Source organism: Seriola lalandi, unplaced genomic scaffold, assembly GCF_002814215.2.
Source record: "Seriola lalandi dorsalis isolate HSWRI2012SDOR001 ecotype SW California unplaced genomic scaffold, Sedor1 jcf7180002054735, whole genome shotgun sequence".
NCBI classification, from domain to species: Eukaryota; Metazoa; Chordata; class Actinopteri; order Carangiformes; family Carangidae; genus Seriola; species Seriola lalandi.
In genome coordinates, this window is record NW_019525288.1 from 1895824 (window position 1) to 1967912 (window position 72089).

At 39.6% G+C, this 72089-nt stretch overlaps 4 protein-coding genes across 6 annotated transcripts; 3 read left to right on the forward strand and 1 right to left on the reverse strand.

The window, feature by feature from the left end:
• Nucleotides 1–517: 517 nt before the first annotated feature.
• Nucleotides 518–2006, forward strand: LOC147818076 (uncharacterized). Its single transcript, XM_087178780.1, has one exon. It carries the CDS (start codon nucleotides 540–542, stop codon nucleotides 1650–1652), a length of 1113 nt encoding a protein of 370 aa, XP_087034906.1. The 5' UTR covers nucleotides 518–539; the 3' UTR covers nucleotides 1653–2006.
• Nucleotides 2007–2855: 849 nt separating this feature from the next.
• LOC111668331 (F-box/LRR-repeat protein 3-like) lies at nucleotides 2856–10829 on the forward strand. The gene is made up of 6 exons (XM_023424360.2): nucleotides 2856–3151; nucleotides 5079–5283; nucleotides 5659–5823; nucleotides 5958–6080; nucleotides 6667–6838; nucleotides 7284–10829. Exons 2-6 carry the CDS (start codon nucleotides 5080–5082, stop codon nucleotides 7922–7924), a joined length of 1305 nt encoding a protein of 434 aa, XP_023280128.1. The 5' UTR covers nucleotides 2856–3151; nucleotide 5079; the 3' UTR covers nucleotides 7925–10829.
• A 2595-nt stretch (nucleotides 10830–13424) lies between these two features.
• Nucleotides 13425–21473, forward strand: LOC111668302 (LIM and senescent cell antigen-like-containing domain protein 1). 2 transcript variants are annotated; one of them, XM_023424327.2, is made up of 10 exons: nucleotides 13425–13584; nucleotides 14869–15025; nucleotides 15185–15251; nucleotides 16734–16854; nucleotides 17016–17165; nucleotides 17319–17469; nucleotides 18718–18810; nucleotides 18979–19027; nucleotides 19153–19228; nucleotides 20175–21473. In XM_023424327.2, exons 1-10 carry the CDS (start codon nucleotides 13556–13558, stop codon nucleotides 20287–20289), a joined length of 1008 nt encoding a protein of 335 aa, XP_023280095.1. In that variant the 5' UTR covers nucleotides 13425–13555; the 3' UTR covers nucleotides 20290–21473. The 2 variants fall into 2 exon arrangements, with proteins under 2 accessions (XP_023280095.1, XP_087034898.1); XM_087178772.1 differs by lacking the exon at nucleotides 20175–21473 and adding an exon at nucleotides 19447–20168.
• nkpd1 (NTPase, KAP family P-loop domain containing 1) lies at nucleotides 21293–34288 on the reverse strand. 2 transcript variants are annotated; one of them, XM_023424328.2, is made up of 6 exons: nucleotides 33943–34288; nucleotides 31222–31289; nucleotides 29070–29186; nucleotides 27033–27355; nucleotides 25075–26505; nucleotides 21293–24212 (listed from the first exon to the last, which is right to left on the reverse strand). In XM_023424328.2, exons 2-6 carry the CDS (start codon nucleotides 31238–31240, stop codon nucleotides 23919–23921), a joined length of 2184 nt encoding a protein of 727 aa, XP_023280096.1. In that variant the 5' UTR covers nucleotides 31241–31289; nucleotides 33943–34288; the 3' UTR covers nucleotides 21293–23918. The 2 variants fall into 2 exon arrangements, with proteins under 2 accessions (XP_023280096.1, XP_087034897.1); XM_087178771.1 differs by lacking the exon at nucleotides 33943–34288 and having other exon boundaries at nucleotides 31222–31359.
• Nucleotides 34289–72089: the final 37801 nt, after the last annotated feature.

Here is a 72089-nt window from a genome sequence, read left to right on the forward strand (position 1 = left end):
TCTGTGATTTAAGAGTAGTGGAGATCAAAAGACATACAGAACACGTGATTTAGTTCACTTTCTTATTCTGCTGCTTGTTATGGTTGTAAATAGAACTTTTTGAGTCAATGAGAGAGAGGCAGCAAAACGAGACACACTTGCTTTTTGATCACTCCTCTTTCTCTCTCCCTCATAGGGTAACGTAACATGCCATACGTAATATAATTATCAAATGTATTGTATATAAGTCCCAACAGTCCAACAGGTGAGGAATGTTTTCACAGGTGCTTGCCCAGTGATTGCTGGGGACAATTAGATAAGAAGCTAATTGTAATGAAGATATGTGGAATTTGAGAGCATACTACTACACCAATTTGTAATTAAAATGTGGTATTTACCGTGTAGTGTGATTTTAGAACTTCTTGTTTACGGTACATCTCTTGATCCCTTGTCTTTTTTGTATTCTTAGTTTTCCTAATGAACATTCTGGTGAGGATCCGGAAAAAAATGCCTCAGAAGTTCAAGATGAGATAAACAGAGGAGACACTCAAAACAACTGCATGAGGAGACTGGGATCCATGTGGCAAGCCATTGTGATTGCTGTTTTGATGGTGCTTGTTTGTGGTGTGACCGGCATTCTCTTTATTCAGATAAATAAAAACCAAAGTGTGACAGCAGGATTTCAGTACACGGCAGAGGAGGTATTCACTATGTGGAACATCACCAAGCAGTTGCAAATAGAAAACAGTGAGCTGAAGCAACTTCTGAACTGCACTGGAAACCTCACCCTTCTGAGAAGTGAATATGGCCAGCTGGAACTTTTCATGAATGCCACTCTGTACAACTTGACTTTGATGTCAGCTGAAAAAACACAGCTGAGCATGCTATTGAAGAATACAATGCAAGAAAAAACACATTTGCAAGTGAGAAACAAAGAGCTGAACATGCTTCTAAAATCAACCATGGAAAACTACAGCCTTGTGGAAGAAGAGAAGAGACAACTGAACCTGCGTCTGAACAAATCACTGCACAACATCACTATGGAAACTGCAGAAAACAAACGCCTGCACCAGCTGTTAATCAATGAACAGCAAACCTCCATGCAGCTAGAAGCAGAAAATCAAAAACAGCGTTCAATCCTGTTCTCTAACCATCTGACTTTCCTCTGGGGATTCTGCAACAAAAGCACACTGCACTGTTCACGCTGCCTGCCAGGCTGGGTCGAGCACGCCTCACGCTGCTTCTTCCTGTCCTCAGTAGCAGAGAAGTGGGAAGTTGCTCGCCAGTTGTGCATTAGCATGGGTGGTGACCTGGCTATTGTTTTGAATGCTGAAGACCAGGCATTCTTGACCAACATGACTTTTCAGTATGTACAGGCACACCCTCAAGAAGACTTCCATTCAGCGTGGATCGGGTTGCAGGACATGGTGAAGGAGGGCACCCATTTATGGATCAATGGCAAAACTATCAAGTGGGATGTCATTTACTGGAAGGAATCAGAGCCAAACAATGCCGTTCCCGACTGGGACACCGACTTGTCAGGACAGGACTGTGTTGCCATTGTGCCACCGAAAGGCATTGGAGGGAAGGACTGGTTAAACTCCTGGGATGACATTGTTTGTGTTGGCAAACGGCACTACCTGTGTGAGACCATGGCTCTCGGGCCTGAGTGACAGAGCTGGGATGTGGTAGTCTACTTTCAGTCCCAGTCTCCTGATGTGTGCTGGACTACAATGTCTTCTCCCAAAATGTGATCTATTACTGAATGTATTCTGCGATATAAAAGATGAGCGTCATTGTTGGGATATTAATGTTGACTCAGTATTCAACTCTGGTTTTTAAACTGCTCTTTATGGTGTTTAAGTAGTCTTAAAAACACAGTACTTGAAAACCAGCTTGCTTTTCCGATGCTGCTAAAAAATATTTGGTAAGAGGCCACAATACATGTGGCTTCACACAACCATTTAAAAAAATATTCCTGACCATTCAGAGTTTGGCAACAGTGGTATGGTGGTGGCCAAGTGCAATACACACTTTTCCCCACACAATACTATTTCCCTACATAATACTACACGATACTATTTCATTAATTGAAAGAATCTTCATGAAAATTAGATCATAAATGGTCCTCAAAACACAGCCAAAATATAGTAGCTGTTGTGCAAGAATGTTCTTATTAATATCACAATATTACATTGAAAAGGGGATTCCCTGTTGGAGGGAGAAAACAACGCAAGATTAAGGGGCATCATAAGGGGTACTAGGCATGTCCTGGTATGCCCTTGTATCCACCTCAGAACTGCCAATATGTCAGAACACAACACCCTCCTCTGCATTTACTCAGGGCCAACTCCAGCAATTTACTAAAACACCTGCACTGTGAGTCAATGTCATCTGTTAAAGATGTGGAGGAAAAGCAGAAGCTAAATCTGGCCCTGATCACCTAAATAATACCAGAAAATTAACAGCAAAAGCACATTTTGGGGTAACACTGGTGCAATTAATTACAAAAATATTTGATTAGATACATTTCTATCAATGTGCCTCCATTGAATTTTGTGGTCTGAAATGTGTGGTCTGCAGTCCTTGTGTACAGTTTATGTCTTGGAGAAACTCTATGGGTGTGTTTTGTACACAGAATTGATTTTTTGCTATTAAACTGACCAGCCCCCTAACTATCTGTATATATTCCGTTGTTTGTTTGTATGGACAATTGTTGAGTATGATTACCCTTTGCCTAATATTTGGATTAATTATACTATCTAGTATCTTTATTGAAATGTTGGAACCTGAACCAATTACAATGTGATGGGGAATAACTCCAGTACAGTGAAATGACTCCCCCTGCCGACAGTTCACTGAAGCTTCAGGCCAGCCCACCCAGCTTGACACAACAACACAAACGCCATCTTTAGCTGACAAGCAAACTACCGAAGCAGCAGAGTTGTGAAGAGAAACTAGGTCAGGCGCTCGGGAACACGAAAGGACTTTTGAAAAACCTCCTTGAATAAGCTTGTAATCAGTGTCTGCTAACCTCCCAAAACCCCGTGCTGTCCTATGGTCCAATGTGTTTGATCGGTAGGCCAGCTCGAACGCAGTTTTCTTGTGTCGGTCCCGGTTGATGTTGAGTAAGCGTTTTTTCTGACAAACATCCGACGAAGGCGAACGCCAGGTAAGAAAAACGCCAGGTAGACAACTCGTGTGAACCCCGAGTAGCCTACATGTCCAAATAAGCTATTTTTTCATCTGTCACTTAACATTCATCACAACTTGTTTGCTAAGTAGTTAGCAAGATCCGAGGCTCGGTTCGGCTAAGCTAAGCTAAGCTCTTGTCTTGGAATGATGGATTTGTGTTGTAAACTAACCATTAAAGGTCGCCAACATCGCGCCATTTATGTGCAGAAATTGGTAATTAAAGACAGTTTTTGCCGACAGAAGCAAACTTTGTCAGACAGTGGTGTAGGTTGAGGCAGAGGGAGGCGTGGCCTTTCTTGTCCTGTGATTTCATTCTCAGGTGAGCAGAGGAGACACCTTGTTATGGACAGATTTGCCTTTTTGCAGCTCTGCAGGTTATTCAGTCTGTCATGCAGGTCTGGGCAATACAATATAAACACCACTGTAACCAAGGGACTAACTTCCAAAATATATCATAGTGTCATTTTTGCATGCATGATTAAGGGGAAACCAATCATTTTTAGCTGGTGCTCTCAAATAATATTTATCGACATCCCATTTATATCGACCAATACTGATGAAAGAAAATAAGTTAAATAAGTCACTGTAATCAAGAACTGGTAAGAAGATGGCAGGTGGAGGCCAGCCTTCCCGGCTTCTAAAGAAAAACAGGACTTGTCTCTGAAATAAAAAATTAAACCCTAACTTCAGTCTTAGTCTCTTCACTAAAATGTTACCATGTTGCTTAATAGAAAGATGTTCATCAAGCCTAACAGACATCTATAACAGGCAACAACTTCCATTTTTTCCCAGAGTTGTAGCAATATCATTGTCTGGTGTTTTTTTAATTGCATAAGAAAATAACATTAACTTGGATAACTAGACATGAATGTCTACTTTCAGTGAGTAACTAACAATGGGCTACTACAACCAGAGATAAAAGTGTAAATTAACTGAAAAACATGTGTATAGTATACACACACGCACACCATGTGTATGCATACATACATATACACATGTATGTATGTACACACACATGCACGGAGGGTTCCACCCAAAGTGAAGGAGAAAGAAGGAACATCCGTGAATGCATCAGGCAGCAGAAGACATGGGTTTGATGAGTAGGAGGATGAAGTATCATTGGCAGATTAAGGAAATGGCTAACATCAAGAAATCCTGCCAGAGGCTAGCAAAGGCCGGCCTGAAGGACAGAGGCTCCGTTCATAGCAGCCCCAGAACAGGCCCTAAGCATCAGATCCATACAGGCAAGGTCTACCACAGCAGACAGGACCCAAGGTGCAGGTTTTGCAGAGATGCCCCTGAGACTGTTCAGCAGGTAGTAGCAGGGTGTGAAATGCAGGGTGACACAGTCATGAATGTATTATACTCTTAGCTGATGTAGAAAAAGTTGGATATTGTATGGCAACCCTGTAGTGCCTCAATGATTTGTTAATGACAACGATAATTAACGTTAAGTCTTAAGAAAATCAATGAATGACAATTTAAAAAAATCTGTTAATTGCAATTAAGTCATTTATCATATAAAACTACCAAACATTTCTTTGTTGGAGTGTCACATATATGAGGAGCTGCAGCTGTAGTTTCATATCATTGTGAAATTAAAATCTTTTATTATTTTAATATTTAATTTATGTATAAATTATTAATAGATTACCCAATAATGAAAACAGTTACAACCATGCATCATTTCACATATATGTATTCAGTATGTGTCAGCATGAATCAGCCTACCCAGACCGTGGATTGCAGTCTTAATGGGGCAACATTTAGTCTGCCAAGCATGTCGGGTCTTGTGATGAAGAAGCCATGTATAAACAGTACTGCTAATAAAGACTTTCTTTCCCCTGTAAAATTCATTTGTCTCAACCATCTGGATCTTATTAACTACTCTTCTGTTTACCCAGGATGAAACGAGTTCTCCAAGGGAATGAGCAGGAGGAAGGAGGTGGCACCAGCGGTGGGTCTCAGAAGACTCTTAAACGGCCCTGCAAGCAGAGGAGGGAGAAAGATTTGGAGGAGGAGGGTGCCCGCTGGGAATGTCTGCCTCAGGAGATCCTGCTCCACATCTTCCAGTACTTGCCTCTACTGGACAGGGCTTATGCCTCTCAGGTGCCGATGTAGTAATATCCCATCAATTGCTACACTTAATGGATAATATTTGACAGAAAGCAGTATTTGTGGTGGCATGTGTCATGTGAGGATTTTATTTAACACTGCTGAAATAACAATGCAGACGGCATGTTGAGATTGTTTCATTATTGTTTCAATATGACTTTATTAAACCAACCTTTATTCTATCAACCTTTATCTGTTAGAGGATTTTGAATTTTTAAATGGAATAACTGGATGTTTTTAGTTGCATACTGCTAGTATGTGAAATGCAAACTTAAAATAAATTGTCCTCCAAATTCAGAAATTGCTACAAATACCAAAAAGGCTGGCGTCAAGCAGAAACAAATTTTGATTTTAATCTTGCCACTATAGGTGTGTCGAGGTTGGAACCAGGCTTTTCACATGCCAGAGCTGTGGCGGTGTTTTGAGTTTGAGTTAAACCAGCCAGCCAGCTCGTACCTGAAGGCCACACACCCAGACCTCATCAAACAGATAATCAAAAGGCACTCCAACCACCTGCAATATGTCAGCTTCAAGGTATGAACTGATAGTGAAAAGGAGAGGAGGAGTGTATGGGTAAAGTAATGAAGTGTGCAGTGAAGTACATTCTTATATTCTGTCCAAATGAAATTGTCAGTGGGTTCTCGTTTTTCTACCTCCATACTGTTTAGGTGGACAGCAGCAGAGAGTCTGCGGAGGCAGCGTGCGACATCCTCTCTCAGCTCGTGAATTGTTCTTTGAAAACATTGGGGCTCATCTCCACAGCTCGGCCCAGTTTCATGGAGCTGCCCAAAGTAAGATGCAGCATGATAATTCTGTCTGTGCATCTCTATCTACAAGCAAAGCCTAGAATTGTAACAACTGCCGTGGTGAAACAATTCTCCAGTTTAAAGCTATAATCTCTGATCAGTGTCTTAAGATGCCGCCGTTCTGATTAATGTCAAGTGCCTGTGACAAGGTGTATGATTTCGGATCTCTAAGTTGTAAGCTAAAATCATTGCACTCAGCCATTTTCTTTGACAGTCACTCTTGTTAACAATCAAACAAAGTGGTATGGCTGCACATTTGCATGTTTGTTTTTTTAGTTGATGCATATAATATAAAGGCAGAAGTGGGTGTGAGTGTGTGTCTGTTTTTTTGCATCTTGTATTTTACAAGCACCTGCCCAAAGATGCACATACATTTAGACAGGGGTGATGGGATAATGTGGAAATGTGTTGTAGAATTAAACTGGGGTCTCTAGCTACGTCTGCTTGTCAGATTGCTTGATGTCTTTGGGAAATAAAACTAGCATCTTGGGCTGCCTGAAAGACAGACTATGTTTACTGAAAAAAAAAAAAAGGATGATGAAATGTTTCTATCTTTCACCCTGTTCACCAGTCTCACTTCATCTCAGCACTGACAGTGGTTTTTGTCAACTCCAAATCCTTGTCCTCACTGAAGATTGATGATACACCGGTTGACGACCCCTCCCTCAAAGTCCTGGTGGCTAATAACAGCGACACACTCAAACTGCTGAAAATGAGCAGCTGCCCTCACGTTTCACCTGCAGGTACTGGATAATAGCAAAAATAACAGATATTAGGAATGCTATTGATTAATAATGACTAATTTGATTGATCAAGAACAATTATAACTGATGCTAATCTTTGTTCATCTCTGGAACATCTGTGTTTTTAGCAGACCTTGAGAGGGAATGGTGAAAGTGAAAGGAATATAAAAGTATGTTAATTAGCATTCAAGGAGTTAATTGGGCAGAAGTGACTAAGAGGAAATGAATGTAGATGGGAGCGGAGATTGATATTGAATTCTAGATATTTTAGGCTTTTAAATATAATGTTATGATACACCAGATCAGTAAATCAGTCTTCCTAAGTCTAAAACCTATGGGAAGGTATAACAGTGGTGGCTAACATTGCTTCATCTTTTCCTGTGCTCAGCCTTAAACAGGCAGGTTAGATCTATAAGCTCCTAATTTACTATTCTCTCTATTCCAGGCATCCTGTGTGTGGCCGATCAATGCCATGGCCTCAGAGAACTGGCTCTCAACTACCATTTGTTGAGTGATGAACTTCTCATCGCCCTGTCCTCAGAGAAGCACGTTCACCTCGAGCACCTTCGCATTGACGTGGTTAGTGAGAATCCTGGCCAACATTTCCACACCATCAAGAAGAGCAGCTGGGACGCCATGGTGCGTCACTCTCCTAAATTTAATCTGGTCATGTACTTCTTTCTCTATGAGGATGAGTTTGGCCCTTTCTTCCGTGACGAAATCCCCGTTACGCATTTATACTTCGGCCGCTCTGTCAGTAAAGACGTCCTGGGGCGCGTTGGGCTCACCTGCCCGCGTCTGGTCGAGCTGGTGGTGTGCGCCAACGGGCTGCGGCCGCTGGATGAAGAGCTGATCCGCATTGCCCAACGCTGCACGCAGCTGTCGGCCATCGGCTTGGGAGAGTGTGAAGTGTCCTGCAGCGCCTTCGTGGAGTTTGTCAAGATGTGTGGAGACAGACTGACACAGCTATCCATCATGGAGGAAGTGCTGGTCCCAGATCACCGCTATGGGCTGGATGATATCCACTGGGAAGTGTCAAAGCATTTGGGTCGTGTTTGGTTCCCAGACATGATGCCTACCTGGTAGAGCTCTGGGAGAAGGTGTCAGTTTCTATGAGTTTTATATATATGTGTGTGTGCGTGCGTGCGTGCGTGCGTGTCCTCATCTTTCTCCTGCTTTTCAGAAAAGTCCTTTCACAAGCACCATATGTACGTCTCTTTGAGTTTTGATATGATAAAACATATGTTTATTGAATTCAACTCTACCATATTGTTCTATGTATAAAATTTTTATATTTAAATGAATATTTAAGTCTAAATTGTTTTTTCTTGTTGTCACATTTAGCACCTTGTTCTCTGAGCCATATGTCTTGGGCAGTGAAACCCTGCAGATCGGTTATTTGTAGTTTATTCAGGGGTGATGCTTTACCATGGGAATTATCAGGAATGATTGGGAAAGTTTGGGAGTTATTTCATCTACACAGGTTGTAATTAGCGCATTGTCTGCAGACAGATTCATAAACATGTTTACCATATGACAAGTGGGCATAAGTACAAATCGTTCTAACTGAGACACTTTATAGTAACGTATAGAATAAATTCAACAGATTGTCAGCATCACACTGCAGAATGGCTTTTAGGTCAGGCATTGTGGTAGTCTTCACGTGTGATGGAAAGATGCACATTAGATGGGGATGGTCACCGTTATAAGCTAATATGTTTTGTTGATATTCAGTTAAAATCTCCACAACCCAAGTAACAACACGCTGTGACTGTGTAAGAATAAGAAACATTTTATTTTAAAGGGACAGTCACCAGTTTTGTGGAGGTTGTTATAGAGGTGGTCGAGCATGTAACTACGGTCATGTAGGCAATAGCACATAAAGGTTCCACATTGAATCCATATATTTTTGTTTGGTTTTGGTTTCCATGTGTTGTTGTCTATCGCCATGTCTCTATTTAATGTCTTTGAATGTGTTTCTGAGTCACTGCATCTCATTTAGAATAACAGAACTGTCTCTTTCTCCGTCCTCTGATTTGACATGGAGAGGGCTAAAGACAGTTCCATCTCTCTTTTTCTAAGGACAGCTATTTGTGAAGGTGGTGCTCTTAAGTGACTTTGGCCATAATCATGTTAGTCTGTATATGCTGTAGATATATATCTTTATATATATATATATATATATATATATATATATATATATATATATATATATAAAAGAGTGATGTTTGAACATATTTTGTGTGTAATGTACAATAACTATATTTCTGCATTGCCTGAAACATGTTCCTATTTTAATGTAATTGTAGATATCAAAGTGTTAAATTACAAAACAAATGGGAGGGAGGATTTTTAATTGTCGACTTCATATACCTTTACATTTAAGGAATCCTACTGATGCACTTTTACTCCAATGAAGGATGCAAGATGAGCTACAATTTCATTAGGGCAAGAAATTAAAAGATTTTGCAGCCAAATGGTGGTAAATTGTGGCAGTGGTCAGTAAATCTGCCAATGAGTCACCCTTGGTAGTTAACTAGCTTTTTTGGAGTTATTTTATATTCTTACAAGCAAAATAAGTTCTAACAAATTAAAGTGGCAGGCAGAATTGTTTAATTATTGACATTTGACACACAAAAATCATTCTGGAAAGCTTCTGGGAAAGGGACAAACCAAAACTGCTTGACAGCACAATCATTCACCATGCCAATAGTCTGCACAGTCTGTAGTCTACCGAAGAAAGATATATTCTGGCTTTGCATTTTAGAGATTAAATGTACTTAAAGTTGCAGACAGAAGCTTCCTCAAATTTATTGACAGGTCTTTCATTACATGGACAAAATCTGATTTATTAATATTTACAGATGCTGTTAAAAGTTCAACATTAGCAATGTCTGTAAACACAGCATAGAAGAGGCCTCTATTTTCAATTAACCTTTAAATTACGATCAGTTGACAAACAGACAAAATACAAAAACTGTTTGTTTTTTTTAAAGTAAGGATGGAGGGTTTAAATGTTAGCACAGGGCTGCACAATCCTGACCAATGCTGTTCATTTTGCAGTAAAGTTCTCCTGCTATCACACAGAAACAGTTGGCTGGCCTAAAATAAGAAAAACTTAAATTGATGATGGTATATCATCAACCATAATATGGTTATATTTTGTCCTGTATCATATTTATTTGTTGCATAAAAACATCAGCAGCATGTGGCAGCTGTTCTCATGTAACTGATACAAATGTGAAAATTATGATTTTAAGGAGGTAATTGTGCAGCCCTGAAGGCCAGTCAATGTGGCAGCTGAATGTTGATGTTAACGAATGTTTTTAAGAATGTGTAAGAATGAAATATTTATGTCTTGCTATTGTTTTGTTGCAACGGAGTGAGAGAGTAATAGTTGGAACACGTCTTAAGATGGACTTATTAAGGATGTTGCCTGTGGATTTGCTGAAAGATGTCAACCCTTGCACCGCGCAATGAAAGAGTCCTGTAAATCATTGTGTTCAGTTGAAATCTGTAATTGTTTAACACGGTTGATATGTTTTCTGTATTTTGTTTGGGAATGTTAATTTGAAAAGAAGAAGAAAAAACTTTAATATTTCTTCAGTTGTTTTCCCTTTAATAGGGGTTCATGATCATGTCTTAATTTTCTGTTTTCTGTTTCTGAAGGTCAACAAGGCTTGGCGATGGACTTTATCCTTTACTGACTAACAGTACATTTTATTGTGTATTTATAAACACATGCCATCTGCTGGTTAATATTAACTGCATTTGTATTCAGTGCTTATAGATGATTATTGTAATACTCAACTATAGGCCAAGTAAGGGCTGCAGTTTTTTTTATAGTGTACCGTGACAGTGTGTTGTTTTTATTTTAGTTAAACAAGGCTGCATTGTACTGAGATTATTGGAAGGTAACTTCTTGTACTTTCCCCAAAGATATGTAATATTTAAGTAAAGTTCATAGCCACATTAAAAATGCCTGTTTGAATACGTAGTCCATGTCTTAACTATAACTATAACACTTGCTTTCATTAGCTCGTTGCAATAGTTTCCTTTTTTGTTTTTTGCATAGTTATCTTGTTTCAAGACAATACAGGTCTGAAGAGAGCTGAGCTGAGTTTGACCTGTTTGTTTTAAGATGCTTCATAAGTTTAGGAACAAACCATTCAGTAGCATTTCCTATAACAGTCATGCAAACTGTTTTGGGGAGGGGAAAAAATTAAATTAGTCATCAAAAATGAATTATGTTCAGACACCCTCAGTAATATGGTTCATGGTAAGCCTTAATTAATTTAGATCAGTGTGTTTATATAAGAGAGTAAAGCCTCATGCTATCAATGCTAATCAAGAGACTATTTTTCAATCAGCAAGACTATTAGTCTACTCTACAGCCAGGCTAGCAACTGTGTGAAGTTGTTCTCAGGCACAGTGGCGGTTTTAGCTAAATGCTAGCATCATGCTAACATGGTATAATATTTATCTTGTTCACAGTCTTGAGTGTCACCATTTACTAATTAGTATTAAACACAAAGCACATCCAAGGGTGATGGGGATGTCATTCGTTTTGCAGGTATGTGATCATAAATCAAAGTACTAGGCAAATTTAAATTTCGACCTCTTGATGACACTAGATAAAAAGTCAGAGGATCACCAAAGTGATTGTGATTGATCCTGGGGGGAATGTAAACGTACAAAATTTTATGGCAATCTATCCAACAGTTGCCAGTCACTCAAAACCATAATGTCATCCTCATGATCACAGCAGAGGAAAAGTCAGTAGGATTCATCCTTTGGGGACTGTGAATCCAATTTCAGTCTGGACCAAAGTAGTGGACTGAGAACAATTTAAATTCATAAAACCAGATGAAGTTGATGTACAGGTCAGTAATGTACATGGTTTACTCTTTTATGAGTCCAAACCTCAGTGGAAACCTGCTGCTCTGCTGACACATCACATACAGTCTATGATCCACACACCCAGTTTTTTAAGTCTTAATTTCGTCAATAATTTTTGCAACCCATTCCTAAACTGACTCAGACTTACTGTAACTGTCAGTCTGAACGCACCCCAACACTTTTAAAAGTAAGGATGAAGGGTTTAAATGTTAGCACAGGGCTGCACAATCATGACCAATGCTGATCATTTCGCAGTAAAGTTCTCCTGCTATCACACAGAAACAGTTGGTTGACCTAAAATAAAAACAACTTAAATTGATGATGGTATATCATCAACCGTAATATGGTTATATTTTGTCCTGTATCATATTTAGCTGTTGCATAAAAACATCAGCAGCATGTGGCAGCTGTTCTCATGTAACTGATACAAATGTGAAAATTATGATTTTAAGGAGGTAATTGTGCAGCCCTGAAGGCCAGTCAATGTGGCAGCTGAATGTTGATGTAAACGAATGTTTTTAAGAATGTGTAAGAATGAAATATTTATGTCTTGCTATTGTTTTGTTGCAACGGAGTGAGAGAATAATAGTTGGAACACATCCCCAGTGTGTCTTGATCCCTGGACTCTTTTTTTTCTAAGACATTTTGAGACAGAGGTTACTTTTGGTCATTCTCAGAGAGTGGACTTTGTTTGTTCCAATAAAATAGCAGAAATGTTATGTTTTTGTTAATATTGCTTTTTACTCTTCTATATAGGCCTAATTCTCCTCTAACCCCCTATAACTCTTGTGAGCCTCCTGCAGAGCTGCTGTCCTGTTTCCTCTAAATCTTAATGCATCACAAAGGACATTGTATCAGTCAAACACAGTGCAAAATGTATTCCTTTACAGTGAACAGCAGGCTAAATATAACTCATGTTCCTTAGTAGAAAAATACACCTGTATGAAAGATACAGTGTCCACTTATCTTAATTTTACCATGTAAACCAGTCGAAATGGTTAGATTAAGTTTCAAACATCCCTGTGAGTAAAATTAGATCAACACTTAGAAAATTAATATAACACAATACAAGTAAATGTTATTTATACACCAATTACCTCCAAGGAGAGAACTTTCCAAGAGGGTATATAAACGGCTGTAAAGACGAGGACATAAAAAGAGACACAAGCAAGAGAGGAGATATTCAAATGGTGAAATCAGACAAAAGTAATACGTTTCTGTCTCCTGCCCCACCTGCAGCACATTATATTTTTTTTAGGTCTTAGGATTTATAAGGACAAGTGATATTTTTTACACAGGAAACATCCCGGTGCTACATTTCAGGTATGGACTGAGAGTGATGAGGTCAGCTTGCTGGTTTTACTCAAATCTGCTTTATTCCTCCATTATTCCAAACACACGTTTGTGTGTTGTGGAGACTGTTGGCTAAAAATATCAATTTCTGATCCATGTTTTTTTTCTTAATTCTATAAAAACATATATGACACAGCCTGATTCTATATGGTTTCACATACCAAAATGTAAATTCAACAGTTACTGCTGTATATGCCCATATATCAGAGTTTTGCATGGGACTGTCCTGTCTGTAATACTGTATGATGAGGCTCTTTAAATCCAGACCAAGGGCAGTTTTGGTGGGGAGGATTCGTGAAGCTGATTCTATTACTTCCACGGACACTCCCAGTGTGGGTGGACTGATGCCGCCCCCCTGCCAGCTCAGGCTCGGCTCGCCTGGGAGGGGACCACACGAGACGAATTAGCGCAACAGTTAGTGTCACTTCATTAGTTTCAGAGCTAAAACTGTCGAGCTGAGAGGTGATGCTGGGGGTGGTAGGAATGACGGGCAGGTAAGATGTTTCACCGTTTAGCTCGGGTAGAATCAGACATAAACAACTTCAGGTAAACGGTCAGTTAGCTTTCGAGGCCAACACGCTAAAGCTAACGGTACCTTAGCTTGCCAACGTAACCATTGGGGTAAAGTTAGCTCACCGCAACCCGAGATTAGCTGCCCTACTTTTGAGATACTTGCAAAAATGTTTCTCTGAATACATATTTAGGTTCAGGGCAACAGTTTAAAGGATGATTCACAGTTGATACGTTATTGCTAGTTTACTTTCATTCGTGATATATCGTTAGTTTCCTTTCCCACACTGGCACTGTCAGGTTAGCATGCTAGTTAGTTGGGCGAATTATTATCTTTAGCCGCCCCTGAACTTTAATGCCCTTTATGAGCCTTCAGGTATACCCATGATTTATTTGAAGCCAGTTACGTAAAGACTGTAACTAAGGTATATTATACCGTTACTGGGGGAAATGATGAACTGACTTTACATTTCGTTGGAATGGATTATTTAAATTCAATTCGCAACTTCATTTTAAACATATTTATGATTTACTCGAAGCCTGAGCCAGAATTGGCCTTAGCTGGACTACTGACAGAAAGTTGTAAGTTGTGGCATAATATTTAACTGCAAATTGATAAGATACTATCCGAGTCTAGTCATCAGTGACTTTATTAGTAATTATTTGAGTGTATATTAGAGCTGCAACTACTGTTTATTTTCCTGATTGATCTGCTGATTATTTTCCTGAAAAATCAATTTGTCTGTAAAATGTCAAAAGGTGCTTGCTATAATTCCCCAAAGCCCAAGATTCATATATATTCAGTCTGCTTATTTTATCCACCAAATGGTCCAAAATACAAAAATACTAAGTTTACAATAAAGTATTATAAAGAGAATTGAATATCATAAGAAATGACAATTAATTTACTATCAATCAAGAGAGAATGGCTTTTGAAGTTGCTGTAGCTTGTGTGTGTCTATATGTGTATGTGTGAAGAAAAGGCTTCACATTGTCTCTCAGCTGGGTTTCAGTACCTCTATTTCTTTACCAAATTAGGTGATGACTGTTTGATGCGTAAGTGTTACTGAGTTTCCCAACTGATTCACATATTATTTCCATTCTCTCTGCTGACAGCTGCTGAAATAAACACAGCAGTTAGTGTAGGAGTTATGTGAGAAATGATAAACATTTGTCCAGCCTTACATCCCAGTTATTTGTCAGCCTTAAATGTCAGAGGGACTCTGGAGAAGTAAAATACTAACATGTATTTTCTTGTTTCACAACAGCATGGCCAATGCCCTGGCCCATGCGGCCTGTGAGCGATGCAAGAGTGGCTTTGCTCCGACTGAGAAGATTGTCAATAGTAATGGGGAGCTGTACCATGAGCAGTGTTTTGTGTGTGCCCAGTGCTTCCAGCAGTTTCCAGAGGGACTCTTCTATGAGGTAGTGTACTGAAATGTACTAGTCACCAATATTTCACAAGTCATCACAATGATGAGTCATAGTTTGTGTGTTGCTTGTGGGGTGTCTCTGATACTTTTTATATAGAGAATGTTTTGAATGATTCTCTTCAGTGAATGTATCCCACCCTTCTCCTCACAGTTTGAAGGAAGAAAATATTGTGAACATGACTTCCAGATGCTCTTTGCTCCTTGCTGTCACCAGTGTGGTGAGTGTTACAGGGTCTCATTCTTTTAGGGCCTGTCTAGATCTAGTATTTGTGTGGTTATGTGGAGAAAGACTGGTGACCACTTTGCCCAAGGTAAAAAAAAAAAAGTTTTGGTCACCAAATACTGAAAAATCATATACATTTCACAGAGACAGGCTTTTTTTCAGAGATTACAAAATTGGTTAACTTACAACTTGACTGCAGCAATGGAAGTAAAGTAAATCTTGAAAGTTAATGCAAACAATTCCCACAGGAGTCCCAACCTTTGTTCATTACTTACAAACCCTTTGTCTGTACAAAGGCAGTGTTGTTTCTACACCCTCTGATGTATAAGGACAATACTGTACTGCAGGAAGTAATACTGTATATTGCGTGTGGTGAGAAAAAGGCAAGTAACAAAGGAAGACAGACTGGTTGGTCAGGAGTTCATCCTACGGCAAGACAAAGACCCAAAACATTAGAAGAAAAGACCTAGATGATGGCTTCACATGACACAGGCTCAGGACTTAAGCCCAGTAGAGCTGGTTTGGGATGAACTGGATAGAAAGTGAAAGCATAGCAAACTACATGTACAACACATTTGTGGGAACTTCTGGAACATTGTTTGAGACAAATGTTCATTTCCATTGAAAGTGCTTCAAATCATTGTTTGTGATTGGACTCTGCTTCGCTGTGCTCCTGCTTACATCTGATTTTGTTTTTGGGGACTGAAGCTAGACAGAAAAAACATGACATTTGCACTTAGCCATACGGCTAGAGAAGGGACTTGTTCTGGCTTTTTGGGATCTTGTAGGGATAAATTTGAAACCATTCCCTCAATGTTTGCCTTTGGCAAATCACTTGTCTGTAAGAAGTGTGCCATGACATAAGCACAGTAATATAGTGGTTCCTGAACATTTTCTGTTGGGCCTTCCTCTGCGCATAAATACACACCTGGATCATTGTCTGCTCTATGTTTGTTTGAAAGAGCTTTTCACAAAACTCTCCATATTTTGCAAGTGGTGTATATCAAAGCATTCACTGTTTACAGCACCTCCCCATTTGTAAACCCTGTTTGGGAACCACTTCACTACAGTACATATGTGGATGTAAGCATCCCTGACCTCCATATGTTGTTTGAGAGATCAGATCAAAGTCTTTTACACTTGTATTTAGGACTTCCCACTTGTGTTTAGATCACCCATAATGCATTTTAGTGTCACGTAAGATTAATTTAAACACTACTTGACTGTGTCTGGGGAGACATAGACATGCTCTGATTAAATTATATGGACAATTAAAATGCATTCAAAATTCAAGTGTCACTTTGAGAACACTATAGAAAGCCCTGTTGTGTATTTTACTAACACTAGGACTCCATAATGGGGAAATTAGTATGAACTACTGTGCTATATCAGAGAAAAGCTTTCAGTCCCAACAAATATTGAAAAAATCAAACCTAGACTTGCCTCAAGCTGACCTCTCACTTATGGTTTCCCTCAGGGGAGTTCATTATCGGTCGTGTCATTAAGGCCATGAACAACAGTTGGCACCCTGACTGCTTCTGCTGTGACATTTGCCAGGCTGTGCTTGCAGACGTGGGATTTGTCAAAAATGCTGGCAGGCAAGTATCCCATCCTATTACAGTCTTAATATAACACTGTGACAGCCTGTAAAGCAGGTGGTTACACACACATCAAGCTGGTGACTTACTCACAGCTTTCTAACAAATATTGGAATTATGAGCAGCTGCGGCTAAATTTTGTTGTCTCCTATTTACCTCAGACACCTTTGTCGCCCGTGCCATAACCGCGAGAAAGCTCGTGGCCTGGGCAAGTATATCTGCCAGAAGTGCCATGCCATCATTGAAGAGCATCCACTGATCTTCAAGAATGATCCTTATCATCCAGACCACTTCAACTGCAACAATTGTGGGTCAGTATTACCCCTCCACGCTACTATTTAGTACAGAAAACAGCACCCTCTTAGCTTCAGACTATATTTCAGCTCCACATGAAAAATTATCTATAACAGTGAACTCAAAGCTTGTGTTCCTCTCTTCTTCTTCCAATGTTTCTTCGTCCACAGGAAGGAACTGACAGCAGATGCCAGGGAACTGAAGGGAGAGCTTTTCTGTTTGCCGTGCCACGACAAGATGGGTGTACCAATCTGTGGTGCCTGCCGGAGACCCATCGAGGGGCGTGTTGTCAATGCCATGGGCAAGCAGTGGCATGTGGAGGTTTGTGAACAAAACTCGAGACTATTTATCAATACACTAGAGAAAACGTTCCCATTTTTACAGGTGTGTTAAAAACATCAAAGTTTCTTGTTTTGAGGCCTTGAGATTGGTCCTCCTAAAGAAAGCCTTTAGGACTTTACATGTTTACATGACCATGCGTACTGTGTTCATGATTTGATAATGGTTTGGAAAGAAGTGAGAATAGCCATTTATTTTTTTTGCAGTTGTCAGAAAGTAAACAAAACTGAAGCGTAACTCATCTAGACATCATCTTTCCATTCAGCTGCCAACTTGACATGTCCAAGAGTTGCACAAAATGGCCCATTAAACATAAAAACTAATGAAATAACTAAGAATAAGTACCAGTATACTAAGTACCAAATTCATGTAGTATTAGTCCATACAAGACTTAAACAAGTATAACAAGTGTGTCTGTTGAAATTCTTCTGCTCAATGTAAGTTGGACTACAGTGAGTATGCTCCTGATGCGTTAATAATAGTGAACAAATGTCATGCTGACCAGCTCTTTGTAGATATTATATGTAATGCTGCCCTTGCACAAAAGTAGAATAAAAAGCTATAATAAATTTCACATTTAGTTACCATTATTTATGCACAGGGAAATTAAATTCATTAAATAAACCACTTAACAACCAAAACACTGTAAATCAGATTAATTCTCCTGAGGCAGAGATAAGATAGGATATACTTTTACTGATCCCCCGCAGCGGAAATTCAATTTGACACAGCAGCACAAAGGGATGTAGTTACACTAAATAAAGAAATTTCAAAGAATACCTATCCATCAGGAATAAGCAAATAATGAACTAAAATAAGAAAAAATATGAATAATAGATACAATAAAATAAGTGTGTGTGTGTGTGTGTGTGTGTGTGTGTGTGTGTGTTTGTACATGTTTGCATAGTAGATCAAGTTGTGTGTTCATCTGTCTGGAGGCTGCTTAATTTATAGTGTTCAAAAAGTTGTGTGTTGTGTATAGAAGCTAGTTTAATGCTAAAGACAGTCATTAGCTGGAATTAATTTTGTACCCAACTACTTCATGAACTTTATCTGGCATGCACTAGAAACATAGTGGTTTCTCCATAGCCGTGTGGGCTCAATGTGAGCAAATATGACACAAAAGGATCACTAAAGTAATATTTCTCCACAGGTTAAGTCCATAAGTTTATAAACCTGTCTAGGTAAGTAAACATTAATGCAAAGTGCAACATTTGCTTTTATTTACAGCATTTTGTGTGTGCCAAGTGTGAGAAACCTTTCCTCGGTCATCGCCATTATGAGAGAAAGGGGTTGGCTTACTGTGAGACTCATTATAACCAGGTAAGAAAAAAACAATAATGGCTTTCAGGGACATGACAGACTTCATAATGTTAATAAACTCTCAAAGCAGATGACACGGCACTACTAACCACTTATCACTTCACCAAAAATAAATTAATTTGTGTTTGCTGTATTAACACTTAATCTCCTTGTTTCTCTGTTACTAAGCTCTTTGGCGATGTGTGCTATCACTGCAACCGCGTGATTGAAGGCGATGGTGAGTATCAATATTATAAAGCTCACATTCAGTACAGTGTTTTTAGTAATTTACACAAAATGTTGCTTTAAAATACAACAGCTGAATGTGTATAATTATCCTTTTTTTTCTGCCCCCCCCCCCAGTTGTGTCTGCTCTCAATAAGGCCTGGTGTGTCAATTGTTTCTCTTGCTCCACCTGCAACACAAAACTCACTCTCAAGTAAGTGATAGTGCTCATTAACAGTGTCTTTTGATAATTAATTGTGTGTAATATTACCAGCTGATTGTTGTCGTCCTCTCAGTTTTCTGTAATACTCTGCATTTCTGTATTTCACTCTCCTCCTACAACTCTTCCCTCTTTGGCTCTTTTCCTTCCCCCCCTTTTTCCTCCAATTTCTCTTCTTACATGCTTCACTTGCTGCGTCTGTGGTAACTCAGAGATAAGTTTGTTGAAATTGACCTGAGGCCAGTGTGCAAGCACTGCTATGAGCACATGCCTGAGGAGCTGAAACGCCGCCTGGCTCGACGTGAGCGTGATGCCAAAGAACGCAAGAAAAAACCTGCTGTGTGTCTGTAGAGTTATTATTCTTAACAACTCACCACTCCATCTGTTGGTTGGTGCTATCTCTGCCTTCCTCTTTTTCTGTGGTGTTCCTTGTTTACTATTTTGACAAAATTGCATGATATCATTATTTTGCATTTATTTTTTTTAAAGTAAAACCAAGACCCTGGAGTTGTTTGTGTTAATGGTAATTGTACAAAACCTCTGAAATATACATGTATATTAAACGTGAGTTTGGCTCAGTTGATGTTCGTGAAGATTAAGCTTCCACCAAGACTTTTTTGTTTGTTTGAATGAGATAAGTAATTGCTACTTTCCAGTAAAGGGCAAAGCTGCAGGATGATTTCAATGGTTTCCATGATAAGTCGAGATGAGAGGATGGTGTGTTACCTCCCAAAAAATATGGCCCTAATGCTAATATAATTTAAAGTGAGGAGATGATGACTTGAAATAAATTTTAACCTGCAGTGATAATAATATTTAGATTAAAAAATATGCAGATTGTGCAGGTGGGAGGGAAATCTGGAAAGGTTAATGTAAGCAGGAGACAAGTCATTTGGTTACATATTTAGTATTTACGTGGTCTTTCTTTCCCTCTCTGCAGGAACAAGTTTGTTGAGTTTGACATGAAGCCTGTCTGTAAAAAGTGTTACGAGAAGTTTCCCCTGGAGCTCAAGAAAAGGCTCAAGAAGCTGGCTGAGTCTTTGGGACGCAAGTGAGCTGCTTCAGGCCAAACAACCTGCAAGTACTGTATTCCTGCTATGTCTGCGATGGTAAAATATCCAGGAAAACTGCTGCTTTATGATAAGAGCCTGGCATTATACCAGTACATCAACATTACAAATCAGGGATCCATTTAAAAAATATAAATATACCACTGTGGTCTTGTCATAAATGTGCCTGTTAGCAGATATCTTTTTCTGTCTTGCTGTTTTTTTAATACATAATAATATTTCTTCTTTTTTTTTTTTTTTTTTTTAATACATTCCTAAATTGTCCAAATTTGTTATTCTCTCCTAGCCAAGAAATGTGATGTCTGAATTTATTATGACTTAACTATGAGCATAATTTTTGACTGCTGTGTCTAAAACCCTCTTCAATTTGAAAAGATTGTCTTGGATTTACACTTTTACCTTAAATATATGAACTATGTGTCTTAAAATGTAACATACATATAGTTATAATACAATTATGCCTTAGTCTAGCTATCTTAATTAGACAAAAATATCTACTGAAAGAAGAATGTTACTAGACTTTTCACCTTTTGAGCTTTCATACCTCAGTGTGAGTAATTACAAAGCAACCACAGAATACTGTAATGATGTCTCTTGCTAAGAGATGTTAAATGTGTGGTAGAAGTTACAATGTAATGTTTGGAACTGTTCGCTTCTGGTGTTTCTTGTCACTCTTCTATCAGCCTGGTACGACAGATGAATATTCCAGAGGTGGATATATTCAGACTTTCAGTATATACTGTATGCTTTCAGCGTGTATGGAAGTGTAATGTTATTGCTTGCACTGTAAATGTTTGGGGTTTGTCCCTCTGATATTTTAAGCCAAATTAACAGAGGGAAACAGTTCAAAGAAGTCTAGATGAAATGAACCTTCTGCTGATTATTTAACATCAGAACACTTTGATGTTAAAATATCATTAATGAGTCAGCACATTGCCTGGGCTGGTTGTAGACAGGCAAACGTATTTAGAAAAAATGGGAAGTGACATTCAACAGAAAATTTTATTTGCTTGGATGAGCATTTTTATTATGGAACGCTTTTGCATACATTTCATTTGTCAGAGTTTACATTTTCTTGATTTGCATGAAATGGCGAATTACATTTTACTGCAGCACATACACAGTATTTAATTTTCTGCTGAATAATCAATAAAGTTTTCCTAAACACATCACAGTGTATTTCAGTTGACGCAATACGAAATATACCTTTAATGTCTGCCCAGGCTCTGAAATAGATATTAGCCTACTATGTCTCTGTAACATAGTCATGTTCACATCTTTAACTTTTCAATTAATATTCTCTGACTTGGACTTCATGAAAAAGTTTAGGTTTTTGAAACTTGTAGCATGCATTCATGAGCATAAGCTCATCACTCACCTTACAAACACTCCACAATAAAGTTACAGTAAAAGTTACATACAACATTAAAAACATGCAAAGAGTCAAACCAAGAAAAAAACATGTCTTAAACCTACAATCATATTGCTGTTTTGTGCATGAGTGAGACTCACAGTGAACTATAATGTGCAGTAAATCATTAATGGAACACCCATTAGTTTGGATAAATATCTTCATTTGCATGTCACAGTTGGGTAGCAAAGGTAGACTGAATGAATGAAAACAGCCTCTGGAGCGTCTCGTTTTCCAAGAAAAAGGCAGTGTAATATGTACCATAACATTTTAATAAAAACTGAAATGGGTTGTTAAGGCAATGGTAAAACAATGGTTGCTTTGTATGCTGATGTGTTTCACAGCTTTTTATCTTCCTCATCCTTTTCTGTTAGCCACATTTACTTTGACAGAGAAATCAAACTGTTGTTTCGTAATAAGCCCTTTTCACAGCAGACACTTTGACTTGTTGAAGTAGGAAAAGCACAAGGTCTATTAATAGCATAAACAATAGCTCTGTGCTGTTCAATTGTCCCCGTAAGCCATGGCAGTGTGACAGTGACTGAACATGAACAATACCAGGACCCTGTAGCTGAAGCCACTAAACAGAATTCATCCATCATTAATTTTACGATTTACACTGACCACCACATGTCAAAATGTCCTCAGTGAAAAAAGCCTATACGGGGAAAATGTGATGCATGAAAACTAATGTGCAATGATCCAATTAAGTTTGAATCATAAATGACTGGATATGTAGGTGACACTTGAGTTATCATATAGTTGAATATTTAAATTTCTTAGTGTTTTGCTAACATTTTAATAAACTGCTGTACTCATACTTCATAATCACTAAACTGATGCATTCCTAATTACGCTATAAAGCATGAAGTATGTGTCTATGTGATTACTCCACACTTAAACTCCTTCAGGCCATGAATGTTAACTTTTATATAACTAGAGTTGTATTGAAATTAGCTGTAAACCAGTTCAATGACAAATGCTGAGACCAGTGCATTTGGAAAGTTGAAATGTACCTGACTTTTCTATTGCAACAGTATAGTTTGTTGGTCAGTTTCCATCAGCTACGCAGAACCACTTCATCATGTCCAAAACTTGAGATGAAAGTTTTCGTTATGAATTCAATACGATATAGATTACTGAACCAGAATAACTGAATGTTTGTTGGGAAAATTAATGCAGAGTGTGATAAACCACACTATCCAGTTCAGTTAGACAACTCATTACAAATAAAATCTGAATGCAATTCTTTGTGGCATCAAGGCTCAGTGGCTCATCACGCCCTTGTACAGCACAGTGATCAGCAGATGAGAACGCAGGGAGTGATGAGTTGAAATCCCTCAAAGGGATTTAAGAGAGGTCTATGTTTGAGTGGAGGAGGGAGCACAGAAAATGCATGTAGACATTTGAGCAGTAGTTCAGCAGTGACTGTGAGACACTGGCATTAGCAGGTTGAGAAGCTGAGCACAGTGGTACTCTGTGCACGGCATGAGTCAGCATTTTCGGGATGCTGGAGTTATCTGGCTGAACCATCTCGCAGACACCACCTTCTTAATGAGAAGAAAAAATAATCTATTCACACTGAACTGGTTTACAGATAAGTTGATGACAAAGTGTAATAAGTAATGTTTAAAATGTAAACAAAATTAAGTGTGGAGCAATCACATTAGCTAAAGGACATGTTTGTCATTTTGGGAAACACTTTATTTGCTTTCTTGCTGAGAGTGACAATTAAAAGATACCTCTCTCATGTCTGTGTGCTTGAAATATATGAAGCCACGAAGCAATTAGCTTAGTTTAGCAGCAACTATAGGAGCATGGGCAAACAGCTAGTCTGGCTCTGTTCAAAGTTAGAAAACACTGAACTTCTAAAGCTGACTAATTAACAAGCTGTGTATCTCGCTTGGTTAATCTATACATCAGAGCCAGACTAGCTGTTTTCCCTGCTCCCAGTCTTTATTATAAACAAAAATTCATATTTAGCATAGAGACGTGAGAGTGGTAATGATCATCTAACTCTTGGCAAGAAACAGATTTATTCATAACACTGAAACATTGAGCATAAAATTTTCATCATCATGCATTTTCTTGTGTGTTATTTTTGTGCACAGGCTCTGTTTTGTTACTGTAAATATTGTTGTTTAATGTTGCATTGCATTGTATAATTTTAGGGATATGAGGCATACTGGAAGCAGACTGGATCCTACATGGAACTATCAACCAGATTGGGATTAGACAAGTGATGATCGAAAGCATGTGCTTTAAATCTCAAAAGCTGACTCTGAGGATGATGAGGCTCCGTCGACACGTTCTTGTATTGTGGTCGGCGATGTGATGGTAAACCCAGGAAGTGCAGTCTGAAAGTTGCCCATTCACCAAAGGTCATACCAAGGAGGTCTTTCAGGTCCTCTGCACTACCAAAGAGCAGTGCCAAACCATTGAGGTCATTGCTTCTCACCTTATCGATATACTTACTGGGGTATTCCATTCTCTCCAACTAGGAAAAAGATTAAATCCAATTATTATAAATACAGAGGAGAATGATTTACTTCCTAGAACTCACCGATACGACTGAATTGATCTAAAAATCCTTTCTTGTTGCATTTGCAGTTGGAGTCCAAACATATTTGATTTGAACTGAGAGGTGACTAAACACATTACTTAGAATAAATAAATACTGCTTTGTAACAAAGCCTATATTAAAGTTATACTTCACAATATGACATTAAACCCTGTTTTTGATGCTATTTATTTTCAGCAAAAGCCATTCAGTGTATTAACATTCAGCATTTTCCTGTCTATATAGTAATGTTGATAGTGCCGGAGTCACAGGAAATTCATTGTATTTGTAACTAAGTTTAGCACTAGCACAGACTGAAAAAATATATATATGTACAAAAGGAGACATGGTCGTTCTCTGCATTTTTTTTTTTGACAGTGAATGAGTTAAATTTTGCAGGGAGAAATGGAACAAGAAGGAGCAGCCACAGTGATGTGTTAGATGGAGGTGTGCAGCCTGTCGCCTGCAGCTCTTCAATTTCTAAGCGAGGTAACCAACTCCTTTCACTGTACCCTACTGTTGTGTAGAAAAGTGCTCCACCATGTGAAAATCTGACTGTGGTTGCTCATGGCTTGATAGATAGGTTAATTATTGACTTAATTATTATAATTATTGAGTTCTTCATTAAAACATGACTGTCTGGCTGCACTGTGAACAGCTACAGCAGTTGTCCTTCTGTTGATTTAAGTATTCTGCTTTGCTGTAGTATTACACTGCACTTGCTGTTACAACCAGTAACCAGCTGTTTTACCAAATCAACCAGGACTGAAATCTGATTATGACTTGTAAAGTGTCTTACCTCTTTGCATACATCCTCTGTATTCATTTTGATGATAGTTGTGATAGGTAGAGGAGCCAGGTCCCTCATCCAACCAGAGTCTTTCAGCCTGGATGTCCCTCTGATCTGAGCCAGCTCCTTCCTAATCGTATGATCCAGGTTTACCGTTGCCACTTCAAACGTCTTTAAGTCGCTTATGGTGAATTGGAAATCTACTGTCAGGAATCTTTCGAACATCTCAGGATCTCCGTCCTGCTCGAGGAGGTCCTCAATCTGTGCACTCATCACATACAGTTCTGCCCTGGACTCACTGAAGACTTTCCACAAGGTCTTTGAATCATCAGTGTTGGTCACATTTTCATGATCAATATCTGCTCTCTGCTGAGCGTCTTCTGCACACTGGATGATCCAGCTAAGTCGGCAGGGCCACTGATTGGCTAAGACCACCCATGCTGCAATGTATTCTGGTTGACGAGGCTCTTTCCCCAAAGCCTTCATCATTATCACAGTCACTCGAATGGAGTTGATCACCCTCCTCATAGACATGGCATCATCTAACATGTACTTGTTTATATTTCTTTCATTGTTGGTCAGGCTGCTCTCCACCAGCTGCTCTACTTCGCTGTCTTTTACATCCAGTGCTACTGTAGTGTTATTGATCAGTTGCTGTGACTCTTCCAGTGCAATTAGTACTTCTGTTACATCTGAGGAAGATGTCTTCGTGAGGCCCCAAGCTCTATTTCTATCTTTTGAATTTCTTGTGAGGCTGTAAAAAAACTTGCACTTTGAATTGTCGCACAGTGGTGGGACTGTGAAGGCCAGAGTCACAATGCGGTTCAACATTGCATAAGCTCTGTCCTCTTTGCTGAAGCAGCCGTCTGCAAAGTTCACTTTCTCTACAATAACTTCTGGATTTACTGCCAAAATGGAAATAAACGGACTCTCCTCGTCTGAAAGCAGAATGTTGATGGCATCCAGAACTGCAACAATTTTCTTGGGGGTGCACCGGTCCAGGTTGGTGATCTTCAGCACCACTCGAATCCTTCTTCTCTCAAATATTTCCATAAACTGGATGAAGCGAGACAGGAACCACATTTCCATCCTCACCTCATTCATTAAGCCCAGTTGGTTGCTGATCTTCCCATTGTCCAACCCCTTCTTAAGGTTCATTTCCTGGCTGAAGATGAGGTTCTTAACCATCTGATAGGTAAACCTCAATGCGCTCGCTGCAGGGACTCCTAACACAGCAATGACCACGCCCTCCACCACACCCACCTGGCCTTTTGTGTTATTCACCTCTTCGTCTGGTTCCACCTCGGGTTTGGGAAGGCCAAATGTCAATACCAACACCAGGATGATAGGTGGTACCACGAGAATGAACAGGATGAGAAACCACAGAGGGCAGCAGCAAATCTTCTTGGATCTCCAGTGGTTAGTACTATTCTCCATTACCTGAACATTTTTATAAAAACGAAACAAAACACAGACCAAACAGGAATCAGGTTAGACATTACTGCCATGTGTCAGTCGTGGAGATTGGCAATGCTGGTTGGTTGGTCCACCACTTTGGTCCAGACTGAATTATCTTGACAATTTATAGATAGATGAAATTTTGCAAAGACATTCATGCTGCCCAGACAATAAATCCTAATGACCTTGGTGATCCACTGCCTTTTCATCTACTGCCATCAGCAGGTCAAAATTTTACTTTTTCTAATACACGTCTTCTTTATCTAAAGTTATGAGGTATCTGCCACTGAGACTTAAGCCGCCAATCCGGATGGGAATCAACAAGCCATGTGTGTGAAACACAACAGTGATGTGCCTTTGCAGAAACACAACAGACCTTCTTGCCATCAGTTTCCAATGGGAACAGTTTTCAACCAAATAATGTAACGTTGTCATTGTGAGCAAGTTAGCATGCATTTAGCTGCGGCTGTAGATTCTTTGATAACTGAAAGAAAAAAGATATTCACAACCTTCTTCTTGATTTCGTCCTCTTCATCGTGTTGAGCCACACGGTAAAGTACGAGCTGTAATTTCCCAAAGTTCATCTGCATGGCCTGAAACAGTCGTATGGCTAGCCCGGCCCAAAGCATGTCACTGCCTGCAAAATGCCAGGCACTGAAATGCACATAAATGAACCTGACGTCACGGTGCTGCTGGTTCTCCTCAGTCAAAATGGGCCTGTAGAAGAGCAGTCGGCCAATGAGCGCTAGAAAGCCTGTAAATGAAGGCTTGACTGAGCGGGGCCTGCCTTTGTGTTCCGTCTCAATCCTCACAGCCTCCCTGTTCATGTACACTGAGGAGATACAAACATTTGCAAAATATTTGCATGTAAGGATGAACAATATAAATCAAGGTAGAGAGATATCAAGACATGCAAAACAACATGTTGGTTAGTTGGCTAGGACTTAAAGAGGATTAAAAAACTGAGAAGTTTTTAGGCTGCTATGTGGAATATTTTTGCAAAAAGTTGGTGAATTTAACTCATTTGGCTCTCACCAACTGATACAATGCCCTGAAGCATGGCACTAAACCCAAAATCTGTTCCAGGAAAAAAAATATCAGCCTGACGTTTCTGCAGGGATGCATAGTCCTGTACAATAAAAAATCATTATGCATCAAGCCTGGCCCGACATCTGGAATACTGTCTGCCAAGGTTTAAAAAAAATAATAATCATGATAACCTTGGACTGCTAGACCTTCAGGGTGACACAAAGAAACAACCTTAAATGTGTTTTTTCTCTTGGAGGCCTTTGCCAGAGCTGCACATGTTCCATTCACACTGTTCAGGGCCATATATATATACATAGTGTTGGGGAGTAACTGGTTACATGTAACAAGATCACATAAATAAATTACAAAATAAATGTAATTGTTATTTCATTTGTTACTAATATTACTAATAAAAACATTTGGTGATTACAAAGGGGGTACATCGGAACATATCCATTTGGGTATAAAGTTTTTACCTAGAATATAACATTCATTCTGCTGCTTTGTACCTTTTTGTCATGCAGGAACGTCTTCTTTTGGCATATTTGCAGACACATTGGTCTGACAGGTGATAGGTGTGAGATCTAATAACACTCCCCCTTATTTGATTCAGCATTGTGTTTTCATTAAATATTAACTTGGAGAGGTCATTAGGTTGTAAAATTTCTACAGGGCACTAACAGACTAAATGAATGGTACTGAAAAGTTGTTAATAAGTGATCAAATGTATAAAGTAACACTCCTTTGATGAAGTCATTGAAATGGTTGCTTTTTTACCAAGTTAATTAGTAAGCTGTAACTTATTGTATTTCAAAAGTAATGCTTGCAACACTGTATATAAAATAAGAGTAGTTCAAATCCTATTATATGGCTGCACTATGTATGGTCAATGTGTGAAATTGAGTATGTAGTTGAAAACTGTTTGTTGAAAGCCTGTTACACATTGTGCATTGCAAGAATTTAAACATTATCTTTATTTACAATGTTGTAAGCACACTCAATTAAAGGTCGCGATATACTAGCTGTGCTATTTAAAAAGTGAAATACTGATATCGTGTTAAGAATGCACACATGATAATATCGTGATGGCAGATATTATGCCTTGTGGATCTTTTGTTTATCAGTTAATGTGGTTGCCTTTGCACTACCCATTAAGTGTAATTGTTATTTTTATACACTTTTGCACCGCTATGGTTACAGACGCTTCCTCCACCTCCTGCACTCATACTTGAGTCTAATTAATTTGCTAAAAAGGACAAAACACACAGTAAACAAAGTTAAAGTGGAATTTGACTGATAGAATTATTATTATTATTATAGAAATTACCTGAAGATATTGCGATAATATTGTTGGCATGAATTGTCTTGGCCACGATAATTGTATAGTGAGAAAATCTGATATCGTGACACACCTAAAATATTGTGGCAGGGCTTTAAGTTGATTAAAGTATGAGCCATCTGGCAGATAAAATGACCACATGCTGGGATGTGGATGGTCAGACTAACTGTTTACATACCTTCCATTTTTTCGAGGATCATATTAATTCGATTCTGACATGAAGAGTAGAGTCCTACAGTTGCAGGTGATGAAACTTTAGGCAGGGTCTTGGACAGAGCGTATGCATAAATATCATCTGAAAGCAGATTGGAAAGAAAAACAAACAGCATGATTAACTCAATTTACATATCCTTTCCACATTCACATTCACATACATTTATTCAATGCTCCGATCCAGAGAATCCTCTGTTAGTGAAATCCTAGATCAAAACCCTCACAAATAATCTACAGTTGAAAAATTATTTTACACAAATGTTCAAAGGTGTGTCAAAATTAGTGCACATTAAAACAGGATCTCAAGTAGAGATGCTCCCAGCTTTAATTACCAACACTGTTCTTGATTAACGGCAAATGTGTTTTTCTTACTTTGGCTGGATAATAAGAAAATGGCTGAAGGAAAGCGCAACGACAGCAAAGGCACTTGACAGGTGTTCCTTAAAGCATTAATAAGGTGAGCATTCGCACTAGTCTCGGGGAAATGTTAACAACATGGATTTCACACACGAGTATTTAAATTTTCACACAAATTAAAAGTCAGGCTCTTAAAGTAGCCTCTTCTGTATTCTGAATATACATTGTTCAGTATTTAATATTCTGTGCAGCAGCCCGTCACAATTCATTCAGTCAGTTTCTGCTTGCTTTGCCTTAACTGTAACTCATGTCATTTCACATTCTGCCACTCCCTCCTGCCCTGCAGTAACCCCAGGCCTTCCCGCCTTTCCCTGTCAGCTGATTCCACACACCCACCTGTGCACCTGTTTCCCATTCCCTCATTAGTCCCACAGTATATATGTATACCAGCTCACTTCCACCTGTTCTCCGCCAGGTTGTCTGGCCTCCCAGCTCTATCGTTCCATCCTTTTTCCTGCCTGCCAGTTTTTGACCCCCTGCTTGTTTTTTGACTTTGCTTTTACGCCTGCCCCTTTTGTCCTATTCGCCCAGCATTGTTGCCTGGCTGCTGCTGAACTCTGCTCACTTGCTGACTTTACCCCATGCCATTCCCCACTTACCTGACCTTTCCTTCAACTCTGTGAATAAAGGTGAACTGTTTGAACTTTTGCACAGTGTCTCTGAGACGTACAACATATGTTATATTAAACTTACCTTGAATATGATATCAACTTTGGGTTTATGTACTAGAATAATTTAGCTGGATGAAGACTCACTGGTCCTGTCCTCACACATCAGTGTAACCATCTGCATCAACACTATTTGGTTTTATAACAGCAATTTAATGTGCTCTCATACTAAATTTCATACAGCCCGTAGGAGCCACTGAAAATTGAAATGCACAACTGCTCCACAGGCATGGATGTGACTCCAATCAGAGCGTCAGGTCAGAGAGGAGATGTTAGTGGACTTTGTTCCAGGAAGGTAAAGTACACAGGCAAGATGTGTGAAAAGCAATGGGGATGTGAATTAACCGGTCTGGTAAAACTATGAGCACCAAATGCAGTGGGATTAAACCAGTAATAAACAAAATCCAGTTAGAACGGACATGAATACTTCTAAGGAGACTGAAATCTTTTCAAATCTTAATACTAACTATAAAGGTTCAAGGCCAACATGCAGATACTATAAAAACAAACACAAAACACAAACATAGCCTCTACGGTGTGCAGAATGTTAATGATTAATGAGAGCTAATTAAAAAAGAAGTCCTTCAGTAGGAGTCTAAAATAAAGAAACTGCTGCTGCTGCTGCTGAAATCACAGCATTCACTGGAAGAAATAAGGTTTTAAATGGAATAAGATATCAGTGTTGCGGTCATTGATAGAAATGAATACAGAGATGATGATGATGCTACTACTACTGCTACTACTACTACTACTACTACGATTACTACTACTAATAATAATAGAAAATAAAATATTCAGTGTTTAACAGTTAATGTACTGTATTCAATTAAAATATTCCAGAGGGTCACCATTTCAGCCAAATAGAGCAAAGAAACAGAGACTGAAGCCAATTAGTTCATAAAAATATTCACAGAGGCTGTCTGTGAGAGTTTCATTAACAATGTGAAAGTGAAAGTGAAATTACAGCCCTTCTGAGGAGGAGTTGGGGAGAAAGCCGAGCGATATACGTGTCATTACCTGCAGACAACTTACCTTTTGTTGGATTATTCATGATGACTGTGTGGTGGGACGTTCAGCTTTCACAGAAAACACCTTTAGACCTGTGACGAATAAGAAACAGCCGAGATCTCAGTGCAGGCAGTGCAGTGGAGAGGGGTGTGTGAGGCTGTCTGTCTTGGTGTGTGTGTGTGTGTGTGTGTGTGTGTGTGTGTGTGTGTGCTTTTTGTTTAGCTAGAGGTCCCTCCTCACTTTCACACCTCTATGTGAGGAAGGAGGAATCATAATCATCAAATGAGACATTGCAGCGCCGTGTCTACCTCTGTTTTTTTTATCCAGTCTATGGTGAGAATAGATATCCTACAAGTTGGAAAAATACTTGAGAAACAGAATAAAAGAAAAACTCTGGATACACAATTATGCATGCTGCTCTGGTTTTCAGAGCAATGTCATTGTGCACGCAGACAAAAAAATGAAGGAAAATGACTGAAAGCTTGAAGGCAGAGTGACATGAAAAGTAGTTTTTGTGTAATAGTAACAGTTTGAATTGTCTTAAATTAAAACTAGTTTTTTCTTGCAGTTTCAGTGTAAAATCATTCACAGCCTTCATAAAATCCAGAGCTATGACCAGGGCTCACAGGTAATCCTGCGCCCCGAAGCAGGTTTTCTTCTTGATGAAGAATTTTTCACTCATTAGTTTTATGATTTGTGCAGTTAAAGCTGGATATTAATGAATATTACTAAGGCTCTGTGTCAGACATGTGTTTGGAGTTTCACTTTGGGAATTGGTGACAGCTGATAGAGGAGCTGATTGATGGCTCATAATTGCTCATAATTTTCCAGAGAAAACAATTAAACAGGCGTAAAGATCATGTGTGGCTGATCAATAACACTGATTATATTCTGTATTGACACAGTTTGTCAGGAGTGAAGCTCTGCCTGTTGACACTGCAGTCATTTCTAATGAGTTTTTTTTTTTTGCATTAATGTAGCACATCTGGCAAATATCCAGTGTCTGGTGTATTTTGATTATAATAATATGAATATAATAAGCGTACCAGTCCCCTTAACCTCTGCAGCACCAGCAAGCAGCATGCTAACATCAGTGTTTTCTATGCTTAACATTTCAGGGGCTTAGGACAAGGCGCGTCTGTGCTTTTAAGGTTAAGCTGTGGTGTGAGTTAATGTTTTCGGACACTCACAGGTCATTTCTCTCCACCTTTGGAGCTAACTTTTATAGCAAACGTTTTAGTATTATCACTGCTACTAGCTGTTTCTCTATCAAAGGTGGCGTGAGGTTACAAAAGGGTATACTAAACAGGAATTTCATGGGTTTCCAGCAAGCTGCTTTATTTCTAAACAGTGAAAACATATTTTCTACCTCAATTCTGCACACGCACCCACAGTTGTTTGTAAATGGGAACTGCACAAAAATGATACAAAAATCTGCCACAGAGAGCCAAATAAATCCGACCTATACTTGACCCACATGCTTGTTTTCTTCTGGCCCAGTATACACCTGGTTTTATAGCCCAAATCTGGCCCATATACTCATGGCTTACATACATCTGGACAACAGCCGGACTGTGGAAGTATATGGGCCACACTCAGGCCTTAGCTGATTCAAATCAATGTGTTCAGTGCAGTTCAAAGAAGGATTAGTAGATCGTTGTTGCTGTGCAATGGCAAATGAGGAATGAATAACATTACTGTTCATAATGCTGTGATGCTAAGACTGTCTGTCTTTAGTTCAGTCTTGGACTGTAAATTAAGTCTTTTACTTTTTCCAGTTCAAAAGCCACACAACAAACTTATAAACAGAATAGTAGCTCAGTAATTATATATACATGTGCAACAGAGTTTGTGCGCGGTCACATGACAATGATGTGCAGCTCCCTCTGTTTCTGTTCGTCCCCTCAAAGGTTGGCTATAATGTCCCCATTTGCCGTTGGTCAACAGTGTAAATTCATGTGTTAAAGCTGAACTCTAACTTAACCTGAAAGTGAAAATCTAGCGTGTTTTGGCTGCAATAAATTCAAATAAATCTGAAATTTTTGCTGCTTATAAAAGTTGATATGAGCCCTGATCACATCATGCTTTGTTATGTTTTTTTAGTAACCTTTTAACCAGGGAGTAACTCTAAATCACATCTGAGCAACATCGGTGCTTTCAGGCGCTAGTGAGGGAGGCTCCAACACAAAAAACCTAGTGATTCGGAGAGCGACTGTCGATTAAGTGCACCCAGTTTAACTTGAGGATCTGGTGTTAAAGATTTGTTTGTTCATGTACTGAACAGCTCTACGGCTCAATGGAGAGCACCACGTGTGGGATGAAAGTCCTTGAGAGCGCTGACATGGCAAAAGCAGAAATTCACAACCCACAGTGATTGACAGGCTTTTAAGTGACTTGTTTTAAGATGAAATCCTGACATCAATGTGCACAGAAATGTCAACAGTTTTGCTGTATCAATGATTACTTTGCATTACCCAGTCCCTTTATCCCTGTCCCTTTACACCAGAACTCCTGCTTTGTGTTCCTGCACATGTCTGATAGATTCATAAAGAGTCTGACAGACAGTTTCAGACAGACTTTTGATAGAGTTTATGTTTAACTTTGATGCCACAACCACTGATGAATGTGCGTAAAACAATACTAAACTACATCCGGGAAACGTGTGTAATTATGCTCTAAGCTCCCATAAAATAATGACTGATAGGTTGTTTCTGTGGAGATGCGTTACTGGTGAAACAAGCTTACCTGGTTGTGTAGCAAACGTCACTCCTGATCTTTATTCTGACTCATCTCCAATCGATAATTTTAAGGTATCCAGAAAACAGACAGGACAGTGAAGCAGCAGCTAAGGTGTGGTGAACCTTTTCCCACCAAGACGTCAGAGCCGTAAAACTTTACAGCTGAGATAAGAGAGAAAAGGGCCACCTGAAAACACAGGTCATGTCTGCATAGGGAGGATTCTTTCCAGGAAGTGAGGTCATGTACGAAATGAAATTATTTCTGAGAGACGGAGCTGTACATTTCTTCCATTCTCCTTTTCCAATCCGTTACTCCAACACTCCTGCTCCCAATCTTCTCCCTATTCACAGAATCTGAGTGAGGTACAGTTCCTGAAAGCATTACAAGGTAGAAACATCCCTATTCTTGCAATAGCTCCTGGCAATAACTGTCCAACTTTTTCAGTCCATGGAAAAATGGAACAAATGAGTGATTTCAGCCTTGGGTCTGCATGATTCATGGACTGAATTCCTAGTTTGGAGACCCCTCAGGTTGAGAATGGCTGGATTGCTGTGCTTGGCCTGTACTGACATGCAGAGCAGTAAAGATGCCAAAGCAGCAGCACCAAAGCCTTTTTCTTTTGCTCGGAGGAGGATTTGTTATGACATAACTGGTTAGTCAAGCTTTGAAAAACAAGCTAGAAGCCTAATTTTCTTTGGCATATTTACTTTATTTATTTATTTATTTATTTATTGCATTCGCTTAGCTTTACCAGCTGGTGTCGCAGTGTACCTCACATCACACGAGTCTTTAACAAACTTCACTTTGTGAAGTAAATCATGTCAAAATGGCTCTTTTTTCTTTTTTTTTTTCCAATTTTGCATTTAAAGCACGCACACAACCCATTTTTCATTGACATTATGGCTGAAAAGAAAAGATTATGCATGACGCTTGTCTTTTGTGTGTGATGTGACACGAATGATGTCCTTAACTCTGCTGCATGCAGGCACACCCGCAACACAAGCATGCGTGGTGATTGTCAGAACTTGTCTTTGTAATTACAGCTGAACATTAGGTGTCAGGTCTGTATACAAGCTCACACACAAGCATCTGAGAGCAGAATTCTCAATTTTTAGGTGAGCTGCTGAAATGAAGTTTAATTAGTGCACTTCTGATTAAGATTTAAAGTGCTTGGCCTGAGGGTGACTAATTCTGTCTTTACTCTGAGTACCTGATTGTTCAACTACTTTAATTAACTTGATTGTCAGAGAGAGAGAGAGAGAGAGAGAGCGAGGGGTGTGTGTGTGTCTGAGAGAGAGAGATGTTCTCAGTTATTGCTTGGCCAGAGGTTCTTTTTGCAAATCAATACTGAATGAATTGGATTGTATCTTCCCTTCTATGAACCCTCATCTCCGCACCTCGCCCTTTCACCACATGAACCTTGCAATTAAGGTTAATGAATTCACCTTCATGATTAATCCAAGATAGATATCAGACACAGATAAATTATTTTTCAGGATCGGGGGCAGACTTGAGTGAATTTTTTGCTAGAGGCAAGGCGAAATTGTAATATGTTATGTTCAGGTAGAAGACAATTGTTTTCTGTCAGGAGCCGGTTAAAAATGTGCGCACTTAAAATCATTTCAGTGAACTGTGATGCATGAACAACTCAAGATGATGTGAGATAATTTTTTTAAGTCGCCAATAGAGGGAGCTAAAGTATTGTGCATGAAAGAAGGACAATGACATTTGATCAGCAGCCCTTCATCGCACTTCTCTGCTCTATTTGGTATGTAGGAGCAGACCCGAGAGTGAAGGAGGCATTTATTGAAAATGGGGTGCGGTCGAGGGCTTAAGATGTGCTAGAACTTCTCTAGGATGGCCTGATGATCATTTGATGTAAATCAGTAACTGTAGTGCATAGGGTTCGCTCACACACATACACACACTTAGGGAACGAGAGACACTTACACATACACACACACCCACACCAATATCTATCTGCCTTTATTCCTTATCCATTATTCCTAAGGGCAGACAAGGTTCAGTATTGACACGTAGCCTGACACCAGCTTGGCCCTCGTCCAGCTTGCCTGGCCTAATTGGCCTCAAGACCTCTTGTTGGTGTGATCTATTGATCAGTCTCACTGCAGATGCTGCTAAGTCACCGGGAGAGGACAGAGAAAAAGCCAGATATACTGAAAGTAAGCACTGCCAAATCTGGGCATGATGTCTTAAGCTTTGCTGCTCCCTCGGCAGAGCTGTGCAGCAAGCAAAGATGATGATAGGGTCTTCACCCTGAGGTGCAGGGGTCCAGATCCTTGCCACAAGCTGATTCACACACACAGATTGTCCTTTATTGTTACTGAGGGGATGATGGCACCAACAAATGAAGGTTTCTGAATGCTGTGACCCCCAAAGATCTAGAGACACCGGCTTTAACAATCCCACCAGAGACAGCGAGATGAAAACTCCTCCACTCTCTCAAGATCCACTTTTTGTTTGATACCTCTGCGGCAAATATTAGGAGAAAAAAAAGAAAGGCAGCTATGAGATTGCCACCAAAGAGCCCTTCTGGGGCAGGGGTGAGTGAAATGGTATGCATGCTGATCTTGTATCTATCAGCACAAACATCCCATACATGATTATTTTTGCCTGCACCTTCAACCTCCACATTCGCTTCCCAGATCACATCATCTCATTCTTATTTATTTCCATTTCGACTTCTCCTCGTCATCCTCTGCCTTCACAAGCAGTACAGGTGTTTCAGTGTAAATAGTGTCGATGCTCATCTGCCTTTTAATCCTCCTCCCCTCATTCCTCACAACCTTCTTTCAAATCCCAGAAAAACTCATGAGAGACACGTGTATGTTTATGGGGCCTGCCACGCAATATGTCCTTTGCCGCCTCGTAAAAGGCAATACATTCTTCTTTATGGGATGCACATATTTCCTATTCTCTATTGTGTGTGAGGGCTACATTCCCATAAGGTATTACATTCATGATGCATGACAGGGCTTACAATTCTCCATCTCCTCTGCAGCACACTGCGAGTAACCAGAGCTGTCCAAAAGTCGCGGCTGTGACAACGTGGATCATTATACATTTTTCTTTCTGTGTGGCTGCCTCTTTGTATTCCTTTCCATGCCTCCTGTCTTCATCCCGCTGCGTGAGAGTATAGCGACCAGGCGCACGCCGACTTCTTCTCTGGGTGGTGTTGTTGGAATCCACTCGTGGACCTTTTCACCAATGTGCAAACCTACACGCATGTCTGCACACATTCACGCAAACCCGCTGATCCTGCCTCCTGTTTTATTGTCAATATCAGTCGGCTCAGGGGTTGTAGGGGTTGACGGTTGTTGACAGGGGCTGGATTGTGGAGGTAAAGATGATGGCAGCTCTTGCAGAGATAGAAGAGCTGTATCTTGAGACCTCTTGGAGGGTGTTATTAGGCTGTTATGAAGTCTGCTCCCTATCAGACCTTCACTGCAGCATGGGGGGAGAATATAGCAGATGCAGTACAAGTACAAATATTGACTCTCTCCCTTCCTCCTACAGCTTCCTCTTATCGCCCCCCTTCTCTCACACACAAACACACACATCTCCACGGGCGCAAGTAACGAATTACATTTACTCTCATTAGTTTTTTGAGGACTTGTACTTTCAGGAGTATCATAGTCATTTTTTTTTTTACTTTGCTACTAAAGTTGGAGTTGTTACAGAGTAAAAAACTAAAGTCACATGATGATTTGATGCACCACCCAGTGACCTAGGCAAGGGCCCTAAAACACACCTGCGATGTTGCATGTTGCACCAACAGGTGCATGCTAGGTCTGGCTAAATGCTAAAATACTGATGGCAGAACCTTCAGCTGCGACTTCTAGCCTCACTTCCCCTGTCAGTGAGGTGCGCCCCATCTTCTTGCTGGTTTTGATAATCCCTGTTGTGACTGGAGAGCTCAGTGTTTGAAAACTTGGAGGAGCGCAGTGAGACAGAGAAGCTGAGTGTACTGGTTATATTTTACATTGAGAATGAACCAGCACAGAAGATGGATTTAGAGCAGATTGTGGAGGACTGACAGAGTGATGTTCTGACAGGTGAGTGCAACAAATTACTGACTGTCATCAACAACTACTGTGTTGCCTAGAAACATAACATTTTGTCCGTGTTTATCAGCTGCAGCCACTGTGGAGTTCAGGTTGTTTAAACATCTTTGGATTTTCTGCTGATTTATTCTCCTGTTAATTATATAAGAAGCGGCAGCTATTTGATTTATGTAGCTTAATATCACTACTTAAAGTCTATGGACCACCGCCGTGGAGTCTGGGTGTTTCTGTTATTTAAAACCACTCGATGAAGGTAGGCTAAATAGCAGAAACACCTCTCTCCCCCAAAATGATCAAACAGTTGAATCAACAATTCTGCGGCAATCAACTGAACATTATAAGGTAAGATTTATTGCAGGACTGTTGTATTAGACTGCATTAACTAGGTATACCTAATAAACTGCTAACTGAGTGTATTTGTAATTATCAGTGCCTGACTGGAATTAATTGGTTGCTTTTGGTGCGGTTCTCACCAGGAACAACATATATATGCATTGGTAATTGCCTGCATATACAGCGGGGTCCAAGCGTGGTCTCAGACTTTTGGACCCCATTGTACACCTTGTAGCCTAAAGATGGTCTTTACTTTGATAATTTTATCATATAATCATCATTATCAACATACAACATTTTTAATCCCTTTGCCATTTAAAAAATGTAACACATTTACTCAGAGTACATTTTAACTGACTTACTTTGTACTTTTATTCACACAAGTGATTTTACCTCTACTTAAGAAGAATTTCTTTTAAGTAACAGTACTTTTACTTAGTACAATACCAGTGCTCCTCTCACCGCTGCACATTTCTCTTTTCAGTATCATGCTATCTGTACCTCGACACAGCCTGTGTACCTCCACAAAGGAATTGTGTTTTCATTTAAAGAAGGGCACTCATCTCATTTGTTTTATATCTCTTAAACAAATACACCTCAAGGTGCGCAGCATGCACTGCATCATGACAGAAGAACCTGCTGTCAGGTTGCTCTGAAGCTCCTCACAAGATACCTGAACACACACTGATCATTTCAGCACATTAATGAGGGAACTACTGTAAAAGAAAATCTTGTTACAAAGTACAAACAAATACCCAAAAAACGTAAATGTGCACACATGTACTGCACAGAATGTGGAAGGAACGCTTGAACATATGTTAAACACTTGAGTCTGAATGTCACACACTTTTGTGAATCAAGTCAGTGAGATCAAAAAAAAAAAAAAAATCTGTTATGTCGCAAAATTGATCTTTTGAGTGTATCCATAGCTCAGAGGAACAAATGTCAACATTCAGGCTGTTTCACTTTTGTCTTTATGTTTTTTTTTCTTTTGATGGTGTTTAATTTTTCAACTCCTGAGTGTTTTGTGTATTGAAGCCTTTTTTTTCCGGTAATGATCACACATCTCTGGATTTTCTTTTCTGTCATGCTTGTGATGGATGAAAAGTTTGGTCTGTCACTTCAGCCCAGACTGAAATATCTCAGTAATTGTTAAATGCATTGCCATGGAATTTTATACATTCACGGTCCCCAGAGGATGAATCCTGATGGCTTTGATGATCTCTTGACATTTCATCTAGCGCCACCATGCGGTTGACATCTGTGGTTTTGAGTGAAATGTCTCAACAACTACTGTATGGATTGCCATTTAATTTGGTGAACATTCATGTTCCCCTCAGGATCAATTGCACTAATTTGGATGATCCTTTCCTCTATTGCCATCATCAGATCAAAATATTAATTTGTCCAGTAGTTTGGTTTATGACTGAATGTCTGCAAAACTAATAACATTTCCAGCCACAGCTTTACGTTACCCAGTTTAGCATTGTTGTTGCGATCATGTTAGCATGCTGACATCAGCCTGCTATATAGGTACACCCTCTCCGAGCTGCTGGCGTGGTGGTAGACTCTTGTTCTAATCCATGAAGATGCCTCTGAGGTGCAGAGAGAATGTGTAAAGATCTAGCTTCTCAAAACACCTCAAGTGACAGATGCTTTAGATGGGCTAAAATGGACAAAATCAATGTACACACCGCAACAGCACAACATGAAATAAATGTTCACACATTAAGTGTATTCTGCTGTAGTGTTGTAGATGACTTTGATGTATTGTCTGCTTCTTTCCTGTATTTTCCCAAATTGCAATAAAACATACACAACAATGTCCACATGTGGTTAGTAACATGATTGAAATTGACCAGCTGGGGCCTGAGGTGTGTTCCTGACAAAGACATATTTTGAAATAAAAGTATAAGTGCTGGTGTAGTTACAGCCTCTGCTGAGTCTGCAATGTTTGTAACAAAGAGTAATAATTTTGCATTTGCTGTGAAAAGGCTGTCAGGTTGCAATTATACCCATTTGAATTTTATAAAGGAAAGAGTAATCTCATGGCAGGTAAAATGCCACTTTAATACATGTTGTTAGAGAAATATGGTTTATAAGGTTTCAACCACTCATCAGAATGTAATTTGTCACACCTACACACACACACAATGACACACACACACACACACACACACACACACACACACACACACACATATACAACAATCAACCACGACATTTAAACCAGTAACTGGTTTTAACGTGGTTGATCAGTGTAAACCTGCATATGGAGATTTTCTTTTCTGCAGAGGCGTCAAGATGTAATGAAAATGTCTTTCTTATTCAGTGCAAAGGTTGTGTCTGCTTTCTTTTAACTGTTGCATCCTTTATAAAGTATTCAGATGTCAGGTCTGTTTACATGGTGCACAGATACAGCAGCTATTCAAACATCCGGGCTGGAGAAAGGCAATAGGTGGACACAGAAATCCTGCGGTGAATGTGAATCTGATTTGTGAGACAAGAATCATTTAAAGTGACTCTTACAGCTCATTCTAAACCCTTTCTGTCAGCTGTGAGAGAGCCCGCTCTAATCCATTGTCACTGGGTGGATTAATTTGCATAATTCCACTATTGTGCAGTCGCAGATCTTTTTTTCTGTCTCCTCCTTCACACGCAAAAAGAAGGATAAAAAAAGAAAGAAAAAAAAAGAGGAGACTCCCAAACCTCTGCTACTTGTTGCTTTGGAAACAGGGGTGGAAAAGCAAAGAGTAGTACAGTACGGCAAGAATCAGAGAAGTGGCAGAAGAGAAAGGACGCAGTAGTGCAAGGATGTAGAGATGAAGAGGGCGTTGAGGATGGAGACATGATGAGCAGGGAGCAGGGAAAAAGAGGAAAAATGAGTGGAGGACGAAGGAAAGGAAGAAGCAAGACAGATAGAGAGAAGAGAGGAAACTACTGTTCAGTGAATGGAATACAGAGCAATTTTCTGTTACTTAAAAAGTCATTTATCTATGTCGACAGTCTATTAGTCATGTATTCGAGTGTGACCCCCTCCCCCCGCCCTGCACATACACACACTTCCCTCTATCAAACCCACAGTGTGTGTAAGTGTACATGTGTGTCGCTGTTAGCGTGTTGTTGTGTGTCTGTGGGTATGATGAGGCTGTATTGCTTATCCTCCAGGGATGCGAGTTGCAGGGAAGAGAGGCACAGATAAGATCAATATGTAGTTAAGGGGTGGAGCTGTGCCTTTCAGAATGAACACTGTGTAATATTGCATTAGGCCTACACACTGGTCAGAGCATTAGTCTTAAAAATGTGATGTGCAGAGCTCGCCTGTTTTGTTTTCCCTTCGGGATGGATGCATGAAAGTTTCAGCCAAACCTTTGACATAAGATTGTCACATTATAAAAGGGCTAGTTATTTATTTTTCACCAGTGATTTTTAGTATTTTATTACATCTGTGGCATATCTCCTGCTGGCGGCAGGTGCGTTAACTGAGGAGATGCTCCTATGGCTCGTATCCGCGGGACAGAAGACCTATATGGTCGTTGAGATTGGAGGACTTCAGATGAGAAATTCTATGTCTTCATTATATTGTTATTATCTTGCATTGTACACATAATGACATAGACTCTTGTTGTTGTTTATGTTAACACAGGTGATTTTACCAACAAAACACACAGATTTTCTTTTGCGATGGACATGTTTGTTTTTGAATTCTGTTGCCGCTTCTCACTCTGCCGAGATAGCCAAGACTCAGATGTATTATTTTGTTCATCGAGCCTACAACTGTGGCGGCAGTGGCTGCATCGAGAATAAAAAACAGAACATTGTCTAACCTGTTTTCCACAGAGAATATAATGAAGCTAATCTGGTGGAGATAGGTCCACCATCTCATATGAGCTTTTGTGATGAGGCTCCCTGAGAGTCTGAGTGGCAGATGTGATAGTGGTCAATGTGTCAGTCCATCTCTGTCACGATGGAGGTGTATGGAATTTCATTTTGTAGTACTCACAGGATGGAAAAATGACCTTTAAATACCTCAAGCGCAACGTGTGTTTCCAGAAATGAAGTCCTGTTGTCATGTCACTTTTCTCTAACTGAAGAAACCCACGAAACCGGTTGACAATGTGTTCTGCTGTGGATTATCCACAGTAAAAAGGACACTGGTTCTGGAAAATCATGTTGCTGTTAATCTTTTACGTAACTTTTTTTAAAAAAAATTGCTGTGAGCATGGAAAGTAAAACCTAGAAGTCAAACCAAAACTATATGCATGGCTGATGCTACTAAAGAGGTAAGTGAGAAAATATGTTGTTATTTTAATCTGTGTGAAGCAATCCTTGAAAATCGATTCAGATTCAGTGAGAATAACCAGAAATAAGTATCTCTTGCCCTCAGCTGAGAGACCGCACACTGTTAACCCCGCTGGCATGGGATGAAAACCCTGCAGAGCCGTGTCCTCTGTCTCCCCTGCTGCCTGTCTCTCTCTCAGCTCTCCCACTGTCTTAATAAGCAGAACAGCATGTCTTGCTATAATCGCCATGATATATAAAACACAATCAGGTGAGCTAATGAGGTCATAATTAAGATAATTCATACATTAATTAGCAAATATTTCTCTGTCAACACATAGCGCTACAGAGTCCAACAGACCAAAAGGATATACGATGGGGGCCATAATATCACAAATACATGACAATCCAGTAACTTCTGCGTTTGTTAAGCTCGCAGATTTGGCGATCCTCTGCCAAAGAGACTGATTGGCATTTCTTATGCATCTGGCCGCGCCGCTGTCCTTCTGTTTGTCCCACTCTCGTGAACACAATATGCCTTGATGGAACCTCTTAAAATTTGGCACAAACATTCATTAGGACTCAGGGATGAACAGATTAGATGTTGGTGGTCAAAGGTCAAAGGTCAAGGTCACAGTGACCTCACAAAATGCAGTTTTAGCCTTGTGAACACGATATCTCAGTAATTACTTGAGGGATTTTCTTCAAATTTGGAATCAAATATGAACTGATAAGATTTTTGGTGGACAAAGGTCAAAGTTCAAGGTTGTGGTGATCTAATGTTCTTGTGAATGCAATATATCAGGAACACCCAGAGGGAATATAATTCACACTGGGACCTCACAAAACACATTCTTGGCCATAACTCACAAATTCATACACTAATTATGACATAATTCAACCCAAATGTTTTTAAGGGTAAAATTAAGTTATAACATTTTATATCCAAATGGTCAAAGGTCAACTTCACTGTGACATCATAATGTTCTACAAAAACACTTCTGGCGATTATTCAGTGCTGTAACTCAGCAAGGGAAGATTGTGACCATATTTCTTTCAACTTAGCTGGTTGGCAGAGGCATACGACTGCAATGGAGTAATTCTAGTCAAGAGCTTAGTTTGCGTTGTTTTTGCAATAGTTTGCATTACTTTTAAAGGTGTTCCTGTTATCACCAACTCCTTGTGATCACCATGTTAACACTCTTACAAAAAATTATCCAGAAGCAACCAGTGAAGCTGACCCTAAATCACAGGTGCAAAAGTCCCAAAACTTGAACATTATTAGCTTTACATTGGTAGTGTTTACTCTTTGATAATATGTTAAATATCATCAGATGGTAATTGTTTTTATAGGTTTGTGTCCACTCCTGTTCATGTCTTATGATTTTATGGTAGTCCCAATGAAATATCTTCTAAATCTATTAACATAACTACAACAAACAAGACCAAAGGTGCAGCTGTACAGTTTGTTATAATTTTCAACCACATATATCACAGGATCATTTCAATCAGACACTTGGCTATATGGTTAGATTTTGTAGAAAAGCCTCTGTTCTCTGAGGGAATTAACCCCATCATTTTAAAAAAAAACAACACATAAATGGACGTTAAAACTTAGCAGGGTTAAGCTGGTGGAGAGATGTGACAGGTGAGATGTGTGCGTTGGTATGAAGGCATCAGCTGACTATTAGTGAGAAGTGTCAGGTTATAATTGCTGTGATGCAGCTGGAAGGAAATGACTGGAAGCAGCTGATGTCAGCCAGCTAATGCAAGCTGCACTGCTCTGCCTGATCTGCCACTATGCTCCATCGGCTCTAAAGGGGGAAGCTTCAGAAACATGCAGAATGTTATAGGTGATGTCTTCTTTTTGGGTTTCTGTCTCATAGTAGAACATGATAAAAACGCCATTTACTAGGACAGTTGAACAATTTAAGGCTGTAAGAAAATACCCAGGTAATAATACCTACATATGTGCATTTTAAGATGGTTGGAGGGCGAAATTTGCATAAGAATACAGTGTGCAGTTAATCATCTGTCAAGCAGTAATGCATTCGAATTTCACCAAGCTTTGTTTTAGGGTAACTGTTGTTTGAACCACTCATCCTTGAGGTAGTACTTATCTTCTTCTGTTAGTGATTTATCTCTAAACTTGGCTATATCAAATTCATATAGAAATTTGTCTCGTTGACTGACATCAACTCTCTCATCTCTCTCTCTTCTCTCCTCCCTTCACCTCTCTTCCAGCCTGGTCTCAGCTTGCTCAACTTGTGTGGTAACTCTGAGTCTTTTTCCCTTGTGTCTCCTGTGCTCTTTCTCTCAGCCTTCTTTTCTATGTCTCTGGTTTTCATAACCTGCTCCCTCTCTCTCATCTCCTTTGACTTTCTGTCGTCAACAATACATTCTTTTTGTTAACTTCTCTCTCTGTCCTCTACTCTATGTTCTCTCTCTCTTTCTCTCTGTATTCACTACCTGTCCCATTCTCAATGAGTCCTCGCTTGCCAAAGTGTTTTAAAAATAATTAGTAAAATTCAGTGGAGAATCCCCAGGGCCTTCTAGGCCTTCAGAGAAGGCCAAACATCAGCCTTTTGAATTTTATATTTAATCTTTTTCATTTAATAATTATTCTCTTCTAATTCTAATTTTACCCACATTGTCTATTAAGTTTGCTTCAGAAGTGAAAGGGTTACTATCCTAAAACCATGAAATTAGAGTTCTCCAATCAGATTTTCCTTTTTTTTGTTGGTTGCCTAACCAAAGAAGAAGTTAGCTGGCTCACTGACTGGTTAGGGCAGAAGGCTTGAAGCCCCCAAAGCTGCATGTGTTTTGTTTAGAAAGTGGCAGGTGAATTTACCAATCACATTCATAGTGGGTGGGACCAAAAATCATTGCCCTAGGCCACCTTGAAGACTCAAGGCCAAAGCTTTCTCCTGGGGTTTACCATTTTCTGTCTGTCCAGGGATTTAAGATAGCAGATCAGCAACTTCAGTAAGTCAGATGGCAAAGTGATAGGATAGTATGCACCATCCCATACTATCCTTCATGACTGCTTCAAAGGTAGGGTGTTGCCACTGTTTTGCCATCTCGTTGGTTTATGATTCCAATAAATCTGAATTAATTATAGTTCTGTACTCAAAAAAAATAAACTGTAAAATGAACTAAACAGTTGAATTGTGGAGAATCTATCTGAGCTAATGATATGTAGCATTTCAACTGACAAAAGACAATTGACAAAAGGTTTAAGCATTTATATCTTTACATGTGTTTACATCATTTTGGATTTGATTTCTAGAAATGAGTCTTAAAAAGTACATAAATGTTAACAAAATATATTTATACAATAATACTAGATTATGACACTATAATTATGCTAGGTTTGTGTTGTTGTTAAATTGAACCTTTAGGTTCAACTGTAATTACCAAAGAACATATGTCTCTGTGGTAATAAGGTCTACATTGCTTGAATGTCATCAGGTCAGTCAATTTTTGTTTGTGTTGATGAGCACAGGGACATAACGCTAATCCTATTCTGGGCACAGTGGGCAGTACCTGCTCTTCCTCTCTCATCACCTTCTCTCTTTCTTTTTCTCTCAATGTTCTCATCTTGTGCCATATCTCTTCCCTTCCCAAAGCTGAGCTTTGATTGATGCAGTCTTTTCATTTTCGTCTGTCAGTAAAGAAAGGAAACACAGGGTCAGTTGATATCTATATGCAAATGTTAGCAGCCTCCACTCGAATAATCTTGCAATGAAAAGAAAAGTGTATAGGGGCACCTCAGTTTAACATGCATTTCAATCCTTTACACAAACTGAACTGAAAGAAAAGCATTCACCTTTCACTGAAAGTATATCAGTTTGACATTGGCTGGATGAAATTATGCTAGCTAGTTAGCTAGTTAATCCACTCTAGTAAAACTAGCTGACATCATGATGGATGGCCACTGTTTAACATAGTGCAACCATACAGGAGCTATTGTCTGGGGATGAAACGCATTGAACCACAAGCAGTTGTAGTAAAATTCTCTAGTTTCCTGCATCACGCAGCGGTGGATTCTGCTGCAGTTTGTTGACATAATCAAAGAACCACCATGTTGAGTCGAGTTTTTGTAGAAACAAGAAGATCATTCTCTGCCACCCAGATGAGACAGTCGGTTATCTTGGTGTTATACAATATCTTTGCAGCATCAAAGTTGAGTTCTTTTAAGGCAATTATTACACAGTTTTTATTATGTACACTTACGGAGGTCTATATCTTGATGACCTCATTGGTGAGTATGGCCATTGTTTGACTGACTACAATCAATATTTTTATAATAACAATGGATCACGTGACCACTTATAGGGAGAGGTCGCTGAGAATTATCACACAACTCTGCAAATCCCCTCATCTATACAGCACATTTCTTTTTTTTTAACCTCATTTGGTGGTTTTGGTGTTATTGCCCATAACTTTACCAGTGTGGTTCACGATCCCCGCTCTCATCAATGTTATTTCTAGTTGCAGCAGGTAGATGTTTTTCAAAGCTCTAAAAACACTGCATGGTACCTGCCCAGCACCAAGACAGCTGAAGGTTAGTAACTAGCAGGTGAAAATACTGGAGCATAAGCTGGATATTTCCCTGCAGTTAGTAAAGCTCAAAACTGAGCCTTCTTTTTCAATTATTCATCAACTCATCTGAAAAACAACTCCAAATGAATAATGTTGCTCTGTATCGGCTCGATGTGTAAATAAGCAACTATTTGTTTGCCATATCTATGTTAAAGGTGATAATATGTCAGTGATGTGTCAACAGCATGTTTCCACTGTCCCTAAATGGCCACAAATGAACTTATTCCAGGTTCAAAATCAAGCAAAAGTATCACTCTAACAAGATAAATTCAGAAAACCAAAGTTTGCAATAGTAGTTCATTTTCATCAGGAAACAGAACAACTAGGCAAGTCATGTGTGATATGTTGTCTCAGAAGATTTTACTAATGTTTATTCATCAAGGAATATGACTATGCATACTTGCAAATTTTTCAACAATGCTTCACATTGAAATACTAATCCTCACAAGCTGTTGGGTACGACAGCCTTGAACTGTCGGCCAATACTGGAACAAGACTGGGTTTCAGTGTGGGCCTTGCCTGGGGGAGACGGAGAGAAGTTAAACTTGAAAATCTATTTGTCATATGAATGAAAATTAATGCCCATAATACACTAAGCAGAGCTGTAAGACACTGGAAAAAGGTTTGAGAAGGTTCTGCAGAGATGTCGATTGAAACTATTGATTAGCTGATAACATACATTTTGCACCTGCGCTGTCTTGTATGAAAGGTGCAAAACATAAGGTTAACAATAAAATCTAGGCTTTAAGAAAGGGAACAAGCTGTAGTCACTTCTTGTATTCAATTTCTTCGCAGCTGAGAAAGAAAAATCCATGGTTCAAAACCGTACCCTTCAAAACATCACATTAACAATTCAGCTCTAATTGAATCCCCTTCGCGCAGTAGCAATAATCAGATTACAATTTTTTAGTTCCTTTTTTTGTTTTCTTAATCTCATCTCATGACAATGAAAGGTTTGCATTAAGTGTGTGTGTGTGTGTGTGTGCGTGTGCAGAAAACACCAGCCCTTTATGTTTATTCATGCGAGCTCTGAGCCAAACCCGGTGGACCATCCATCAACACACTCTGGATAGAAGTGACTTTCCTCTTCCTTGTTCTTTTCTCACACTGTTCCACACCTCCTCCCTCCACAAGAGAGAGGAGCGTGTTTGCTGATGCGTGAACGCGGTGGCCACGCGAAGTCTCGCAGAAAATGAATGTCATCCCCCGGTCTGGTCGTCTCCTGTCATGGATGATCAAGATGAGTTCATTGTTATTACTTCCACTGTTACACTCAATGACGGAACAACAAGACACATCATGCTAAGAACACCTGCTGGTTGGTAATTGTCACAACACGGCTAAGGGATACAATCAAGCGACGTGATGTGTGGGACACAAGTATTCAGTCGCTATTATGCAGGAACAAACAGACACAGGCAGACACACACACACACACACATACACACACACACACACACACACACATAAGGACACAGTAATGGGCCAGTGTGTGGTTCAAATTCTCTTTGATGCTGTGGATACCCCCCGCTGTTCACCATATTACTCAGCACACATCAAACAGGTTGTTTTGGGAAGAAAAAGGGACGTGATGACAAGACTGTGGTTCACTATTCAACTCATCCTGTTGCCAGGCTCTTTATGCAAATAAAAAATAGGCTCCTCTACCTTTTTCTACTCTCTCTTACTCCCTCCTTTTGTCTCTGTTGCTCTGCCATGGTTTCTCTTTTCTGTGTTTTTTCCTCACAGTATCAAACCCTTCCTCTTCCTCCTCCTCCTTCTTCTTCTTGCCTTTCTTCTCGTTGTAACTCTTGCATCTGTTTTCCGCACCCTTCTTTGCAAAAAAGACCTTCTATAAATTTTCACAGCATCCTGTTCTTTTGTTTGTTTGTTTTTTTTGATATGTCCAGATCTGTCTTTATTTTTCCCGTAAACTGCTGTCCCCTTCCATTCTCTTTTTGGGTCACCTGGAGCTTGTCGCAGCATGCCACCCCATCATTGCTGACCATCCAGACAATGTCAGCGTGAGTCACAGTTCGCAGATGATACTGACCCTACCGGGCTGCTCTGCAACCAGGGGACACACTGAGCTCCTGTAACATAAGATCTGGCTCTTATGTGCCCATGCATGCCTATTTTGATGTATGTGCAAATGTGTTTGTTCAAATTCCTTATGTTGCAGAGAAGGAACCAGGGAAAAGCAACACATTTCCCCACCTTTTGTTGATTTGTGTTATGTGTTCAAGTGCATCCATGTGTGCAGTGAATTTACTGAGCCAGAGTTTTGTATGGCAATGTCTGTGCATGAGTCCATTGGTATGGATAGCATAGCGTGATCTCGAGTGTGATCTGTGCTCTCCGCCTCCCAGCTGGCCCCTCCCATCCCATAATTTCACCGGTACCTCCAAAGCCCCGCTAACCTTTCTCCTGCACACCCATCTGTCAATCATGTTCTTTGCAGCATAGCAACATAGGGACACTTGGTTCAGTGTTAATTAAACCCTCACAGTTTGCATTGGAATAAACCAACATCTTTTATGTGTTACTCCTGAGGTTATTTCCTCACAGAGCCATTATTAATCATAGCACACAGCTCAGGTAATATCTATTGGCTGATAAAACATTTGTAAAAACGAGGTTGGAGCCAGTTGTAGTTACAGATGTATCCGTTAAAAATGTACTTCATTTATTGGTTTAAATTTTAAATATTGAAACATATCTTGTCTCGTTCTGAGGATTCAGCAGAACAAGTTTCCTTTTAAATGGTGTGAAAGCAAGACTTTGAAACACATTTTCCTATACTGAAAGGTCACACAAATTTACAGAACACCAACAGTGCAGATGATCACTGAGCAGCTCGAATCGTGTGCACTTCTAAATGCAGAGGAACATGCGCTTCAGCCTTGGAGTCAATGGATCGGTCTCATGATGTTTTGGTGAAAAGCTTGTGCTTCCAGCTATCGTGTGGAACATGTCAGTCCAAGGGTGTCAGTATGCTTCAAAAGAAGTGCTTGTCACGTCTTATGACCTAGATCGTTTCAAGCATACTCAGCCCCTAAATGTAGCAGGGTTTCCTTCAGAAGCAGGGACAAAGTCTGCTTTGAAGCTCATCCCCAATGGTGGTTTCTGTATGAGTTTATAGATGTGCAAAATGTAATTAAAATCAATTTTGCTCAAATCAGTTTTTGACTGAATGCTTATTGGATCCATGTAGCCTCATGTTCTCAGTACAGCTTTTGCTTATCAAATCATTCCTGACATCTTTATTTCTGCCGTTATTAAATATTTAATCACGTAGATTCTATATTTTTGAACAGTGCTCTTGCAAAATTGAGTCTTTGCTTGATAGATGAAGTTCCCTCTGTCAAACTCGATCACTTCAGTTTGATCCCTGCTGGAGAAATCCTTTTGGGTGATCTGCATTACCAAAGAAATTTGTTGATGTCAAAATGGTGCATAGTTTGGGTTTGAAAACGAGGGATAAGGTTTATTACTTTCAAGCAGAGCATTGCACAATCTTGCATCATGAGTGCTGCCACATGGAACAGAGAACGAATGTAAAACACAGAAATCATAAAAGATCTGTGATTGTTCTGTGACAGGAGTGTGTGTTTCTTGGAACGCCTCTCTGCCTCACTCCACGCTCTCTAAACGAAATGACGGTACAACAGTGCAACGCTTGTGACAAAATGTCATGTCAGTAATTGTCCCTGGCTGCTTATCCACTCTTGAGCCGGAATGGACTGACAGTATTTCCTGCTCTGTCCCTCTCTCAATCAATTCACTGAGAGAAGGTTAAGTTCTCCTCTCACAAACCACCATTTTCCACCTTGCGGGAGAGGCTTGGATAGAGATCAGACTACAATCAATTAACTGTGTCATTGCAGGATTAGCTCTACCTACAGCACAGTCACATACATCTGGAAGCTTGCCCAATAATGGGCAGGTAATAGAGCAAGTGACTGCACGTCCCCTGGGGAAGATTAGTACTGTATGTACAAGACTGGGAGTAACAAATGGCATGTAACAGAAATAGAGTTCAGAGCAAAACAAATGTAACTCTAACGCAACCATTTTTCAGGCCCTTTTCAATAAAAATAAATGGATGAAATGTTGGATTACTTACATACATGAGAGGACTGGAAAATGAATTCAGGTTAGAAGATAAAGAATATAAATTCCAGCCGTCATATACACAAATTCATGTTCCCCTCTGGATGAATAGTAATTGTCACAGTTCATTCAGTTATTCATTCATTCTCTGCCTGCCTTTGCCAACTATCACTAAATCTCTTGTCATTTCAGACCCTGCCACTCCCATCTGCCCTGCAGTAACCCTGGCCCTTCCCGTTCCACATCACCTACTCACCTGTTTCTCATTGCCCAATTACTTACCTACCATATATAACAGTCCATTTCCACTTACCTTCTGCCAGGTTGTCCACTGTGCATTCCATGCCATCGCGTGCAAGTCTTATTTACCTGTCTGATTTGATCTCCTGTCTGGCCTGGCCTTTGCCTTTTGCCTGCTTCTCTGCCTTTTGTGTGTGGTTCTCCTTTCTGCCTGTTTCTGACTACAGCCTGCTCACTTCTATAGTTTTGCCAACCCAGTTTAGATGAAACCATGCCTACTTCCATATGACGAAAACTTCAATGCCAAAGCTAAAGTTTGATCGCTGACCCAGACCGATACACATGTGGGTGTGGTTTTATCTAAACTGGGTTGGAAAAAAACAACAAAAACAAGCCGCCTGCTCCCTGATTTCACCTCCTGTTTATCCTTGAGAACTTTTGTCTGCCTGAATAAAAGTGAACTGATTCAAACTTTTTTTAAGGGTCTCTGATGCATTTTGAGTCTCCTCAATTCTTTTTTTTTTCTTTTCAGCCATTTTTTGGTTTTATTATGATAGTGACAGTGAGAGAGAGACAGGAAAGTTAGGGAAGAGAGAGAGAGGGGATGACGTGCAGCAAAGGGCCTTAGTCAGATTCTCACAAAAAAGCGACCGTTCTAGGAAGTTTGTAGAGAGATGTTTGTCCCTACTCTGTCTCTGAGCTTGAATAAGCCTCATTCCTCTCAATAGTTCCTCATTATCCAGCCTGCTGGTCTTTGAGTTTGATTGATTGTTCATAAAACATGCATGACCCTCATGAATTATTGTGAGAGAACATCCAATAAATTGTTTTAGATGGCTTATTAAAACAACGTTACTGGCCTGGCATATTAAATTATTTGCAATCCTGTAAATCACAGAGGTGATTTGAAAATAAGCCATTAAAGGCATCATGGTGACATTTCTCCACTCTTCCTACAACATAACCATCTCTGTCACAGCTCTTTTTAATCGCAAAGAATTTTGTCATCAATCACATTCTATTTGGCCTTTAATAAGATACAGACAGAATATGAGGAGATGAATCTGGAGAAATGTGCAGGGTTGGGAGGGGAGTTTTATGAATATGATCAGGTTAACAGTGATTAATGTTACTTGGTTATAAAGACATAGCTGTAAACTTCATTTAACTTTCAACTTAACTTTCAGCTGTCTTTCTCCACAATACAATTATACAATTTAGTGCAACAGGTAAGAGTTATGAAGAGTTCAAATAAAAATACAATACAATCATATTTTTACACGATATTGCATTTTCAAAGATGCAAGTACCCATCTGTAGTGAGGACAAACTGTGAGTTATTAAATTCACTCAGAGAACGGACTGTAATATCAAAAAGAAAACATGAAAAACATCTCTTGCTAAGGGCTTAATTTTATCCAATTTCAACAGAATTATTGCTTTCATTCATCATTCAGCTTGTAGATACCTGTCTGCATTGGAAAATTAAGTTCAGACTGAGTATAGATTTTGATACGAACAAACTGTTGGTCTTCACAAATGGACACAGAGTTGGCCATGTGTCTGAGGTGTGTGACCCCCTTTCACCCTCCCTGTGTCCCATGGGTGAAGTGGAGAGACAGGAGGAAGAGGAGGAGAGAAGGAGATGGAGGGGACATAGGAGAAGGTAAGCAGAGGGGACGTTCACGCTGCTGCCCCCGACCTTCAGGTCCCAAAGGGACACAAGTCAAACTTAGAATAAAGAAAGTTGAAGGACTGTGTGACTTGGGTAGCATAGCAGCCACAGGGATTTCCAGCAACGGACTTGAGTGGAAGTCTATAAGTGGCCACTTCATGCAAGTTCTTATGAAGCACTTCAATGTGTTGCCTCAGATCTGGCTTCATCTAATATTAAAGTGATGGCTGAGGGCGAGATGTGGATAATTTCCTGCTAAACAAGAGTTGTTGTGTTGCATTAGCTTTGGTTAACTGGCAACTTGCAACTTGCAACTTGCAACCTGCAACTTGCAACTTGTGATGTAAGCAGTGAATAAATACTGTTGTGGTTGTATGGTAGATATTTTCAAAGGCTTTAAGCTTTGAAGGTCCACAGATCCACAGTGTTTTTTCACATTATGTCCAGCTCACTCCTTCAAATCAAAAGATTTTTATGACCGAAGGCATAGGGTCAAGTATCACTTTACTCTCGGGTTCCAAAATCTAATTTAATTGAGCCACAGTTTCATTTGATTTGAGCTCATTTATTCACATTAAAATTCATGTGTTGTAGCGAATGTGACTCCTGCAAGCATAGACATGAAAAGAGCCAAAGATGAAGGGAGCGGAGCCATGGAGAGAGTTGTGTACATTCACCACCTACCTGCACCCACTGCTTTTGATCCAAACCCCATGCCTTTGAAGTGTGTATGCCTTTGTGCTGGGCCAAATAGGGGTGTGTGTGAAAAACCATGCAAGTGATGTCATCATTTACACACACACACACACACACACACACACACACACACACACACACACACACACACACACAAATGCCAACAGATGTACATTCATGTGCACATGCATCCACACACAGTCATACCCACACAGATGGGAAACTAAATGGGAAAATGTTTCTATCACCCACAGATATGCTTTCAAAATTGCACCTCAGACCTTTTTCTTTTCTCACTTGGTTTATCTTAAATGACAATGCAAATGTTCATTTTATCAGATTGCATTTTTCAAGCTGGGAAAGGTATAGAGAAAAGTTTCAAAATATACAGCTCAAGAACAAACTTGACTGCTACATTTCTTTTCTCAAAGCGGCAAGAATCAATGCTTTTATTTAAGCAATAAGTCACATGAATACTTATATGTGAGTGATGTCACGGAGAAACATCACCTGAATCTGCATTGTAGCATCTTTAGCATAGTTTTCGGCTGCAGCAGGCGGCTGTTTTCAGTGGAAAGGCTGTGATAAACCCACTGCACACTACCTGCTCAGCAAAATGGAGCATTTAGCTGCTATAGACAGCCAGATATTTCCTTCAGAAGTTGATGAAAAGCAAAATACAGTTAAAAGGAGAGTTCATGAGGTGGCAAGAAACATGACTGCAAATATGAAGGTTGCTTCGTGACTGCTGGATGTGTAAATGGGCAACTGCTTACTAGCAAGTTCACCATATCAACTTTATAAACGTGATAAAATGTAATTTTGTGTTTACAGCTTGTTTCTGCTGCCCCCAAAGTGGCCAGGAAATCCCTTATTGTAGGCATAAGAAGAAACAACAGAAAATAAAGACAAAATGAAAAGTATTTACTTTGAAGAGAACCCTGCACAAAAATTAAAATTAATCAAATGACTGTTTAAGTCTAATGGGAAAGAACTGCTGCTAGTACTGCCAAACTCGACCCCATGGCCGCTGCGGTAAGGACTGAGCCTAAATGGTATGCGCTCTACCAGTTGAGCCACCTGGGCGCCCCAGACACATTACTTTTACAGTAAGCACTGCTATATAGCCACATAAACAACCACATCACATACACATCCGTAGAAACCATTTGCTTGGGAGTGAGAGAGAAAGCAATCTGACCATGGCTGCACCTGCAGCACCCCTAGTGGTGAGAGCATAATGATCCCAATGTCCCCCATAAGCCCTAAACTCTGAACCCCCACAGACTTAATTGACATCACCTGGTGAATGAATGAGTGTGAGAGGCTGCAAGGGCTCAAAATAGTACAAAGAGGAATGAGACAGCACTTACATCACATTACCTGGATGATGCCAAAACATTTGCATTCAACTGTGGGTTTGGGACTTTTGATTGTACATTTTTTATCCCTTCTCTTCTCTCCCTTTTATGTTGGATCAGATCTGATCAAATTTTTCGATATTTGGACATCATGTCATCATAGGACAAAATAACTACACAGTTCAGGCTCTGAATCACAGTGAGCTCCGTGTTTATACTGTCATGTACCCTCTTTTTTCTTTTGTGCTAACATTAGGGTTCGTTCCTTTGTCAACCGTTCCTCTTCTATCTTATTATTTCTTGCGTGTTATGGCCGCTGTTTGCCATTTTTACGCTTCCGGGCGTCCCTTGATAACCATGGCAACCCGTGTTTAATGTCACAACGCTATGAACTTTGAGTAATTCCCTCAGGCAAAGTCTGCAGAAATTAGACCGCACACTAAGGAAAGTGTCCATAAACATCTCAAAACGTCTGCTGGGGAGGCCTCATGCCCTCGATGGTTTGACAGTGGGACAGCCCTAAGACTTCACGAATTTACCGGGAACGCGCCTCCGAGTCTGTGAGTCTGTGAGGGTGAACATCCAGAAAGACTTATTATTTCTGCCCGAACAATTCTCACATGCCTTAACCTAACCAATCCAAACAGTGAAGTCAACGATCATTAGCCATTCAGAGGCAGTGTATGGGCGCTTATGTCAACTCTAAAGTAGGGTTTGTAAGTTTACTTCCGGGTGCTGTAGTATTTATTGCTAATCGAAGGATAAAATCACAACGGAGGAAAAGCATATCGCAGTTTTGTTTGGCAAACCACCAGCTATAGAGAGCACAAATGAAGTCCAGCCTTCGCAGGAGAGCAGCTCCACCAGCATCGTTTGCCTTTGGTTGTAACTTTTCCTCGGAGCCACCCAATGAGTATCAGCGTTAGCACCGCCATTGCTGAGGACCCTGCTGCTAACAGGTGTCAGGCTAGGACTGACTTGGTGGCGTTTGAGGAGCCTCTCCAGCCACCCAACTTCAATTTTCTGGCCAGACGTTTTGGGAAAGAAACTTTCAGCCGTGCATGTACATCAACTTGGTTTGCTAAATGGAAGTGGCTTCATTAGGCTACATGGCGGAGTGTGGTCAAGTTGTGTGTTTTGCTTGGGTGAAGACGCAGCAGAGGGAAACCGGTTGATTTGGTGAGACTTCACCATCCCGAGGAGCTGGACCCAGTCCGTCCTGATGGCCACATTTGGAGTATTGTAACTACTGGAGCACATTGTCTGCAGCTCAAGGTAAGTTATTTGGTTTAAGCTGCCGCCTAGCAGTTTATTATTCAGTTGTCAATTACCTTTAACATCACATTGATATAACTTTTTTGAAAAAAATGTGCGTGTTTGGATATGTTCCTGTGTGCCGTGTGCAATGGGCTTTTGGACATGTGTATTGCAATGTTGTGGCATTATTGTGAGCTATTATTGTGCAATAGCATTACTGAGTCCTTGTCCGTCGTAACAGACGTGGCTGTTGTTACTGCTGCTGCTTTTTTGGTGTGTGTGCGTGTGTAGTAGTATTGTTGTAGGATTATGTTGTATTTGTATGGGTTGTATTGTATGGGTTGGGGTAAAATGCTACTCCCACTACAGCACCCCCAACTTAAAACATCTTCCCATATCCTGTTTGAAGTGGAAGACCCATGGTCTAATAATCAATAACCAAGTCATATAGTTTCCCATTCAGGACCAATGTTTCTTTTAAGTGGCCGTGTATCTCCTGCACACACATGATCAGATTCGCTTCTTCTTGGGTGCAGGTCTAGTTTCAAAGTAGTTTGACCTCCTATCGGGTCCTATTTTCAGTCAGTGTGAAATATATTTGACTCAAATTAAAGATCTTCACTGCTGCCAGTCTTACAAAGGCAGGATAGCTGATATCATGAGCACTCTCCTGGGTGTTCAACTTGAATAACATTGGCAACTTTCTAAAGTTTCATGGGTTTGTATTGAGCCTCCATGATCATTTCCACAGATTGTACATTTCACAGTTTTGCAGTGGCATGAAGTGACATAATCTGTTCCATACTCTCAATGGATGCCAAGTTACTTGGCTTGCCATTGCAGTGCTTACATAACTTTCCCAATGGCAGTGCAGTACTGTATATGCAATGTTTTTACCACTTAAAAGCACCCATTTATTAACTATTGTAATTACAGCTTCACCGATTAAAAAAAATTATATAAAAAAAAATATAACTATGACAATGCAACACCTTCTGGCAGGAAAAATACAAATTCGTGACAACAATAGCTTTAACAATACATGAAGCCTGATTTCCCTTGTATTATGTAAAAATCAAAAAACCAAAAACGCAGCCAGCCGGTGGATTGGTGATGGTCTTTTTCAGAAGCTTCAAGCTCACATAACAGAAACTGTTTGTTTCATACACTGACACTTGGTTACTGACTGATCTTTGCTATAAATTAAGAAAATACAAATACATTTGGTGGGTTATAAAGAAGTTAAAAAGATTTAAGGGGTTTTATTCTCCATTACATCCCTGTTTGTGACCAGCTGTTACTGTATAAATCAAAATGAATTCTAATTAGCAGATCTAAATTTCCAAAATAAGATGCTAATTGTTATGCAGGCTACTGAAAAAAATCCACCACTTTATGTAGATTTTAACTTTTCACAAAATGTTGAAAAGATCTTTTGATCTAAAGCTCCTTTTGGCGAATCATTACAAATGTGTTTTGCATCCTTGATTTCTTGTGTAACCATATACGTGTCTTTTGTGTAACTCTATGCATGAGCATTTGACTGTAAAAAAAAAGAAAAAAAGAAAAGAGATATTTAATCATAACCCACTCAGTGGAAAGCTTCCTGTTGTGGAGTTAACTGTCAGATGACAGCGTGCGAAAGGAAAAAAACAAGGGAGAAGCTGAGCTATGAAGAAGAACAGGAAACAAGAGGAGTGGAGGAGCTGTCAGTCACACTATGGGTTCTTAGGGTTTAATATCTCTTTCTCATGCACACATCTAAACCTCCTCCTCATCTGCTGACAGTGGATGCCAGCTAGATGTCACTTTAACTTTGGATTCCCAGCTCATGACAGAGGAGCTGAAGGTCAAGCCACTAACAGTGCGGGCTCAGTTTAATGGGACTGAACATAAACCCTTGATAGTCTTAAAATACACTGCGCTGAGTCGTTTCAGGGGATTGATCACGATTATCAGTGTCTGCTCCACATCCTGCAGACCCCCCTTTTATTCATTATGTATTATATAGAGTTAGATAAGCTTTATGGAAATGTACTCCTGGTTGACACGGTAGGGTAAATAGGCAGTGCAGGTGAGATATGACAAAAGTGCTTTACTACACTTTATTAAGTACGGTAATGAAAAATACTGGGAAGCAGAAACCAAACCTTAAACTGGTGGAAACATGTTTTTATACAGTTTTGTTACAACTGTTACTGTGTTTTCTGGGCCTCTGAGCGCTTTCGTCGTGGTAAAAGATAGATAACAAAAGGCACCAAATCCTTAAACGATATCCTCACAAATTACACTCTATTATAAGAAATTTTCAAATGCTGTCTCCTAGAATTTATTTTTATACCAGTAAATTGTTTTGACAAAAACATTTTGAAGGAAATATAATTTGCTGCCTGGATTGTTTATTCAAATGAAGGATGTGGGAGGCATTCAGGATGAATGGTTGCCATACAAAGCGCAGTGCTTTGACACTGGGGACCATCCTGAGTCTGATGTGTGGTTAGGTTTAGGCAACATGAGGACTTTGGCTAAGGTTTGTGGTTTTGTTTACATGTGAATTAATTACATGTATACTTCAAGTTACTTTTGACTTTCTCAATAAGAGCACGATCTTTACCTGACCTTAACCAAATGCTGCAAGTACCAAAACATACCCATAAATAATGTTAATCATGCTTGAGTTGCTATGATCAGATTTAGTATTGTAAAAATGGATAATGGAGGTTGTTAATGGAGTTGTTAATGAATGTTTTGCAGATATATTTGAATGAATATTCAGCAACTTTGCAGATGCATTCATTAAAAGCATTTCCTCATTATGTTGACAAAAGATATAATCTGTCAAACTTATTTGGTGTTGCAAATGAGTATTACATAAACATAATTTCTTTGAGACAGGGCTGTTGTTGAGACTTGAAAAGACAGGGGAAAAAAAAGTCAGACAAGGCACGAAACATCAGCACTTAGATGATCATACAGGATTTATATAAACTCCCTGGATAGCTAAACTTATTTAGAAGAGAAAATGAAGGTGAAAAATAACATTTTCACCCAGGCCGTCTTTTGTAAACATCCATCACTGTTCACAGACAGACTTTCTGCTTCAACTTTGGCCTGCAGTACCTATCACAGCAGTTTTGTCGGTAATTTGGAATTATTACCACTATTTTGGGTTTTATGCTTTACTTCCAGTTTGGATAAATTAGGTAAACTGTTGGCTTGTTTACGGCCTATATTGTGCTTTTTGTCCGTCTGACTTTCTCAGAACTGAGTAATGGCTTTGGTACTAATCACACGTATAGGAACAAAACAAGACTCAAGCTGTAAGAAATCACAAGGATCCTTCAAGGATGGTAGTCAGAGCTATTGTTACATGAAGAATTATCCATCTCCGTCTCCTCCATCTTTCCTCATTATGTGGCTTTCCTCCATCTTGACTCTGACCATCAAATACAGCAACAGTAATAAAGATCAATTCATACTTTTAGCCGCTGCATCAACTTCAATACATTCATTTTCAGCACTTTCAGTTTCATTCCAGTTTGATCTGTTAGTTTGATCAAAGAACGCCAACTGAGTCTGTGTCATAAAAATTATTCTTGGTGAGCGAGGAGAATACTACATAATCATGATCATCCCCATCACCCAAATTTTTATTGCTCCAGTCATTTATTAACTCACCATGATGCATTGATCTCTGATTTGGGTCTATTATGACCGATGACAAAATGAAACTAGTAATGGATTTTTGATTTAGACTAGAAGCTTACTGAGGACAAGCAGTACATCTGCCATGACAGGGAGATATCTGTTTTCATCTGGGTGGCTGAGTGTGTGTGTGGGTTTGTGGTTGTGTGTCCTGTTTTTGATTTGGAGTGGGTGAGTGAGAGTGTTTGTGAGTAAGGTCACACGTTGTGAGATATCAGAAAAGCAATATTCCTTCAAGTTGAGCGCTATGTGTTGGAGAGAAGAAGACCACAGCAGGAAGAAAGGGATTGTGGGATGTGGCACTGATAGTCATCTGTTGTTCACTTGGACTGTGTGATTGCTGCTGCTACGTGTGTGTGTGTGTGTGTGTGTGTGTGTGTGTGTGTGTGTGTGTGTGTGTGTGTGTGTGTGTGTGTATTGTATTTTTGCTGTACTGTGTGGCCATACTGTAGTAGTGGCATCTGAGCCAGTTGTGAGGTGGATGCATCCCATATTATGTTCATATTTTTAAGTATTTTTATACTAAAGATGCCTCGTTTTTCTTTTCCTGTAAAACATTAAAATATTTTCAATGACATCTTAAACTCCGGAGCCAAAAAACGGTGGGGTCACATCTACTTTGGACAGATGCAAGGCAAGTTAACATGCTATTTCACATTTTCCACACAGTTGAATACAGATGGTAGTCCAACCTGTTCTCCTCCACTTGTTAATATGCTGCTAAATTCCGCGTTTGTGTGCGCTGTCAATGTGGGTAGCTTTGTTTGCCCTGCTGAGCAAGCCCAGTTTTATTATGTAGTCTGGATAACTCCCGCTTTCACGTTTGGTAATCCTCTGGGAATGATGCCTGAGATCCTGAAAGACTGTTCTTGACCAGGTACCTCTGAATAGCACATACTGGAGTCAAATTATGTGAGGCTGAACAATTGAAATTCATTTCAATGGAGCCAGTCTGTCGGTGCAGTGGAGGTGCCAACGTAGGAGGGGTCCAGTAAAAGAAAAAAAAGAAAAGCTGACCAGGCTCTCAACTTTGCCGCAACACAATGTGCTGTCTTCTGCATTGGTCAGTCCAGTTCCTGGTGGATTACTTTGTATCATGAATGCTGTATTTCTAAAGTTTACTTCACAACTGTCGCAACAAAAGGTAAAATAGTTGCTGCTGCAATAACTTTCCAGAGTTGTAAAATCCTGTCTGTGTGTATTACACCCCACTATGCAGAGTTTTGGAGTCCATCAAGCCTTTACATGCATTAATTACACAAATTGGACCTATACTTGAACATGTTTCACTGTCTCACTGTGACAACACACCGCAACCAACACAGCCCCCTGTGTCGTTTTAATGCAGGAGTATCTTCGGTTGAATACCCACTAACTTCCCCACGGAAAAACGGATCGACTTTGCTACAGGGGCTCAGTACTTCCACTGACACTTAAACTTGGACATGAATTGCATGTTATATTGTTGTCTAGTATGAACATAATTTCAAGGGATACTGGACTGTTCTTCTCATGATGCCAGTTTAAAGGAACATTACGTCAAACTCAGCCTGAAATAGAAAACAAAACTGAATTTGTGAAATTAAGTTCTGAAGAAATTGGGAATTGTACGCAGTGAGTACGTTGAGGGCTTTGTGTATTCAACTATATTGCCCAAATGCTCAACATCAGAAAATTATTACTTGCTGTTGGTGGAGATGATGGTTAAAAAAACCCTGAGACGTAGTGATTAAACATAATTGCAGTCAGATTTCATCACTATAGATATGACACTATAACTCGCAGGGATCACTTTGACTTGTTTGAAAAGATAACACGCTAATCTGTTGTAAGGATGAACTAACACAACTTGTATAGGCTCCACTTTATCTTGGAAACAAGACCCCAGAGCAACTTCTTCAGCTTGTTCTGAGATGTCAGTCAAACTGCTATACCCCTGGGTGCTGGCTGTGAATCCAGTAATTCACTGGAAGGCTGTGTTGAGTGCGAATATCAGTTTTTTAATTTATCTATTTATTTATTTTTTTGTTGAACATCACATCATATTTACACAGCATCTGAAAGTACAGACACGTCCAGTTCCGTAGTTGATCAAACAGACACAGACACCGAGACACAGAAATACAGACAGATGGACAAAGGAAGACAGAAATAAAATAATCTTACAGCATATATAGCACATCACTAGCATACATAGGTAAACATGTTTGGCAAGTTGCATGTTCTAAAAGAATTTAAACCCATGACGCCACTACAGAACTACAGTTGGTTACAAAGTGGTGGGAAAGTGCATTTCTAAGCAATAGAAACTGTATATACTTTATCAAAGTATGAGCAGGTTGGTTGCCATGTAATGTAAACTTTCTCAGTCGACCCTCTAAGAGAGTATTCGATTTTTTTTTTCCAGTTTATGCAATGATATTAGATCAGGCTGCCAAGAGCATTCTGCTGGAGGCTTAGAGGATGGATCTACGATTGATTTTAAGGGGCGCAGTAGACAGGGTACAATATCTGTACCTCAGATTTTTTATATGATTTTGAAAACATTTTTCTAAAATCCTGTTAATTTGATCAATTATGTTATTTTGTGTCTTTCTGCAGTGGCTCTTGTGGCAAACAGAGTGGGAGATAATTTAAATTCTTAGGAAAGCTTTCGTGTTTTCCAAAGTAGTGATGAATTAGTTTCGTTTCATTTGTTAAAATGTATAAATTTCTCAGTTGCTTGTATTATTGAAGAGCATAATGCAACATCAAAGACTAATGATATACCGAGTCTCCAGTTTGAATTTGCAGCTGATGGAGAATCGAATCTGAGGTCAAGTAATGAAGGGAAATGGACAGAAGCAAGGCTATGTCTGAATCTATTCTTGAGTAGGTTTGATATATATGGGAGAAGAATGAATAAGTTCTGACGTCTGGGTCACAACTTTCACAGTCCTTCATAAATTATGTTTGTGCCATGGCCATCTTTGAATGTGGTAACCTTGGAGTATGAGCGATCCAGCTGGGTGTTCATAACACAATCAAGGTCTTCTCCAATAATTAAATAATGTGTATTTACATTTCAGATAGAGGATAGAAACATAGTTATAATAAGATAACTGGTATATAAAAGAGTGGAGAGAATTGGAGAGTGCCATAACAATCTCAATCTCTGCAATTGTAGTTACAAACGTCAAATCCACCGAGTACCAAGAAAAAAAGCAGGCCTACTAGAATATTGTCGGGAGGCAGAGCCGGCACAATATTTGATGGAGGAAGCCACCTCGCAATTCTCTATGCAGGAAAACCCTGTATCAAGCTTGATGTGTTGGAATACTTTCGCCCTTTTTTGATAGGACCATTTAAAATTCTTTGGTCATGCAATCATTATTAGGTTAAGTTGTGAATCCTACTAAATATTTTTCAGAAAAAAATCTCACGTCCGATGACTTTGTAGATGAGCTGTGAGATGAATTCTAACGGCGAACTTCCTTCAGTCCCTCTGTTAAGCCAATGATTCTCAGATTCTGTCACCTGGTTAGAGATTTCAAGGTCTTCTGCTTTGGATGCCAAGGCTGTGGTTGTCTATTCAAACAGATCCAGCACAAAGTTGCTAACAGAACTAAAAGTGGAGTCAACCGTAGAGTAGAATCGGTTAGAATAGGGTAAAGAAAGGGTAGAGAGCAGAGCAGAGTATGAGTTAATGGCATTGGTTAGCTGTTTGTCTTCATGGTGGCTTGAGTGTAGATATTGTAATGAGGGGCTCTCTGTGTCATGCAGATCAGCGGAGTGCCAGACAGGGGCATCTGATTGGTCTGTTAGCTTGGCTAGCTCATCATTGTGGTTGGTGAGTATACTTTCCATGATGGTCTTTCATCTTTTGATTGTGTTAGTCCAATGCAGCAATGCAATGGCGATGTCTAGAGATGTCAGCAGTTGGGTCCAAAAGTCTGGAATGGCAAAGTGGTCTTAAACTTTTGGACTCAGCTGTAGGTGTAAAGGAGGGCTCCAAAGATGTAGAGAGGTTTGCTTTGAGTTCTGCATCCAGCTTCACGGTTTTTCTTCAGATCCTACACTACGCTAATAATTGTTAGCCACAGGAGCTATTGAGTTGCACCACAGTCTCATTTTGCTTGTTGCAGTTATCTCGACATTGCTGGTTGACTTCTTTGGAAGCCAAGTACAGTTAATGTCTGATTAATGCAATGAGACAGTTCTGTGTGCCTTGCAAAACAATGAAGTCATGCTTTCGCGAGAGGAAGTCAGCACGAACGACAATGAAGGAGTCGAGGAAGTGTGGCTTAATTTCATCCAAAATGACGCCATCGCAACATGCAATGTCTGTGGCACTAAGATTTCAAGTAAGGGAGGAAACACCAGCAACATGCTGAAACATTTGTAGACGCAGCAAGGCATTAAATATCAGGAGTGGCATGTGTTTGATGCTGTACGCCGCTGGTCAACGAGCGCTTCCTAGTCTCAACAGAACAGTGAAGGTACGTTTTAGTTATGTGTTGCTCGCGAACGAGCTGATGTTCGATGGGAGCCGGCTCCTGTCCGAGAGCCATTACTGGTAGAGCAGTTTTTTTTTTTGTAAGACAGGCAGGAAGCACCCCCTCCTTGAGGGACTGAACAACTACAGATCAGTTATCTATCTTGTTCAGTGTTCACATAAAATTTGAGTTGTTGACACTGAAAACCTGTATAGGCCTACATTTTTCCACACAGAAAATCCACAGGAATCAATAAGGGAATCGATAAAGAATCGGATCAATAAGCAGAATCAATAATGGCATTGGTATCAATAAAATCTTATCAATTCCCATCCCAATGCACTCGAAAAACCTGACTGGCAAAGTGCTGATTTGTGCCCACCACTCCCTTTCAATTCAGTGCAAATAGATGTCTTGAAAAACAAAATGTGTGTTCAAAAGCGTTGTAAACAATAAACAGAATGTTCCACATGGCTTACAGTGGCTGCCTCCAAATAGAAAAGGTTCTGTGGTGTCTCTGCCAATGCTTAAAAGCTGTGAAAAGATAAGAATTGAGTTTTAAAAAAATTCTTCAAATTTGGCACAAACGTTCATTAGGACTAAAGGATGAACTGATTAGATTTTGGTTTTCAAAGGTCAAAGGTCAAGGTCACGGTGACCTCACAAAATGTGATTTTGGCATTGTGAATGCAATCTAAGCAATTCTCCTGTCAAGGGAATCCCATCAAATTTGGGACAAATGTCCATTTTGACTCAAGGATGATCTGATTAGATTTTGGTGATTATAGGTCAACGGTCAAAGGTGAAGGTCACTGTGATCTTACCAAACATGTTTTAGGCCTCTTGGATGTGGTATCTCAAGACTGCCTTGAGGCAATTTCTTCAGATTTGGCACAAACATTCATTTGACTCAAGGACGAACTGATTAGATTTTGGTGATCCAAGATCAAAGGACATTGTGAAAACATTTTTGGCCATAACTCACAAATTCATATGCTAATTATGACACAATTTAACATAAATGTTTAATAGGAAAAAATGATGACATGATGTCATTTTATATGCAAAAAGTCCAAGATCACCTTCACTGTGACATCATAATGTTCTACATAAACATTACTGGCCAATGGTGCTACTCTAAAAGTGGAGACCATATTTCCTGAAACTTGGCTGGTTGACAGAGGCATACAACTGAGCGGCGGTAATTCTAGTTTTAAATGTTATTTGGGTCTTGTTTTCAACTGTGCCTTTGAAATTTTCTGGTGCTGCCTAGCAACAGGCACACACCTGCTGCTTCCTTCAGCTTTCCAACTGATGAGCCGATGCTTTTTACAGCCCCAGTACTGCAGGCCTTCCCACACATGCTAAATGCCACACATCTAATCATAACAGCTTTGGAAGCTCTTTCATGCTGATAATTTTTACTCATGGTTAAGATTTATTTGCTGCAGTTGTGAATTTTTCATGAAAGGCTATAGCTTGAAATTCCAGTCTGTAAGCCAAAGACAGACTGAACTTCACACAAAGAAGAATTTTCTTATTAGATTTTCAGAAGGTCTTACTAGTTAAGTTTTAAAATATCTTACTGGGAGAGAGGTGGTCTTTAAAAAGGTCAAACCTTGATATTTCCATGTTTCAGTAAAAGAAACTCCTATAACTGCAGCTATTCCCTCTTTAGTGCGTATCAATAACTTTTGCAGAGCTGCTACAGCACTGAAGGTGATTCTGCTCGGCCTGGTACACTTCGAGTCTAACTGCGCTGGCCCTACAGCCGAATCACCATTATGGACAAAACATTGGCAGAGTGAGAGGCCTTCAAAGAGTGAGACGTCTCTTCAAAGCAGCAGTTTGTGCTTCAGAAGCAGCTACAAAGAGGGACACTGATGGCCACCAGCCATAATGTGTCTTCTGACTGGATGTGAATGTCTGATAGGATGGGGTCAGTCACTCTGATCAAAATGAGGGTTGTAATGTTGGCTGAAGGTGCACTCTTAAAAATTCAAAATGGGTTCATTTGAGAACAGCAGGGGCAAGCCAGTTATTTGTCTGATAGTCACAGGGGAGTTTTGACTGCAAAATAAATGACATTATGAGGTGATTTAAGAAAACTGATGCTGAATGACACTAGGATATTTGCATACAGATCCACATTCTGTAAAGAGTAAAATAACCTTTGTGGTACCTTCCAGCAGAGGTGCTTTACTGTCAAATCAAAGTGTCTTGAGCTCACTCTATAGGAAGTCTAACGTGACTTTCAGTTTAAATGGATCAAAACAGTGGTTTATGTTATTTAAAAGCAGCATGTCATCAGCATTACTTTGGCCATCAAGTCGGATGGCATGGCACAAAAACCATGCTATGAGTCTTATTGCCATTGTAGACTGATCTATTACAAAACAATGGGAAAACAAAAGAAAAAATCAAATAAACATATGCATGAACTACGTCTTATATCTTGATTTATTTATTCAAATCATTATTATTATTATTATTATTATTAAATAGAAATAAGTGTGCCCAATGGATTCTGGATGTAGATGCAAGTCTAGTATACCGTAACAAATATGACATTTTATTTCTTGCTACAGTACGATCCTCGTACAGGATATCTTACTGTTGTTTATACATAGTAGGAGGGTAGATAGCTTCATCTAGCACCTTCACATTGACCTTGGTATGGAGTCCTTAACCCATTTCTGTCCCTGTTTGCTGTGCCAACATTGCAACATGCAGTCTGCAGATGGGAAATTTGTTATTTTATATATTGTTCTTTGAGCTAAACATCAACAGACTTGTCTTTGTTAAGTCCTTAGAGACATGCTTTATGATGATATACTTTTTTTACACTATAGCTGTCCATCTAGGTTTGACCAGGTGAATTATGTCATCTTAGTACATGAGCATTTCCAGTAGGTGAGAATGTGTCTGACAGAAAATCTGTGGTTGCTACATTTGTGAAACAGCAACTTGGGCACATTGTTTAAATAGCTCATTATTGTACCAAGTCCAAACCTTGATCCACCTACAATACCAATTAGAGATCAATTTTTAATCGTCCTTTCATGTCTCAACAATTGGAAAAAGTGGTTGCTAACCAACTCAAAGCCCATCTGTCCACTCCTTTTGATGTTTGAGTTGAGATGTAAACATTCTGCTGAAATTGCATTCACCAGGGTAGGAAATTATTTGCTAATTGCTGTAGATTCTCATCTAGCATCTGTCTTACATTTGACACTGAAGACCACATGGTTTCCTTAGATCTTCTTGAGAACTCTATTGTTCTTGAGGGGCCAGTATCTGTTCTGTCCGGCAGAACACAGGATTGTACTGCTGAGTAGTTCCGTATGAGAGTACTCTAGGGTTAAGTATGGTGTACCACAGGGATCTGTGCTTGACCTCCTTCTGTTATATGTTCATACTGGCCCTTGGACACATCTTCAATAAAAAATAGGGTTTACTTTTCTTACCTAAATGACATTCAAATCTTTCTCCCCAACAAGACTTCTTGGAGGTTTTTGTTTTAGAAAAACTTTTAACTTAAAGTCAGTCCTTGATGCTTAAATACATCCTACATTTTAATGCAAATATGACTCAAAAGTTGTTTTTTGGTCCAGCCAGACAAGGGCTGTTTGTAATCTACTATTATTTTTAATGGCAGCATATTTTTATCTAACATAGCAAGCAACATTTTCTATTTTAGAGATTCTGATATTGCAGTCCATGTTATTACCCATGAGGTTATAACCTGAGGTTCATTCAAGACCATGAGGTTATAACCTCAGGTTATAACCTCATGGTCTTGAATGAACTGCGGATCTATTCACTTTGTCCAACCAGTGACAAAGGGACATTAAAAACAAATCATGAATCACATATACTGAAGTCTTTGCCTCGGCTACCAATACAAAATAAAGCTGATTTTTAAGTTCTCCTTTTTGACCTACAGAGCTTTAACTGGATTGGCAGCTGTCTGTTTACCTCATCTTATCAAAAAATAGTATTTACAGTCTCTTGATGATAGCTACCAAACTGTCTCTCAGCTATGTAACTGACATGGCTGTATAGGCATGTGTTGTTCTGTCAGTCCACCACTTTGGTCCAGACTGAACTATCTCAACAACTATCGTTTAAAGTGCATTGATAGTTCCCAGATGAGCAATCCTGATGACTTTGATAATTCTCTGACTTTTCCTCTAGCATCACCATGGTAGGTTGGTGGAGGTTGACAGCTGTGTGAAATGTCTTAACTAGATGGATAGCTGTGAAATTTCCTACACATTCAAGCCCCCTCAGGATAAATTCTAATTATTTTGTTGCCCCCCCTTACTTGTTATCCAGCACCACCATCAGTTGAAAATTCAATTGTGTCCAATAATTTGGTTTAAGACCAAATACTAATAAAGCTAATAAACTACTGGCATCAGCCAGTAGTTCAATCAGTAGTTGTACAATCAGTTGTATTTTGTGGTCTTTGCTAATTATTGAATGTTAGCATTCTGACGATAGCATTTAGCCCATAGTACAGCCTCATTGTACTGCTAACATGGCTGTCGTGTCTTGTTAAATTGTGAGTGCACAGGAACTAGTCTTTTTGTCCCTCAGAATGACATGAGGACAAGTCACAGACGCCTATGACTCCTATGTTTAAACATGTCTTTCTTATTATTGACAGTAAGTGGGAGACACATGACAAAGAGGGAATGGATTTTTTGGGATTATTTTCAATCAAAGTTATATTGACCCTTAGAGAAGTGAAATAAAGAATTGCTGGTTATGAGTAAAGCTGGACCAGGCCTCAGAGAGTATAAAGAATTGCACATAAAGTAGATTTATTGCAGCATCTTTCTGGTTCCCACAGGTTTTCACTTCCCTCTGAGAAGCATTTTTCTAAAAATAGAAACTTAATTAAGGCAATCATTAAGAGTTTAATTTAGCCATACAAAGAAAAACACTGCATTCATTTACTACATGCCTCGGTCCAAAGCAACTTGCAGTAAGCATTCAACCTACAGGCAAAAGAGTATTTATGATAGTAAATTAGGTATCAGAAATCCACCTTCTTCTTCTTCTTCATCTTCTTCTTCAATTGTTCTTTAAAAAAATGCACAAGTGCTGGTGTGAATAGATTAATTGCCTTACAAGTCTCATCTTCTGGAGCAGAACTGCAACTGAATCATTATCATCATTATCACAGGGTCATAACTGGAGGATATATAATAATATTAAAGATTTTAGGAAGTGATTTCACATGTGCATAATCACCATAGTTACCACTCCACCTCACCTATAGGTGTCAATTAAAAGACAGCATGTCACATGACGGGGGGTAGAGACTTTTACCATCCACCACCTCAGGGTGGTCTGCTAATTTAAGATGATCACAAACAAATACAGTGTATAATCGAAATGTTGTAGATAATCCTCATCCTATGAAATCATATAAAGAAATGTGCACTAAATCTAATAATCTCTGAGTGTGTGTGTGTGTGTGTGTGTGTGTGTGTGTGTGTGTGTGTGTGTGTGTGTGTGTGTGTGTGTGCGTGTGTGTGTGCGTGCTAATGGTCATTCTGAGTGCAGTATTTCTAGAGGATCAGGGGCTTTCTTATTTTGTTCTACCAGTGACAGTCTGGTAGAATTGTTCCAAAATGCCCACTTGTACACAGCAGCAGCAAACTCACCAAACTGTCCACACTGTAACTACACATCACAGTCAACATCATCTCTTGTAAATCAGATATTTCAGTCACTTAGCAGCTCATAAAATTCTCAACAGGAAGAATGTTGATGTAAGTTAAGAGCAGTGTCCATAGAAATCATGAAAAGTCAATGATGGTGTGGCATGTCTTCCTTAGTTTCTGACTGAACTGGACGTTGTCAACTCATGGGTTGTTGTTGCAAGGGTTGCCATAGGTCAAAGTGTGTTTGGATATCAGATGCCAAAAACTATGTTTACATTACCAAAAACATGAAGGCACCGTTTCTCTACAGAGACAAAATTCACCTCTGGTCACTGGTTTGAATCACTTTTGAGAACTTCTTATAATTTTGTGATGAACAGCAGAAACAACTTCTTTATTTTTACTAACTCACACGTGACTTGCAGGACTTTGACACCAAAATCTCATAGTAAACACAGGACAGTCTGTTAGAGTATTTACATACTGGTATGTCAGGCAGGTGGATTATTTTGTGAGGCTAAATCAAGCCCTATTAAAGCGACATGCAAACTCTGCCGACAAAGACCTATCATTTGGCAGCATCAAACATGTGAATAGCCTAATGTCAGACACTTAACATGGCTGCTCACTCTAATTTCTAGTTGCTTGTTGTTGTGACCTGCTTTTGCTGGTGCGTTTAACAGGAAGCTCCCTTTGTGCACACACTTTTAAAAGTTATATTTTAAAAACTCATTATTACGGTGTTGTAATGTAGCACAGTGTTAGCAATGTGACTTATAACATTTTATCTCAGGCCTGGACTTTCTGATGCCCCCCAGAAATATATATTTAAGTAATTAAATTAATATCATAAACGTGCGACGAATAGTCGACTAATGGCTTGAACTAGACTATCAGTCGACTAGGAATATCTTTGGTTGGGGTCAGCCCTGGTACTGAGTAGACAAGCAGTGCATCAGTGAGGAGAACAGTAGACCATTCTGTTTACAGAAGGCATTCCTGTTCACTTCATTTTAATGCACAAGGTGTTTGTGAAATATGACAGGGATGGGCGTGTGTGAGTGTGTTTGTGTACGTGCATGTTTCTGTGTGTGTTATAACTGTGGAGAAGCAAGAGGAGAGGCAGAAGATGAACATGCTTTATGGCAGTAGTAAAATTCTCCATGGTCCGTCTGCTAGGGAAGAGCCAAGGGCAGAATGTTTATGGCCCCCAAACATTATAAACTACCTCTGTGCATTTACCTCAAGCTGCTGTGTTTGGCCAGCCATGTCCCTCCGCAGCAGAACGGGCGTCGGAGTGTCTCCTCATGAATACTAACTATACCTCTGTTTCACTATCATTAAATGTATCTTTACTATTTCCAGCCTCACCTCGTCTGCTGGTAGAGTCAGGAGCACTGAGGTGTGGTTTCATGCAGTGAATATCAACTGGTACACCGTCTACACAGCCATATTGGCTGAGTGCATGCATGTCCTCCTCTGTTACTACAGTTTATGCTGTACAAACAGGAAAACACACTCGATGTCTCAGTGAGTTAGATCCTTCCGGTGTGAAAATACAAAAATACACAGGCGCCCATTAAAAACATCACAGGATGCCTGGGCCTCTGCAGTTAGTAAGGCTATTGAAAACTAGCCAACTGATGCCT

Coding starts and splice junctions, on each gene's coding strand:
- LOC147818076 (XM_087178780.1), top strand. CDS start 540: ATGAGGAGACTGGGATCCATGTGGCAAGCCATTGTGATTGCTGTTTTG.
- LOC111668331 (XM_023424360.2), top strand. CDS start 5,080: ATGAAACGAGTTCTCCAAGGGAATGAGCAGGAGGAAGGAGGTGGCACC. Junction 5,284..5,658: donor ACAGGGCTTATGCCTCTCAG/GTGCCGATGTAG, acceptor TTGCCACTATAG/GTGTGTCGAGGTTGGAACCA. Junction 5,824..5,957: donor TGCAATATGTCAGCTTCAAG/GTATGAACTGAT, acceptor CATACTGTTTAG/GTGGACAGCAGCAGAGAGTC.
- LOC111668302 (XM_087178772.1), top strand. CDS start 13,556: ATGCTGGGGGTGGTAGGAATGACGGGCAG. Junction 15,026..15,184: donor CAGAGGGACTCTTCTATGAG/GTAGTGTACTGA, acceptor TTCTCCTCACAG/TTTGAAGGAAGAAAATATTG. Junction 15,252..16,733: donor TCCTTGCTGTCACCAGTGTG/GTGAGTGTTACA, acceptor GGTTTCCCTCAG/GGGAGTTCATTATCGGTCGT.
- nkpd1 (XM_023424328.2), bottom strand. Junction 27,356..29,069: donor GATCCTCGAAAAAATGGAAG/GTATGTAAACAG, acceptor GTATCTCCTCAG/TGTACATGAACAGGGAGGCT. Junction 26,506..27,032: donor AGGACGAAATCAAGAAGAAG/GTTGTGAATATC, acceptor AAAAATGTTCAG/GTAATGGAGAATAGTACTAA.